The sequence below is a fragment of the Nomascus leucogenys genome, chromosome 2 (genome assembly GCF_006542625.1).
Source record: "Nomascus leucogenys isolate Asia chromosome 2, Asia_NLE_v1, whole genome shotgun sequence".
Lineage (NCBI taxonomy): Eukaryota > Metazoa > Chordata > Mammalia > Primates > Hylobatidae > Nomascus > Nomascus leucogenys.
Window position 1 is genome coordinate 29,127,950 of NC_044382.1, and position 71,936 is coordinate 29,199,885.

Sequence of the window (71,936 nt, forward strand, 5' to 3'; positions counted from 1 at the left end):
ATTTTATTTTTTGGTGGGGTTGGGGGGGACATAACAGTTTTTTCACTCTTGTTAATTTTCTGTTGATTCCATCTATCCTTAATCTTCATTATGAACAATACACCAGGTTTTCTTCTGAAGATCAAATGTGGTAGTGAGGCAATAATGCAAAGACATAGGATGGCAGGGGGATTCCGGCTTCTTTCTTTTTTCCCCTCCTGCGGAAAGAGGGTCTATAACACTCCGTAGTAGGGAAGACAATTCTGATTATGAAGGGTAATTAGCTAGGCTCTGCTACAACCGAGAGCCCTGAAAGATTCCTCAACGCGGGCTGCTTTTCTCTTCCTCTCCACCAGAGGCGACAGCCTCTTTCCAAACAGAAACTGGGTTGGAATAGGCCGGTCCGGGGAAACAGCCAGAAGAAAGATCAAAGGCTAAAAACCGCCTCAAAGAGCAAAGGTCAATACCCAACTCCTAAGCAGGCCTTAAGCTTTCATCTGCCACGAAACATGAAGGTGACTCCTCCCAACATCGAGACCTGGGGGCCACTCAGCCTTTCAGAGACCCGGCGGGTCCGAGGCGAGTAACAGGTAACACCGGCTGAGCCGCCGCCGACCGGAAGTGGAAGAGAGCCTGGGGCGGGGTGAGGACAGGCCGCAGCACGCCTGCGCAGTCAGCAGGAGTTGCAGCGCTCATGCGCAGCTGGGCGGTGACAGGGTGACGCTCGGAGCGTGGGCCGCGACTCTCACAGATCCGGTTCCGCCCTCTCGCTGCCGATCCTTCGGAGCGAGCGCCTGAGATCCCTTTCCCAGAGTGCTCTGCGCCGTGAAGAAGCGGCTCCCGGGGACTGGGGGCATTTTGTGTTGGCTGGAGCTGGAGTAACAAGATGGCGTCGTCGGCGGAGTGACAGGGGTCCTTCTGGGCCGGAGCCGGCGGCAGTGGTGGCAGCGGTATCGCCGCCCTACCTCACCGCGCCCCTTTACCAGCCCGCGACGTCGCCGCGCAAGCGAGGCAGCGGCGGCCGCCGAGAAACAAGTGGCCCAGCCTGGTAACCGCCGAGAAGCCCTTCACAAACTGCGGCCTGGCAAAAAGAAACCTGACTGAGCGGCGGTAATCAGGCTCCCCTCGGCTGATTCTGGGCCCCGAACGCCGGTAAAGGCCTCCGTGTTCCGTTTCCTGCCGCCTTCCTCCGTAGCCTTGCCTAGTGTAGGAGCCCCAGAGGCCTCCGTCCTCTTCCCAGAGGTGTCGGGGCTTGGCCCCAGCCTCCATCTTCGTCTCTCAGGATGGCGAGTAGCAGCGGCTCCAAGGCCGAATTCATTGTCGGAGGGAAATATAAACTGGTACGGAAGATCGGGTCTGGCTCCTTCGGGGACATCTATTTGGCGATCAACATCACCAACGGCGAGGTAATTATCTGGGGTGGGGTTCAGGATAACGTGCGCTTTTCCTCATTCCCCCCACCACTGCCTCTTACCCCCAAAGTCCTCGGGCCTCTCCTCATCGCACGCACTCGCCAGGGAGTCCAGGGAGCTAGTTTTCCTGGCTTACGAACCTCGCCCGCTGTCTCCCTAAAAGGGTCAAGAACCCGATAGAAAGGTTGGGGGAACTAGTTTCCCAGCTTGTTAAACACGTCCCATAAATGTCCCTTAGCCGAGCTTTTTTTTTTTTTCACCATCTTTTAAGGTGGAAACGGCAAAATCCTCTTTCTGTGACTCCCATGCTTTTTTTTTTTTTTAATTTTTAATTCTACTGGGCCTCTTGTTCCAATTAGAACAGTTTCCGATCGCCTAGTTCCTTAAAAACCTCTCACTACGTTCAGAGGTTGACTCTTTTTTCTGGATGAATCATTTTCCTGCACTTTAGAGGACGTACGGATTTCGTCACTACCCCCTGAAGAGGCCTTTGAGGCTGGTTGCCTCGTTTTATAATTACCGAGAGCTTTCTCTTTCCAGCTTTTCACTTCTTCCTTGTAGTCGCGACTTGGAGTTTCGCTAATGTCTCCCTCCTTTCCTAAGTGACATTGAATCCGTTGGGATGTTGATGCCATCATCCCCTCTTTCCCCTGCAGGAAGTGGCAGTGAAGCTAGAATCTCAGAAGGCCAGACATCCCCAGTTGCTGTACGAGAGCAAGCTCTATAAGATTCTTCAAGGTGGGGTTGGCATCCCCCACATACGGTAAGAACCCGGTGCAAATAGGCGATCCGCTGAGGGAAGCACGGAATGGGGAAGTGGGTAGAGGCAGGTAATGAGACCAGCTGAATCCGGGTCTTGGTGTTTTAGTTACCTGGGTTCCCTATAGCTGGTGGTTTCCTGTAAGTCAGTCATCTCAATTACTGAGTAAATTTCAGTTTGCCAACTTATTTCATTGTATTACACTGCTCCATTTCGCTTCCGTCATTCTCTCTCTTCCCGAGGCTTTCATTTGCAGTTATGCGTGCAGGTCATCTTTGATCCCTACGCGGAAGGGTTGGCTGCTGCCTTTTTTACGGCGGCACGTCTGGTGTACTTAGGTTTGTCCAGTGAAGTGGATTTGAAGGTGCCGAAGCGACCCGGCGGTGTCAGTTCGAGTTGCTATTGGAGCTGGCTTGGGAAATGGCTGCTCTTTTGTTGTGTTTTTGTTCCAACATGTCTTCCTCCTCCGCTTAGAAAATGGCGGAACGACGTGACTCAACCCCATATTCCTGCCCTTTTCTCAGCTTGGGTTCACAAATTATGCTTCCTGGATTCCTCCTTTAGCAGCCCCGAGTGGATTAAACCTTTGAAAAGCCAAGAATAAAGCTGCAGGAGGCGGTGTGGGGGTTCGAGGAAGGAGATGGCATAGTGACAATGTTTGTGATATCTGCAGCAGATGTGACACGAAATTGTTGAATTATACTATGTAAAATCCTTTGTAGTTCTTTTAAAAGTGTTGATTACTCTTTCTTTTCGTGAATGGTCATGTTTGGCACGTCTCAGTCGGGACTAAATTTGTATAGGTAGTGGCAAAGGCAGTTTGAGCAGCACCAACTATGTTAAAATTTACTCAAATCAGTTGTATTAACAGAAATCTTAATCACTTAGCCACACTTTGATAAGTAATTTTAACCTGTTGAGTTTGTCAGTAAATCTTCACATCAGAGAAATTGGGGCCTTTGTTGGTGTGGAATATTGGTGAGTGCAAATAACAGTAACGAGGATAAAAGATGACGAGATAGAAAAATATTGTTCTGTCAAATGGTTAACTTTACTTTGGAGGGTTTTAGCGTAATGTTTTAACTTTTGGGATTAAAGAGCCTCTTCATGGAATGGAGACTAAAATATAGTTTAAAGCCCAGCTATTTTCGAGCAACAATCTAAAATAACATTTGCAAAATTATCCAGAATAGGTAAGAATGGTATTTACTGTGTACTGGAGCCTCTTCTTTTTTGAGACAGAGTTTTCGCTCTTGTGGTCCAGGCTGGAGTGCAATGAATGGCACGATCTTGGCTCACTGCAATCTCTGCCTCCCGGGTTCAAGTGATTCTCGTGCCTCAGCCTCCTGAGTAGCTGGGATTACAGGCGCCCACCACCACGCCTAGCTAATTTTTGTATTTTAGTTTCACCATGTTGGCCAGGCTGGACTCGAACTGCTGACCTCAGGTGATCCACCTGCCTCGGCCTCCCAGAGTGCTGGGATTACAGGCATGAGCCACTGTGCCCGGCTTTTTTTTCTTTTGAAACGGAGTTTTACTCTGTTGCCCAGGCTAGAGTGCGGTGGCGTGACCTTGGCTAACTGCAGCCTCTGCCTCCCAGGTTCAAGTGATCCTCCTGCCTCAGCCTCCCAAGTAGCTGGAATTGCAGAGCTGCACTACTACGCCTGGCTAATTTTTGTATTAGTAGAGATGAGGTTTTGCCATGTTGGCCAGGCTGGTCTCCAACTCCTGACCTCAGGTGATCCACCTGCCTCGGCCTCCCAAAGTGCTGGGATTATAGGCATGAGCCACCGGGCCCAGCGTGTTAGCCCCTTTTTCTATTCCAGTTTGTATTTTTCATATCTTGAATTAAGGACTGGGTTGCATAGTCTTTACATGGAAACAACCCAAATAAAACTGTCCTTAAAAAGAGTTCCAGCCAAGCGTGGTGGCTCACGCCTGTAATCCAAGCACTTTGGGAGGCCAAGGCAGGCGGGTCACTTTAAGTCAGGAGTTCGACACCAGCCTGGCCAACATGGTGAAAACCCGTCTCTACTAAAAATACAAAAATTAGCTGGGCATGGTGGCACCTGCCTGTAATCCCAGCTACTCGGGAGGCTGAAGCAGGAGAATAGCCTGAACTCGGGAGTCAGAGGTTGCAGTAAGCTGAAATGGCGCCACCGCACTCCAGCCTGGTGACAGAGCGAGACGCCATCTCAAAAAAACACAAAACAACAACAACAAAAAAATAAAGTTCCAATGCTGATTTTACAGTTTTAATGGAGAATTGAATGATAAAATGTGCTATTGGTTGTAAATGAGCAAGTAAATCTTTTGGAAGGAAATTGCAAATTTATCTTATGAGGTGAAGATTAAATCTGAGGTGATATAGATTTGAAGTTTTTAAATCATTCTTGCCTTTAAAAAAAAAACCTACTGTGTGGGAAAATAAGGCCCCTCACCCCTGATTTGCTTTCCATTACTATAGTTTTTCCTAGAATTTCATATAAATGGAATCATACGATATGAGGTCATTTGTGTCTGGCACTTTTCACTTAACATAATGTTTTTGAGATTCATCTATGTTGGGAGATTTTATAAATTTCACAAATCAGGTTAATTCAAAAAGCATTAAGCATTGTCATTTTCAGTGCTAAACCCAAGTACAGTACATGTCCTTTTATCTGGTAGCTTTTGTTTAAGACCTGATACAGACCCATAAGGGCAATGAGTAATGTACTGAATAAGCACATGAATAAATTAGCTTCTGAGCAGAATTATAGTAATAGGTGCCTATTATAAGGTGGTGAGTGCAGAGAGAGTTATGGTTAGTTATAAGCTGTCTATGGGTGAGGCTAAACAGATTAACCTGACTTTCAAGTTAAGGCTTCCTGAGAGAGATGGGATTTCAGGATCTGGCTCTAAGGAAGAAAGCTTGGTGAACTGGTTTGGTAAGGCATCCAAGAATAGAGTGTGGCTTCTGGGTGTAGTCTCTAAGGCAGAACACAGTAATTGGATGAGAGTGTGGAAAGCGTAAATTTGCTTTAGGAGTGATAGGGTCAGGTACATAGAAACAAAAGTGGTTCATTGGTTTTAAAGTGAAATGTAAAAAAAAAACCAAAACTGTTTCCACTGAAGCAAAAAGGATGAAGATTTATGTAAACATTCTTTATTGGGGTAGCAACATCTTCCCATCCCCCTCAGTTTGTTCCCCACTATTTCCGTATCACCTATACATGGTACATACTTAATGAATATTTACTCGGAAAGTATTGAATTAAGTTGACTAGTGTTAGCTAGATAAAAGTTATGTGTTATCTATTGTTTTAGAAGTATTGTCACTAATTTAAAAAATTTAGATTTTGCTGCCTTTATCCTTCATATACAGATTTGTTCAATCCCTTCCCTATATTTTCTGTTACAAAACTCCCTGTAGGATTTGCTTTTTTTTGTTGTTGTTGACATGGAGTCTCTGTCACCAGGCTGGAGTGCAGTGGTACAGTCTTGGCTCACTGTAACCTCTACCTCCTGGGTTCAAGCGATTCTCCTGCCTCAGCCTCCCGAGTAGCTGGGACTATAGGCACATGCCACCACGCCCAGCTAATTTTTGTATTTTTAATAGAGACGATGCTTTACCATTTTGGCCAGGATGGTCTCCATCTCTTGACCTCGTGATCTGCTCGCCTCGGCCTCTCAAAGTGCCTGGATTACAGGCGTGAGCCACCGTGCCCAGCCAGGATTTGCTTTAAGATACTTTGGTATATCTTACAACAGAGACTGAAAATTACCTGGCCTGCATAGATGACCTGCTTAATCAGGTCCTTCCTGTGTAATTTGAGAGACCTATCGTTAAGAAGCATAGCATCCAGAGTAAAGAGCAAGGATAAGCCGAGCGCCATGGCTCACGCCTGTAATCGTAGCACTTTGGGAGGCCGCGGTGGGCAGATTGCCTGAGCTCAGGAGTTCGAGACCAGCCTGGGCAGTAGAGACAGGTGAAACCCTGTCTCTACTAAAATACAAAAAAAAAAAATTAGCCTGGTGTGGCGGCGTGCGCCTGTAGTGCCAGCTACTCAGGAGGCTGAGGCAGGAGAATTGCTTGAACATGGGAAGCGGAGGTTGCAGTGAGCCAAGATCGTGCCACTGCACTCCAGCCTGGGCAACAGAATGAGGCTCTGTATAAAAAAAAAAAAAACAACCAAAAAAACAAACAAGGATGAGAGAATGGCATCCATTTTCTTGATATTTTAAGAAATGAAGCTTCCGGTTCTAGGCACTTGGAGAGCCGTGGCTTAAGGTACAGACATGGCCAAGTCCAAGAACCACACCACACACAACCAGTCCTGAAAATGGCACAGAAATGGTGGGCTCCAGGTTCCTGAGGAACATGCACTTTGCCAAGAAGCACAAGAAGGGCCTAAAGAAGATGTAGGCCAACAATGCCAAGGCCATGAGTGCACTTGCTGAGGCTAGCAGGGCCCTCGTAAAGCCCAAGGAGGTTAAGCCCAAGATCCCAAAGGGTGTCAGCTGCAAACTCGATTGACTTGCCTACATTGTCCACCCCAAGCTTGGGAAGCGTGCTTGTGTCCGCATTGCCAAGGGGCTCAGACTGTGTGGGCCAAAGGCCAAGGATCAACCAAGGCCCAGGCTGCAGCTCCAGCTTCAGTTCCAGCTCAGGCTCCTCCCAAAGGCTCCCAGGCCCCTACAAAGGCTTCAGAGTAGGTATCTCTGTCTGCCAACCTGAGGACAGAAGGACTGATGCGACCCCCCTGGGCTGCCGTCTTCATGGGGCTGGGGTCCTCCTGTGCTATTTGTACAAATAAACCTGAGGCAGGGAAAAAAAAAAAAAAGAAAATTCTTGGACCTTGTGAATTAATATGTGAGAGCTCACTTAAAATTACAGTTGACCCTTGAACAATGCTGGGGTTAGGGACACTGAACCCCAACCCACTCCCACTGTGCCCCACAGTCAGGAATCCAAGTATAACTTTTTTTTTTTTTTTTTTTTTGAGATGGAGTCTTGCTCTGTCACCCAGGCTGGAGTGCAATGGTGTGATCTTGGCTCACTGCAACCGCTGCCTCCCAGGTTCATGGGATGATTACAGGCGCGCCGCCACACTCAGCTAATTTTTATATTTTTAGTAGGGACGGAGTTTCACGGTGATGGCCAGACTAGTCTCAAACTCCTGACCTCAGATGATCCACCCACCTTGGCCTGCCAAAGTGCTGGGATTACAGGTGGGGACCACTGCGCCTGGCCCCAAGTATAACTTGACTCCCCGAAAGCTTTACTACTACTAGCCTAATGTTCACTGGAAGCTTTACCAATAACATGATTGGTCAATAACTATATATATATAAAGCTCTTTACCCTCATCATCCTCACTTTGGGCTGAAGAGGAATAAAAGGGGTTGATCTTGTTTGGGTAGCAGAGGCAGAAAAAAACCTGTGTATAAGTGGATCTGTGCATTTCAAGCCCCTTTTGTTCAAGGGTCAGCTGTATTGAGTTTCTGTTAAAACCTTTTTTTGTGTGTTCCATTCTGAATTGAATTAAGTTCTCCAAAGGAATAATTTAAAATTTTTATTATTATTTTTATATAGATGGGCTCTTGCTATATTGCCCAGGCTGGTCTTGCATTCCTGAGCTCAAGTGCTTCTCCTGCCTCAGCCTCCCAAAATGCTGGGATTATAGGCATCAGCCACCGTGTAATGACCCAAGAAACAATTATGATATACTGAAAAGTTCTTATCTAGGTAGATTTTGGAGGTTTGAGCTGTAGATCTGCCATGTGGTATTGACTGGGTCATCTACAGTCAGTCAGTTCCTTAATCTGTGTGAGCCCATCTGTTTCCTCATTTAGAAAATAAAAAAAGGATTGTTCTAATGGGAAGGAGAGTGCTGAATAGAAAGATTTAGGGCTGCCTACCCTTCTTTTGCCAGCTAAATACTCATTTCCATTTGCCTTTGCATACTGAGCTTTTGGGTAGGGTTTTGTTTGAACAAGGGTTCCCTACTGGCCTCATTGATCCTAAGGCCTTTTAGTCCTAGAATTTTAAGACCTATTTTCAAAGGATAGTAACTAGAAAAAAAGCATTCCAGCAGTTTGATATTGTGTGTACTACTTGCCTTCCTTTCTTGTTTTTCCTATTTTTCTTTCATCTTTTATTATTTTTATTTTTAGCGGCAGGTTCTTGCTCTGTCACCCAGGCGGAGTGCAGTGGCTATTCAGAAGCATGATAATAGCACACTACAGCCTCAAACTCCTGGACTCAAATGATCCTCCTGCCTCTTAGCCTCCTGAGTAGCTGGGACTGCAGATGAATACCACCTCTCCCAGCTGCCTAGTGTGTTTTAATCACTATTTTTGCCCTCTGTGTCTGAAGGTCAAATGTTTTAGAACGTATTTATAAAGCACTAGTTAATCCTTACTCTTCACTTTTAAAAGCAGCTTAATCTTATCTTTGGCACTGAGCATATATCCTGTGAATAACATAATGGCTGTTATCAGAGAACAAAGATGACGCTGCATTGGGTATGTCTTCATTAAGATATATTACAGTGTCCATGCTTAGCTTGAACTTAAAAAAAAAAAACAGAAAAACATACGTCACAGATCACGAGAAATGTGCTTTTTAACTTGAAGGGAAACTGAATTCATGGTATACTAGAACTGCTTTATACTGGCTTATGAGATAATATAATAATGCTAGGTAGCATTTTAAGCTGGACAAAATGTTAGAGATGTATATAACCCTATTCCTAGTAATACAAATTAGACTGTTGAATCTCAGGGGAGTTACTAGAGTGTCCTAACTTCCAGTTCTCCTGAGAATCATTATCACCCTTATGTCAAGGTCAAATCGTGCCCTCTCACACACTCCACATCGTTCCATTTGATGCTGGAGAGCCACCCTGTACTTCTTCACTTGTTGGCATTTTGCCTCATAGACAAGCTGAAGAGCTCTTATTTAAATGTAAGTAACCTATTTGTATTTAATTAGATGCTTACGATTCAGGGTGCTCCTATTCTCCCTTTTGAATCTGTGGATTGCAGGATAAAAACTTGTTAGAAATTATTAATTTGTGGCCAGGCACAGTGGTTCACACCTGTAATCCCAGCACTTTGGGAGGCCAAGACGGGCGGATCACCTGAGGTCAGGAGTTCGAAACCAGGCTGGCCGACATGGTGAAACGCCATCTCTACTGAAATACAAAAACTAGCCAAGCATGGTGGTGTGCGCCTGTAGTCCCGGCTACTCAGGAGGCTGAGTCAGGAGAATTGCTTGAGCCCGGGAGGTGGAGGTTGCAGTGAGCTCACGCCACTGCACTCCAGCCTGGGTGACAGAGCGAGACTCTGTCTCAAAAAAAAAAAAAAAAAAAAATATATATATATATATATATATATATATATATATATATAAATTTGTATCTCATTTTGGAGTAAGTACTCGAACCCATGTAAAGTATGTGGGTTATTCCTTGGCTTTAGTCAGTGATCCCCAGCCTTTTTGGCACCAGGGACAGGTTTCGTGGAAGACAGTTTTTCCACAGACTGGAGCAAGTAGGGGGTGGGGTGGGGGTGGGAATGACTTTGAGATGATTCAAGTGCATTACATTTATTGTGCACTTTATTTCTATTGTTATTACATTGTAACATATAATGAAATAATTATACAACTCACCTTAATGTAGAGTCAATGGGAGCCCTGGGCTTGCTTTCCTGCAACTAAATGCTTCCATCTGGGGGTCATGGGAGACAGTAACAGATCGTCAGGCATTAGATTCTCATAAGGAATGCACAACCTAGATCCCTCTGATGCGCAGTTCACAGCAGGGTTTGTGCTCCTATGAGAATCTAATTCTGCTGTTGATCTGACAGGAGGCTGAGCCCAGGCCATAATGCCAGCATTGGGGAGTGGCTGTAAATACAGATGAAGCTTCACTTCGCCTCTATACTGGATACCGGTCAGTGGCCCAGGGATCAAGGACCCTTGGCTTTAGTCATTTCTGGACCTAGATCTTTTTTTTTTTTTTTTTTTTTTTTTTTGAGACGAGTCTTGCTCCGTTGCCCAGGCTGGAATGCAATGGTGTGATCTTGACTCACTGCAACCTCCACTTCCCAGGTTGAAGCGATTCTCCTGCCTCAGCCTCCTGAGTAGCTAGGACTACAGGCATATACCACCATGCCTGGCTAATTTTTTTTAGTAGAGATGAGGGTTCACCGTATTGGCCAGGCTGGTCTCGAACTCCTGACCTCAAGTGATCCACCTGCCTCGGCCTCCCAAAGTGCTGGGATTACAGGTGTGAGCCACCGCACCTGGCTAGATCATTTTGTTTTAAAGTATATTTAAGCTGTACCCAAAATATCATTAAATCTTGGTTTTCTCATGATCTGTCACTGTTTACCAGGGATTTTTGCTGTCAAGAATGAGTGTCTTCATAACTTTCATCATTTAACTTGGTGTTCAGTGTATGAACACAGGTAAAATGATGCTTTATTTTGTTACTGTTTTTGTTTCTAATTTCAATCTCAAATGGCTCTTAAAATTTTGGTTGACTGGCCGGGTGTGGTAGCTCACGCCACACCTGTAATCCCAGCACTTTGGGAGGCCAAGGCAGGTGGATCACTTGAAGTCAGGAGTTTGACACCAGCCTGGCCAACATGGTGAAATCCCGCCTCTACTAAAAATACAAAAATTAGCCGGCCATGGTGGCAGGTGCCTGTAATCCCAGCTACTTGGGAGGCTGAGGCAGGAGAATCGCTTGATCCGAGGAGACGGAGGTTGCAGTGAGCTGAGATCACACCACTACACTCTGGCCTGGGTGACAGATGGAGATTCCATCTCAAAAAAAAAAAAAAAAATTGGTTGACCAGTATTAACATAGCATAAACTAATGCATGTTTTAGTGGGATTTTTATTTTTATTTTTATTTTTATTTTTTGATATGGAGTCTTGCTCTGTTGCCCAGGCCAGAGTGCAGTGGTGCGATCTTGGCTCACTGCAACGCCGCCTCCCGGGTTCAAGCGATTCTCCTGGCTCAGCCTCTGGAGTAGCTGGGACTACAGGTGCCCGCCACCATACCCAGCTAATTTTTTTTGTATTTTTGTAGAAATGGGGTTTCACCGTATTGGCCAGGCTGGTCTTGAACTCCTGACCTTGTGAGCTGCCCAGCTTGACCTCCCAAAGTGCTGGGATTACAGGCGTGAGCCACCATACCCTGCCAGATCAGTTTTGACAAATGTGTTGGTGTAACCTACATCTCTATTGAGATAAGGACTATTTGATTTTTTCTTTGTATGCACACACTGCTCGTCCTTGGTAAGTTCTATTCTGTGACAGTGTTAGTTTTATTTTATTTATTTATTTTTTAAGTCTGTCTTTTGGTTTACAGCTAAGCCTTATTTTTCTCCCCAGTCCCCAGTTAAGCATTATTTTGATGTTGGTTTTACTATAGATTAATAGTCTGTTTATCACCATGAGGTACATTATAGGATTTATCTGACAAAATTATCAGATGGTGGTTGTGTTGCAGGTGATGGTAGTGAATATGGTATTCAGTGATAATTGAGATCTTTACCTTGCTCTTCTTTGAAGAACTAAAATACTGCCTTTTTCTTGTCGGTGTGAGCAGTGGGGTATGTTATGGCCCTTTTAATGGGGATTTTGAAAGTGCTACACAAAAAGGTTTAGCTGAAGAGAGTACATTTCGATCCTCAACATAAAGGGAAATGGAAGGAGCATTGTATTATGAGTCAGGGTTCTGCCTGTGATGCCATCTAGATTTGAACCTATTAATAGAATGAACTCTATAATTTGTAAAGTCAGTTCTTACTTGTAAAAGGGTTTTCGAAAGCCCAACAAGGTCTTAAGAGTTTTTTAATGTATAGTATATATTGATGGAATCAGTAGGACAAAAGATGCCTCTTGTTCTCTGATGTAATGATTTGTTCTAACTTTAAGGTATAATTGCCTTGTATTTATTCGTAATGTTGATAAGTACTTTTGAAATAAGGGGCTAAACATTCTTTTTTTTTTTTTTTTTGAGACGGAGTCTTGCTCTGTCGCCCAGGCTGGAGTGCAGTGGCGCAGTCTCGGCTCACTGCAAGCTCCGCCTCCCAGGTTCACGCCATTCTCCTGCCTCAGCCTCTCGGAGTAGCTGGGACTACAGGCGCCCGCCACCACGCCCGGCTAATTTTTTGTGTTTTTAGTAGAGACGGGGTTTCACTGTGGTCTCGATCTCCTGACCTCGTGATCCTCCCGCCTCGGCCTCCCAAAGTGCTGGGATTACAAGCGTGAGCCACCGCGCCCGGCCTAAACATTCTTTTTTCCCTCTGCATGCAACAAAGAGAGTCCAATATTATCCAGGCATTGCATATGGTCTCATTTAATCATTACACCAATCTTGTAAGTTGGTGTTTCATAAAAGTATGTGAGTCAAAGTGGTTAATTTGCCTAAAGTCATACAGCTGATGTGTGATTTGTACAGGTCCTACTGCATCTTTCAGCTCTACCAGTGGTTCTCAAATTTTGCTGCAAATGGAATCAAATGGCAAACTAAAAAAAAAAAAGACACCTAATCCCTAACCGCAAGTATTTTGATTTAATTAAATTGGGATATGGTGTAGGTATGATTTTTAAAAGCTCCCCAGGTGATTCTGATATGTAACAATAATTATTAATCCTCAGAATATAGTATATTAGTAATTAATAACAATTAATAATTTTTGCTTTGCTACTCACCTCCCATCAACCCCCATCTTTTCCTAGAATTAGAACGTAATAAGGGTATACTCTTTTCTCTCTTTTTCTTTTTAAGAGTTGGGTTCTTGCTCGGCCGCCTAGGCCTGAAGTATAGTGGCTCAATCATAGCTTACTGCAGCCTTGAACTCCTGGGCTCCAGTGATTCTCCTATCTCAGGCTTCTAAGTAGCTGAGACTACAGGCATACACCACCATACTTGGCTAATTTTTATTTTTATTTTTTAGAAATAGAGTCTCACTGTGTTGCCCAGGCTGTAAGGCTGTGTTCTTAATTTATATATTTCCTCTTAGAATTAGGAGGTTAATTCAGGAAATCCTGTAATAGGCATCATGGTACTGGAAAGTACCAGAAAGTACATATAATCCCATGCAATCAAATGCTTTGATTTCTGGAAAGTGTCTAAAATCGATGTATGAAACCGTTTACCTGTTCACATGTTTCAGATGCATTCCTACAATAATGCATTCTAGAAACTCCTTGAGGGAGAGAATTGTCTTACTCATAGAGGTATCTTGTGTTTCTTATTGTGCCAAGTACAATAATGGAATTCTACTTTTATTATATATCTATATACATGTAATTTTTTTTTTTTTTTTTAAACAGAGTTTTGCTGTTGTTGCCCAAGCTGGAGTGCAACGGTGCAATCTCGGCTCACCGCAATATCCGCCTCCTGGGTTCAAGTGATCCTCCTGCCTCAGCCTCCTGAGTAGCTGGGATTACAGGCATGCGCCACCACACTCGGCTAATTTTGTATTTTTAGTAGTGACGAGGTTTATCCATGTTGGCCACACTGGTCTTGAACTCCTGGTCTCAAGTGATCCAGCTGCCTTGGCCTCCCAAAGTGCTGGGATTACAGATGTGAGCCGCTGTGCCCAGCCATTCACTGTTAGGTTGAGTTTGGTTTTGTGTTTGGCTGTTTATTATTACCACCAAGCTGTACTTACAGAAATCCTAGTGTTCCCATTTTTGAACCTTCATAATATTATTTTTTATCCCTCTTAGAGAAGTGAGTGTTGTTAGCTTCTACTCTTCAAATGAGAGCTCTGATAGTTTGAGACTCTCTTGGTGAATTTAACATACAACACCTTGTACAGTACCTTGAAGAGAACAACCATTTCTTTCATTCAGTTGACATTCACATGAGGGTACCTACCCTGTGCCAGTCACAGTTTAAGAAACTGGGCAGCTGGGCGTGGTGGCTCATGCCTGTAATCCCAGCACTTTGGGTGGCCGAGGCAGGCGGATCACCTGAGGTCGGGAGTTCGAGACCAGCCTGACCAACATGGAGAAACCCCGTCCCTACTAAAAATACAAAATTAGCCCGGCGTGGTGGCACATGCCTGTAATCCCAGCTACTACGGAGGCTGAGGCAGGAGAATCGCTTGAACCTGGGAAGCAGAGGTTGCAGTGAGCCGGGATCGAGCCATTGCACTCCGGCCTGGGCAACAAGAGCGAAACTCCGTCTCAAAAAAAAAAAAAAAAAAAAAAAAAAGGTACACTTCATTGAACAGACAATGATTTTGTGAGGCTTGCATTCTTTTTGAGCATCTGCTATGAGCCTGGCATGTAATTGTGAATTTGTCTCCTGCTGAAAATTAGGAGGAAAGATATCTAAATCTCAAACTATGTGAGAACATAAATGTTTACTTAAGAGGGTAGCAAATTGAGATGAGCCCCAAACAGTACCCTGAAACATTTAGAGATTGCCTTGGTTAATTGCAACAGTAGGACCCCGTTAAGACTATTCATGTGAATCCTGCTAAGTCAGCATTTTTCCAACCTCAGCTGTGTATAAATAATTACCACTTACAGAGTTTGTAAAAAATGCAGGTTACACTGCTCTACCAACAGATTTTTGTTTGACCAATTCTGGAGTAGGGACCAAGAGTTGTTTTTTTTTGTTTTGTTTTGTTTTGTTTTTAATGTAATTGCCACAAGGAATTTCTACTAAAGACCAGAGAACCACACTGAGAAATTCTGTGCTGAGATTTTGGCACTCCATTGTATCAAGCTGTTGAGGGTAGTTAGTGAATTTTGCTGAGTGCTGTGGCTGTTGTAGGAAATGGTATTGTCTTGGTTGTTGGCATTTTATCATTGTTGGCCAACTGTTTTTTGTTTGTTTTTCCCTGGAGATGGAGTCTCGCACTGTCGCTCAGGCTGGAGTGCAGTGGCGCGATCTCGGCTCACTGCGCCCTCTGCCTCCTGGGTTCAAGCGATTCTCCTGCCTCAGCTCCCTGAGTAGCTGGGATTACAGGCGCCCACCACTGCACCCGGCTAATTTTTGTATTTTTAGTAGAGATGGGGTTTCACCATGTTGGCCAGGCTGGTCTCAAACTCCTGACCTCAAGTGATCCACTTGCCTCAGCCTCCCAAAGTGCTGGGATTACAGGCGTGAGCCACTGCATCTGGCCAGGCGACTGCTTTTTGTAGTAAGAATAATAATCCCTTATTTATGTAATGCTTTGTAATTTATCAAGTGCTTTTACATAAACTGTCTCGTAATTACCACAACACCTTTTGATAAATAAATATGGTTATATTAAGAATCTTTGACCAGTGAGCAGAAATCACTTACACAGAGTCACAGAGCAAGAAAATGACAAGCCAGGACTAGAACCTATGTTTCTGGCTGCTGGTCCAGTATTCTTGGTACTATGTTACATATACTGTCAACTTAGCCAGCTTCCCATTCTTAAACCTAACTGCAGATTTACTGGACTACTTTTTAATGGTCTAGTCACTGAAGGACTTACTTTTATGACTATTACTTAGTTCTGTATTATTCAGGGTTGCACAGACTTGATAGCTATTCAAATATATGAATATATTTTTATATTCTTTCAGGTTGTATCATTCCTTTCTGGTTGTATCATTCCTTTCTTTCTTTCAGGTTGTATCATTCCTTTCTGGTAGCTTGTGTTGCTTCTTCCATTTTCATTTTCCCCTTTGCTGTATGTTTGCAGCCCAGGCCTTGTGTCCTTTCTTCTGTATTTGCTACTTAAAACAAACATTATATCAAACTTTGGAATGTTCATTGTTTTCTTTTTGTATTCATTTTCTCCACTAATGAAGATAATTTAATTTTGCCTTTTTGTATACTTTTCGTCTACAGTTTCTTATCTAGAATACTTAGCTCTATCCATTTAAAGAGGATTTGCTAAGCAAATTAATTAATGCAAAGTAGGGGGCAGTGTTCCCTTCATCCAGTTATTTGTTCTCTTAGTATCTTCATACAGAAACACTATCTGTAATACAAGTGCTAACTTATAGTGCAAAAATTACCCTAAAGAAAACCATTTGAGGCTGGGCACGGTGGCTCATTCCTGTAATCCTAGCGCTTTGGGAGGCAGAGGCGGGCGAATCACCTGAGGCTGGTTGTTCCACACCAGCCTGACCAACATGGAGAAACCCCATATCTACTAAAAATACAAAATTAGTCGGGCGTGGTGGTGCATGCCTGTAATACCAGCTACTCGGGAGGCTGAGGCAGGAGAATCACTTGAACCCAGGAGGCAGAGGTTGTGGTGAGCCGAGATCACCCCATTGTATATCCAGCCTGGGCAACGAGAGCAAAACTCCGTCTCAAAAAAAGAAAGAAAGTCATTTGGTGGCTGGGCGTGGTGGCTCACCCCTGTAATCTCAGCACTTTTGGGAGGCTGAGGCGGGTGGATCACTTGAGGTCAGGAGTTCGAGACCAGTCTGCCCAATATGGCAAAACTCTGTCTCTACTCAAAACACACAGAAAAATTAGCTGACCGTGGCAGCGTTTGCCTGTAATCCCAGCTACTCAGGAGGCTGAGGCGGGAGAATCGCTTGAACCTGGGAGGCAGAGGTTGCAGTGAGCCGAGATTATGCCAGTGCATTCCAGTCTGGGCAACAGAGTGAGACTCCATTTCAAAACAAAAACAAAAAAACAAACAAAAAGAAAGCCATTTGTTCTCTTAATAATGTATTAGGGGATATTTTGTAGGAGTGTGATTTCTTGTTTTCTTTCTGAAACTTTTTGATGTACATGTTACCCCTTTTTAAGGAGTGGAGGTAAGTCACTTGAGCCTTAAGAATTTGGGGTTTGAATTAGGGAGTTAGGAAGGGGGCCCATTTTTAGTATTTTACAAGTATGGTGGATGGTAATGGCTTTGGACATGTTGAAATTAAGGTGAATGGCATATCCTGTGTTTTACTCTTGTGTAGTAAAGTTAGCAGCAAATACAGAACTGAGCCTAGGCCAGGAAATTGGGATTGGGGTTGAATCTAAGCAAGATCAGCATATAATTGATAGTGGAGAAAGTAAATTGAGAGGTGAGGACTCATCCCCTTGGTGGAAATTTGGAATTAATAAAGCTGGAGGAGAGTCAGGATAATGGGCTGTTGAATAAAGAAAGTCAGTTTTTAGGAAGAGGTAATGTGTATCCAAGAAGTAGGAAAGAAATGAGACTTAAAGGGTTTGGAGTTTGGCTGTGTTAGAGCTCAGTACACAACAGGTGCTCAGTAAAGTAACTTGACTCAATGATTGGGTCTGAGGGTAATCTGAAGAGGGAGTATATAGCATTGAAAGGATAAGCAGAGGCCATATTTAGGAGTTTTTTGATGTATGAAATTCTTGCTTTTTTTGTATGTAAGGGGCTTTTTTTTTTTTTGTGAGACAAGGTCTCAATGTCACCCAGGATGGAGTACAGTGGCTAGCCTCAACAGCCAAGGCTCAAGTGATCCTCCTGCCTCAGCCTCCTGGGGACTACAGGCGCATGCCACCACGCCTGGCTAATTTTTTATTTTTTATAGAGAGACCGGGGTCTTTGTTGGCCTAGGCTAATCTCGAACCACCTGAGCTCAAGTGATCCTCCCACCTTGACCTCCTAAGGTGTTGGGATTACAGATGTGAGCTATCACATGGCTCCTTTAGTTTTTATAACAGAGAAATGACACAGTAAAACCGTAGAGGGGTAACTGGAACTAGGAGAATATTTAAGAAGCTAATACAATAATCCAGGCATCTTTCAAAATTTAGCCCAGGTGCTAACATTTTTAGGAATCCTTTTTTTTTTTTTTTTTTTTTTTTTTTTGAGATAGTCTCGCTCTGTCACCAGGCTGGAGTGCAATGGTGCCATCTCGGCTCACTGCAACCCCCGCCTCCCGGGTTCAAGCAATTCTTCTCTGCCTTAGCCTCCCGGGAGTAGCTGGGACTACAGGCGTGCGCCACCATGCCCAGCTCATTTTTGTATTTTTAGTAGAGACGGGGTTTCACCATGTTGGCCAAGATGGTCTCGATCTCTTGACCTTGTGATCCGCCTGCCTTGGCCTCCCAAAGTGCTGGGATTACAGGTGTGAGCCACTGTGCCCGGCCGGAAGCCTTCTTTTTTATCTTATAAGTAAATTGCTTCTTCCTGTATTTTGTATTTATGGTTGCCTTTATATTACACTTGTCATTTACCAGTTCTTCAACAGCTTTATTGATATAATTTACCCACATAAAGGTTAACCTATTTAAGCTGTACAGTTTGTTTCTTAGTATATGTACAAAGTCGTACAACCATTACCATAATTCAAATTTAGAATATTTTCCTCATGCCAAAAATAAATCTTGAACCCATTGTCAGTCACTCCATTTCCCGTCAGCCCTAGGCAACTACTAATCTACTTTTATATATTTGCCTATTAGAAAACATTTGATCAAGCTTTTGTAATTTGTGTTATGAAGACTATAAGTACATTTTCCACTTCCCAATGAAAAAGTGTATTTTAACATTTGTATCTCCCTGGACCTTCCAGTTCTCCACATGCTGTCCCTCAATACCACCACTATCAATGCTGGAGCAGTGATGACAAGAGCTGACAAAAGTTAGGTCGTTTGTGATTTTTATTTTTATTTTTGCAACTACATCCCTGCTCAATTATTTGTGATCGTTGAAATAACACTGGGTATTATGGGGAAAATAACTATGTTACTGGGAACCAAGAAAAAATGAGAGTAAGATGCAAATATAAACTAGGTTTTCAACAAATTACCTGAAGAAGAAAATAAGGTGATCTTACACACTATACCAACCTATGCTGTCACTTAGTTTCTTGTGAGCACCAGACTTCAGCCTGATGCCAATCCACCCCTTTACCTGGCTCTCTTCCATCTATCCTTTAAGAATCAACCTTACTTCCTCAGAGAAACTTGCCCTCCTGCCTCCCTTAAAAAAATAGATTGGATCCCCATAATTTGTGCCGCCACAATAGCACTCTTCTCTCCTCCATCATGGTATTTATCCCCCTTCCCCACTATAAGCCACGAAAGCAGCAATTATTTTGTTTTGTCTTGTTAGCTACTCGAAATATTGAATGGATAAATGAATAGTAACTTTGATAATGAACAGTGATAAAGTTTTTGGTTTTGTGTTTTTATAATTTTTGGAGTTAAGGAACATCTACATATCTTTGAAGGCAAAGGGCAAGGAACAAAGGTGGAGAATATGAAAATGTACCATAATTCAAGGATCTTGGGGGTAATGTTGTAAGCAAAGGATTAGTAGTAACAAGGCAGCAAGAAGAGGGAAAACAAATCATCTTAGTTGACTACGTTATTGCTGAGCAAAACATACATGATTTTCAAATATTAGATCTTATTCTACAGGCTATTTATCTCAAAAGTTGGTTTGGAACAGGGGCTCTTAACCTGGTTCATAACCATATCCACCCCCCATGAGATCTATGTATTTAGACAGGTAAGGAAAATTACATTTTTATTTTCATGAGCTTCTCACTCAAATCTAGTATTTCTTTTTGTTTTTAAGTGTAAGTAGGAAACCTCATGAGTTTTAGCAGAACCTTTGACTTTGCCACCTATAGAAATCACTGATTTTTGTGAGGGGTGGAGTTTTGCTCTTATTGCCAGGCTGGAGTGCAATGGCGTGATCTCAGCTCACTGCAACTCCTGCCTCCCAGGTTCAAGTGATTCTCCTTAGCCTCCCGAGTAGCTGGGATTACAGGCACCCACCACCACGCCCAGCTGATATTTGCATTTTTAGTAGAGATGGGGTTTCACCATGTTGGCCAGGCTGGTCTCAAACTCCTGACCTCAGGTGATGCATCTGCCTCGACGTCCCAAAGTGCTAGAACTGCAGGTGTGAGCCACTGCACCCAGCTAGAAATCGCAGATTTTTTTTTTTTTTAGACTAAGTCTTGCTCTGTGGCCCAGGCTGGAGTGCAACGGCATGATCTCAGTGTGAGCCACTGCGCCCGGCTGAAATCACAGATATTTTATATCACATTACTGTTGCAGGTATCTTAAAATATGGTTTACACTCATTACTACATCAAAATTATAGCATTTATTAGACCTGCTCCTATATTTAATGCATTAATAAGGAGAGTGTGGGGCTGGGCACTGTGGCTCACGCCAGTAAATCCCAGCATTTTAGGAGGCCAAGGGGGCGGATCACATGAGGCCAGGAGTTTGAAATCAGCCTGGCCAACATGGTGAAACCCTGTCTCTGCTAAAAATCCTGGCTGATTTTTATCAGCCAGGAGTGGTGGCATATGCCTGTAATCCCAACAGGTGGATGAGGCATGAGAATCTCTTGAACCCGGGAGGCAGAGATTGTAGTGAACCAAGATCACACCATTGCACTCCAGCCTGGGTGACACAGTGAGATTCTGTCTCAAAAAATAATAATAATAAGGAGAGCGTGTATATTACTATATCCCAAATTGCTGTTTTTTTTTTCTTGAGACGTAGTCTTGCTCTGTCACCCAGGCTGGAGTGCAGTGGCGCAAGCTCAGCAAACTGCAACATCTGCCTCCCGAGTAGCTGGGATTACAGGCCCCCACCACCATGTGCAGCTAATTTTTTTTTTTTTTTTTTTTTTTTTTTTTTTAGTAGAGACGGGGTTTCGCCATGTTGGCTAGGCTGGTCTCGAACTCCTGACCTCAAGTGATCCACCTACCTCGGCCTCCCAAACGGCTGGGATTACAGGCTTGAGCCACTGCGCCTGGCTCAAAATTGATTTTTTTTTTCCCTTTCTTTTTCTTTTCTTTCTTTCTTTGGTTTTTTTTTTGAGACAGAGTTTTGTTCTTGTTGCCCAGGCAGGAGTGCAATGGCGTGATCACTGCAACCTCCGCCTCCCGGGTTCAAGCGATTCTCCTGCCTCAGCCTTCCAAGTAGCTGGATTACAGGCATGCTAATTTTGTATTTTTATTAGAGATGGGATTTCTCCATGTTGGTCAGGCTGGTCTCGAATTCCTGACCTCCGGTGATCTGCCCTCGTTGGCCTCCCAAAGTGCTGGGATTACAGGCATGAGCCACCGTGCCTGGCCCCAAAATTGATTTTTTAGAAGTAATTTTATGCTAGTTCAATTTCGCTATGATTGATTTTCTTTATAATGCCTTGTATTTGATGCATTTAAAACATTATTCTTAGAAGAGATGTATGGGGAGAAGAGGTATCTGTGGTTTTGAGAATATATCTGCATATAATGAATGACAAATAGCTGTTGAGAATGGCATACACAAATATGAGTGTATAGGAAAATTAAAAGGATTTTAGAGAAAAGGGAACAGAGTAGCTGGAACTGTTTTTTTGTTTGTTTATTTGTTCTTTTTTTTTTTTTTTTTTTTTTTTTTTTTTTTTTTTTTTTTTTTTGAGACACAGTCTTGCTTTGTCATCCAGGCTGGTGTGCAATGGCGAGATCTCATCTCATGGCAACCTCTGCTGCCTGGGTTCAAGCAATTCTCCTGTCTCAGCCTCCTGAGTAGCTGGGACTATAGGCGCCCACCACCACGCCCGGCTAATTTTTGTATTTTTAGTAGAAACGGAGTTTCACCATATTGGTCAGACTGGTCTCAAACTCCTGACCTCATGATCCGCCCACCTTGTCTTCCCAAAGTGCTAGGATTACAGGCGTGAGCCACTGCGCCCGGCCTGAGTAGCTGGAACTGTTAGCAGTAGTATCCTAAAGAGACAATTTGAGCTAGTTCTTACTGTTCAGCAAGATCTTGCTAGGCCAAATTCCTTTTCTGCTCCCATTAAAAAGGAGCATAAAGGTCGGATGATGATGGGTTGGCAAGAGACTAAGTTTGAGAGACAGTATCTTCAGGATATCTTATAGGTGCTATTAAAATTGGATATATTATAGCACTGATTCAGTGTTGATACTTTTTAGTTGTTCATTGAAGACACTGACATTAATAACCGAAAGATTGGCAAATGACTTTTTAACTTTTATAATTATTTAGCTTATTTGAATTAGGGATAAATAGATGCTTCCTGATGACTTCACTTTGAGTGCAGGGAGTGTTTTTGCATTTCTTGTTTTGTTTTCCTTATCTGCCAAATCAAGCACTCCCTACACTGTTACAGCTTCTAATATGAGTTTTCACTATTTTACTCAGCAAATGTTTTGAGCATCTCTTGTGTATGCTGGGAATACAGATTGTGAACAAGACAAATATAATGACTGCCCCTAATTAAGTTAATAGTCTGAAGGGGAAGATCTACATTAAATTTTTTTTTTTTTTACTGTTATTTTGTCCTGGTCATGGTGATGGAACTAACATATATTTGGGTAAAGTGCATATTACAATAATTACACTGATTTATTCTGGAATATTCTGGGTCTCACAGTAATACTTAAGTATTTTTATATAAAAAATATGTATTTTTTTTCTCAAATACTCCCATTTTCATGAAGAGATTTTTCAGAAAAGAGCAAACCCCTAGCTTGAAATCTCTGGCTATAGTATAACACTTCCTAATTGGTAACCATGTCATTGTCATTCCTTCCCCTGCTTCTCCATTTCCATGTTGTATACTGATGCCAAGGCTAATAATAAATACTGATTTTAATTATGTCTCAGTCACAAACTGTAGTAATAGTTCACCCAGTTATTTACAGCATGTAAAGCTCATAAGCCTTGCACTGAAGAACCTATACTGCAGCTTCAATCTATCTGCCACCTTGACTCTTCCCTTTATGACAGCCCATGCTCCAAAATGGTTTGCCCCTGCCTGGTAAGCCTTTTTCTGCCTTACTTATCAAAACAATGTTCATCCTTCAGGATCTGACTGGTAGCAGACTATTTTCCTAATACCTCTTTAGACAGATTTAGTTCTCATTGATCTTTTGTGTGAATTGTGGTAGCATTTTTTGTCAGCCTCATTGACTTTTGCATATATTGTCTTACATTTGTGCTTTTTGTGTATGTCTTAATTTGTAAATTGGATTTAATTTGGATATGCATTTAGAGGAAAGGACATAAGAGCAGAGAGATAGACCTTGCCTTCTCTTGGCATTATCTTCAGACCTTAGATACTTTTTTTATGCTGTAAGTAAGCATAGATGGTTGTGTAAATTATGAACTCATTCTTCAGCCTAGTTTTAGGTAACACCAAAGTCTAAAGGTATAGATTTGAAACAAATGGAAAATGAGATCCCCGAACATTTTATCTTTTTAAAATTATTATTTTTACTTTCACCCATTAAATTACTTGATTTTTTTTTAATGTTTTGTAACTATTAGGAAGAATAAGGTCCCAATCAACTGGAGTACTTTTTTTAGTCTCATAATTACCTGAGTACCTGCAATATGCACATCACTTTACCACTGTACACTTAGTAGCAACACATCTTGTACTTAAAAATGTCTAAAGGTAAGACCTGTGTTTCTAGTTTGAAGGCCTAGAAAGTAAATAAGTAAGGTTTTTGTGTTGGTGTTTCAGACTATAAACTTAAATGGCCTCAGAGAATCGGGTTAGTGCTTGTTCATGACTCAGGTTCTGTGAAAAGGCTATTCAAATAAAAATAAAGCTGTAAGCTCTATCCTACCAGGTATAGAGACAAACACCAAAGTAACAGTAGATGAGTATTGTCAAGGGGTTAAGACTGTGGATACAAGCAATAGTTAATGGCTTTGGGAATTCTAGGAAATAGGAGACCAGTGTGGGATAGGTGACATAAGGAAGATTTCTTTGCGCCATCTGGGTTTTAAGGCTGGGATTGAAGGTAGAGAAAAGCTCTCAGAATAGACGTGGGAAGCATGGAGGTGAAGGTAGAAACTAAGAATAAGTAAGATTGGAATAAGCAGAAGACCATTTCTGATTCTGAATCTGTGTGTGATAATGTCTGAATGAGTTAGTCCAGATGGAAAAGCACAGATGGAGGGTGTGGCGTTCTAGCTTTAGAGAATTAAGCTATATATTCCTTGAGACCAAAGGAAGTGTGAAAGATGTAAACACCTGTCTCTTAGGTTTAAGGAGTTATAGTACCAGTCCATAGAAAAGAAAGTCCTAGCTGTTTTAGAACTGCATGGTTGCTCCACAAGGTAAAATGCCTTTGAGACGCTTATTTTTTTAGCTATTTTCAATGAAGTATTTAATCCTCCTGACTTTGAGAATAGTAAATATGTCTTATGTTCGTAAATTTAAGCAAGGATGAAGAATGCCCAATAATGTGTGTGTGTTTTAAGTGTGCTTCTCAATTCATCTAATTCTTCCCAGTTTCTAATAAGGGAGTTAGAGGCTTACGTGCAGGTGATTTTGTTTGAGGCTTACTTTGCAGATGATTTCTTTATGAAATCATGTTAATTGCATGAAAATATAAAGTCTGAATTTGTGCCTTTTACGTTTCAGGTTTGTGTTTGGGCTTAGATGGATGGTTATAACATTTGCTTGTTTTTTTGTAGTTTTACGTCTGAGCCATCAGTGGAAAACCTGTCTAGAGCTGAGACGTGGTCTTATAAATAAGAGTTGATTTATGCCTTCCCTTTTGCCTATTTGACTTTTTGCGCCTTCTTACTTCCTTAGCTCTTTCTGGATTTGGTGTTCTCGTTTTCTTAAAAACCTAGATAAATTAGATTTATATTAAACAATATTGAACGTTTATAATGGTAGGTTTGTGACCGCTCTCTAGTCCGGATTTGCCTATCACATAAAGAGGAAGAGGGAAAATAACAAAAGAAAATAAAATGAGGAAAAGGGAAAGGAGAACACAGCTTATTTGCTCTATCACTTACCTTTTAATATTGTTATTTATGTATTACCCAAAGCATCACTGTGAGCTTCTTTCAAGTAAATGTTTCAGTGAATGAAAGGTGTTGAATTCCCATAGGGAGAATAAAGAGTGGAAGAGGGAAAATAACAGCAGCTTTAGTACGCTGTTTTAAGCAATATGGACAAAACTGGCTCTTCTGGCCGGGTGTGGTGGCTCAAACCTGTAATCCCAGGACTTTGGGAAGCCAAGAGGTGGATCATCTGAGGTCGGGAGTTCGAGACCAGCCTGGCCAACATTGTGAAACCCCGTCTCTACTAAAAATACAAAAATTAGCTGGGCGTAGTGGCAGGCGCCTATAATCCCAGCAACTTGGGAGGCTGAGGCACGAGAATCACTTGAACCCGGAAGGGAGAGGTTGCAGTGAGCCAAGATCGCACCACTGAACTCCAGCCTGGCGGACAGAGCAAGAGACTGTGTCTCAAAAAAAAAAAAAAAAATGGCTCTTTTGCTGTCACGGTGACACATTTGTTTCCTAGCCTAGTGGGCAAGACCTCTAGAAAGTTAAGCAGACACTTTTCCCTTACTGGGTTATGTTTTTCTGCCAAGAGGATGTGGAAATGGATTTGATTTTGTGTGCTTGGCAGTTATCCATGTGTCAGGTTTGGGAAGTAGTTCTCAAGAACAACTGAAGCAAAAGTCGTAAGAAGGAACTGAACTTTTTGGCTTATAATCCTCTTAGGATCTCTTACTGTCAACATAAGATTCTAGGGAGCATATTTATTATACCTGACTATGAGACCTATCTGAATAGGTCTGAAATTAAAGCTAACTGATATGAGGCTTCCCCACCCCCCCTTCTCAGGTGCTGTGTCTGAAATTTCTGCAGTTTTGGTAGATGCTATCAAGGGTTAATGGGTGCCCAGGACCACTAGTTAGAAGAGACTATTTTCTTGAAGAGACAAAAGAGTAGCATATCTGTATAGTTATCTTTGCATTTTCTAGAAAAATATTCTTAAAAGATTAAATCTTCATACTCTAGTTTTAATATTGATTTTCTTGAATCATTGGCATTTATCAGCAAAGCAAGAAATGGCACTAAACAGTTTCCTACTTGACTGATACTTGTTATAATTTTGACACAGATTTTAGTTTTCTTAAAAAGCTGGTGAGGTACAGTGGTTCAACTTGTAATCCCAGTGCTTTGGGAGGCTGAGGCAGGAGGATTGCTTGAGTCCAGAAGTTAGAGACTAGCCTGGGCAACATAGGGAGACCCTGCCTTTACAAGAAATTTAAAAGACCGTGTCTCTACCAAAAACTTTTAAAAAATTTAGCTGGGCATGATGGCACATCTGTGGTCCCAGCTACTTGGGAAGCTGAAATAGGAGGATTGCTTGAGACCAGAAGGTCAAAGGCTGCAGGAGTTGTGATTTGCCACTGCACCCCAGCCTGGCAACAGAGCGAGACCTTGTCTAAAAATAAATGAATAAATAAATAAATAGATAAATAAGGAGGAAGGAAGGGAAAGAAAGAAAAGCCTGTTCTCCCCTTTTGAGTATTTTTAAAACATACGCTTTCCAGATATGGTAAATTTTGGTATTGGTTCTTATTGGAGTTAACAAAGAAATGACTGCAGTTTAAGCTTTAAAATAACTTTTTAAACAAAATTTTAAGTATCACCCAATTTTCTTAGCAGAATTTGATATCTAGAAAAGTTTGAAAGAAAAATGGTAGTGCTTATTTTAAGGAAAGTACTCTTACCAGAATCATAGGCATCAAAATTTGAAATAATTTATTGCTGTGATTTTCAGTCCTTGGGATAAATGAAATTGGCAGTTGATACTTCTTGAGTTATTAGGGACACATTGTATACAGTAATACAGCCCAGGATAATTAAAACATGATTCCAGTTAAAAGCAAATAAATGTCATTACATTGTGTTATACGGGTTATTTTCTATGATCTGAAACCAAGCAAAAATGTGACTCCTTTTTGAATAAGGACAAGTAATTATTGATTAAATGCAGTTTGGTAGGAACTGGAATGGAAGTTCAGATAAAAGAAATCTTTGCTTTCTGAAACATTTTGTAATGACTGATAGAGTCATCTTCAGTTACAAAGTAAATTCAGGTGAGATTAAGGAATTTGGTAAAGGCCACAGGAATCTGTGGCCAGTGGGTATACAATTCAGCTGCCCTAGTAACAGGAGTGTTAAGGCTACTATGCATGTCCTATCTATACAGGAGAATGGAGTTGCATGACAGGGAAAAAAAAAGTCTCATTACCCTTGTTTTGTCTTGGGCCTTGTAGTTAATTAGTGGGTTCGTCTTCTGAGTAGGGAACATTTGCCTTAAATAATACCTAGTCAGTGAAAGAAAACTATATTATTCTTAGGGTTGATGATATTAAGTGATAGCTTTTTGTAATACTCTCTCTTCTCCTTTTGTTTCGTTAGGTGGTATGGTCAGGAAAAAGACTACAATGTACTAGTCATGGATCTTCTGGGACCTAGCCTCGAAGACCTCTTCAATTTCTGTTCAAGAAGGTTCACAATGAAAACTGTACTTATGTTAGCTGACCAGGTATGTGAAATTTTGATTAGAATATAAACTGAGAATAGTACTGTTGACTGGAATTTCATTATTCATAAATCAGAGTATTAAGATCCTGTGTATCACTATTTAACCTTAGCATAGGCAGAAAAAAAATAATAATGTGACTTGTAGATATTTTCCTATGGGAATAAGACAAAACCTGGAATTATCTTGGTTTCTTACTCATCTATAGACTAGTGGTTTTCAATCTGCTCCTTCAGATGAAGTTTTAGTGTCATATATAGCAGGTTATTGTAAGATTTTGTTTGGAGGGTTTAGAGTGTATGTATGCATATAATTGTAGATAAATGTATATTGACATTTTTGTTAAATTAAGCAAAATTGAATATTATGTATTATGTGTGGGACTCTTAGAAAAGCTATATTTTTGAGGATAAAAAGGTCCTGAAGTAATATAAGGAAGAATTTTTTGACCAAGTAGATGCTGCTTGGAGTAATGGATTCTCAACCATTTGTGTTACTTAAGACCTAGGAAATTTTGGAGATGTCATGAATTAGATTGATGCATTGGCTGTAGGTTAGATTAAATGGTTTTTACAGCCAAAGTTTGGATATTTCGATCTTAAGGAATGAGAAAGATAGAGTAAGGAACAAACCTTAAGGGAAAAGATAATACATAAAGATAATAATTGGTAAATATCAAGACATGTATAATTTTTTATTTTGATCAATATTTGTTACCTTTAAGGGCAGGAAAATGCTGGAAATGCTTCAAGTTAAACTCAGTGTGCTTATAAAAGTACTATGAAGAGAATGACATTTAAAAATATAATGGAGGGTTTGTGACAGCTCTCTAGTCCAGATTTGGCTATCACATAAAAAGGAAGAGGGAAAATAACAGAAGAAAATAAAATGAGGAAAAGGGAAAGGAGAACACAGGTTATTTGTTTTATCACTTACCTTTATTTGCTTTATCACTTGCCTTTTAATACTGTTATTTATGTATTACCCAAAGCATCATTGTGAGCTTCTTTCAAGTAAATGTCATAAAGTAAAATGAGATAAACAGACTTGGTATTTGAGGTGGAATTTTAGTGAGTTTGTAAATTCAGAGGGATGAAGAGAAGCAGGATAATGGGCACAAAAATACAGTTAGGAGGAATAAGTTCTAGTATTAACATAGTATAGTAGGGAAATTATAGTTAACAATAGCTTATCGTTTATTTCAAAATAGCTAGAAGAGAAGAATTGTAATGTTCCTAACACAGAATATAAATGTTTGAAGTAATGGATATCCCAACTACCCTGATTTGATAATTACACATTGTATACATGTAACAAAATACCACACATACCCCATAAATATATACAACTATTATAGATCAATGAAAAAACTTTGTCTATAATTCCAAGGATTAGAAAGTAGTGCCCATTTTCTGTAATCAGCACCTGATATTCCCCAAGCTTCTTAACCTTAAAAATACTCAGTGGCTCAAGCCAAATGTGAGCAAATTGTGATATTTGTGGCACAAAACAGACTCAAGCATTAAAAGGTTAAAAGTGGCCTGGCACACTGGCTCACACCTGTAATCCAGCACTTTGGGAGACCGAGACAGGAGGATCTCTTGAGCCCAGGAGTTCCAGGCTACAGTGAGCTATAATAATGCCACTGCACTCCAGCCTGAGCAGTAGAGCAAAGACCCCATCTCTTTTACGTTAACTGCCTTTAATATGGGCCAGGTTTGGTGGCTCATGCCTATAGTCCCAGCACTTTGAGAGGCCAAGGCCGGTAGATCACCTGAGGTCAGGAGTTCGAGACGAGCCTGGCCAACATAGCGAAACCCATCTGTACTAAAAGTACAAAAATTAGCCGGGCGTGGTAGCTGACGCCTGTAATCCCAGCCACCCGGGGGGCTGAGGCATGAGAATCACATGAACCCAGGAGGTGGAGATTGCAGTGAGCCGAGATCGCATGACTGCACTCCAGCCTGGGGGATAGAACGAGACACTGTCTCAAAAAAAAAAAAAAAGCCTTTAATATGTTTTAACTAACATATATGAGTGAATCCTAATAAAAGAGTTGTGGCTTATGTTTTGTTTGTTCAGTAACACGTAAGCATCCATACATTGAACATGTATTGAGAGCCTACCACTGTACTTAGTGCTGGGGGTTGGGGTGGCAAAAAAATAAGAATTAGTCTCTTCCCTCTAGAAAGAAACTTAGAGTCTAATAAAGAAAGATGGAAAAATAAGATGTTCCATCTTTGTTTTAGAGTTGTAGAAGTCTCTGTTGGGTACTCGGGTAACAAATGTGAAAAAATATAATTCTGAGGAAGGGAGATACAAGAAAGCTTTCATTTAAGGTAGTTGACACCTAAGTCTTGCTCTGTAGATGACAGGTAACAGGTGTAAGTTGTTCAAGCCAGAGATTACTAGTTTGGCTTCAGAAGACATTTGTCAAGGTAGAAGAGTACAATTTAGAATCTGTTTATTCATGATAATAAAAGCTCTGGGGAAAATGGGGACAAATAAAAAATAGAATCCTAACACATACTACTGGGAAGAGCAAGAACATATGGACAGAAAGATAATGTTGGCAGTCTTTGGATATGGAATCTATTTAAAAATACAACTTCTAAGTAAGTGTCTTCTAGAAAAGATAGAGGCTGGGTGTGATGGCTCATGCCAGCAATCCCAGCACTTTGGGAGGCAGAAGCAGGAGGATCACTTGAGCTCAGGAGTTCGAGAGCAGCCTGGGCAACATAACGATACCCCCCTTTCCACAAAAAATATAAAAATTAGCTGGGCATGGTAACACGCATGTCTGTAGTCCCAGCTTCTCAGGGGGCTGAGCTGAGAGGATCACTTGAGCCCCGGAAGTTGAGGCTGCTGTGAGCCGTGATCTCGCTACTGCACCCCAGCCAGGGTGACAAAGTGAGACTGTCTCAAAAAAAAAAAAAAAAAAAAACCAAAAAACACAAAACTTCTATTGTATACAAGAAATGCCATAAGCAGTCAAAATAAAAAATACTTAATTTAAATCTGTTTACATAATGACAGATAAAAGATTGTTTGTTTTATGACGAGAACTCCTAAAAGCTAACAAGAAGGCAATAGGCCGAAAGAAAAATCGTCGAAGAGTGGAGCTTGACAGTACATAGAAGAGTAAATCCTCATAGAAGGGCCAGGCGCAGTGGCTCACGCCTGTAATCCCAGCTCTTTGGGAGGCTGAGGCAGGTGGATCATTTTAGGCCAGGAGCTCGAAACCAACATGGAGAAACCCTGTCTCTACTAAAAATACAAAAAAAGTACCCAGGCATGTGGCAGGTACCTGTAATCCCAACTACTCGGGAGGCTGAGGCAAGAGAATTGCTTGAACCCAGTAGGCAGAGGTTGCAGTGAGCCGAAATTGCACCACTGCACTCCAGCCTGGGCAGCAGAGTGAGAGAGACTGTCTCAAAAATAAATAAATAAAATGAAAAATCCTCATGGAAGGATTACTCCTAAATCGAGGCCGGACATGGTGGTTCACGCCTGTAATCCTACCACATTGGGAGGTCGAGGCAGGAGAATCTCCTGAACCCAGGAGTTCAAGAGCAGCTGGGCAACATAACGATATCCCATCTCTACCAAAAATTAAAAATTAGCTGACGCAAAAAAATTAGCCAGGTGTAGTGGCATGCACCTTATAGTTTCAGCTACTCCGGAGGGTGAAGTGTGAGGATCACTGGAGCCTGGAAGGTTGAGGCAGCAGTGAGTTATGGTTGCTTCACTGCACTTCAGCCTAGGTGACAGTGAGACCCTGTCTCAAAAAAAAAGAAGAGTAAATCCAAATTGTTACAGCCTGTTGTGAAAGGCAGTGTGATATTATCTATCAAAATGAAAAATACACCCTCAACTCAGCAACTCCCCATAATTATATGGGATTTGAAGCCCATAGAAATAAAAGCACTAGTGGGTAAATATAGATGTCTATTAATGGCATTATTTATAGTAGGAAAAAGTGGAAAACAATGTGAGAATACTGTGAGTTGGGGAAGACATAACATCTCTACCACAGAATATTTGTAGCCATTAAAAAGGATATTTGAGCTATAGCGTTTGACTTTGCATAATTTCCAAGAAATTAAGGAAAGCTTTTAAGAATGGCATGTTTAATATTTAACTTTTGAAATGAGATTATATAAGAATTATAACAACTACTTATAGCTTTATCTGCCAATCTGTCAACATACCTCACTCCCAAGTATATGTGTATCTGTTTGTGTGCATATGTATATCTTATAACATGGAATTAGGTCTGGGTAATACCAGGCCATTTTAACAGGTTACTTTAGAAGGCCTAGCTTTGAGTGTGGAAAGTTTTTATTTTATTTCCTTTATTGTAGCAACTGAAACTATTCTAAAGGTATTCCTTTTATTATTTGAAAATCACAAACACCAAGTCCTTCTATGGGGTTAGACCCTGCCATGGTTTTAATCATTAATACTAGAAGGTAAAGCCAAAGGACACAGCAGGTATATGCTTAGGTATCCATTAACCTAGAAATAAATGGAGAACTTAGTTGTCCTTTCCATTTCATTTTCTCTAGCACTGTCTTTGTGAACTCTAAATAATTGAGATACTGAAATACTTAAGAAATAATGTGTTGATTTTCATTTACTACTTAACTCAATTATCTCTCCCTTCCTTTTTTTCCAGATGATCAGTAGAATTGAATATGTGCATACAAAGAATTTTATACACAGAGACATTAAACCAGATAACTTCCTAATGGGTATTGGGCGTCACTGTAATAAGGTTAGTCAAATGCTCTTTGCATGAAAGAACAAAGAGTAAAGTTTCGACAAGAATTGCTTTGGTAAACTTTTCAATCTTTTAAAAAGCCGTAGTAAGTTGAATTTGCTGTTGACAGTTGCTTTAAAAGATTGTGCTATAAGGATAATCAGCTAACTCCATTAACTTAGTAACTTAAAATAAATTATCTTCAACTTACCCAACCGAGGTTAGTTACCTATATGGAAATATAAAATTCTAAGGGCTGTATAATGAACTGTAGTTGTCTAAGTTATTTAACTGTTGAACAGTTGTATCTATTTTTCATTCACAAAAATAGCAAAAACCCCCATATTCTTTTCTTCCTGAATGCTTAAAACCAGATTTTAACCTTTGGCTCTGAAGTGTGGGTTTTTATAATATATGTGCTTGTGCCAGTGTGGGAACACTGACTTATCTGTCACCATGGTGTTAACATTTGCTGACTGAGCATGGTCGATAATGAGAATTCTTCAGTCCTTGAATTTGTGTATTTAAAAGGATAACTTTTGGGCCTGCTTCAAAAGTAGTTGACAGTTTTTTACTTGGGTGCCAAATTGGGTGAGTTCTCCACCCCTCCCTCTCCCTTTAAAGGAAAATATAGACAAGTGAAATGAACATTCATACAACAAAACTAGTGTTCATTTGGGGTCTCTGAGAGTGGTTCAACTTATGGGGTGATTGGGATTTAGCTAGTGGCGCATGATTGCAGTTAGAAACTAATTGTGTTGACTTTTTTTCTGTAATGATTAGTCTTACTGAGTGAATTGCTTTCTTTATCGATACTATGTTGAGCTCGGGCAGACAGGCAGCAATGGCAATGCACTAAGCATGTTGTGATCTGATGATCTATCTGATAGAAATTCTCAACTTCAGGACAACTTGGGGGCTTTTTTTGTTTTTTTTGTGGCTTTTTTGTTTTGTTTTTGGAAGGAAGATGCCCATTTGTTTTACTAAACTATTAGGAAATGTTTGGTGTTTTTAGGTCTAGCTATAAATGTTTACCTTTGTTTGCCTGTATGAATGCCAACTGGGAGCCATTACCATTAGAATTGGTGTTATTTGTTAATGTGAGATACTGATGTTGGTCTGATTAGGTTTTAGGAAATTAAATTTTTTTGTTGAGCTTTAAATAATGAAAGGTGTTTAAATATACACATAACTTATCTTGTCATTCCCAAGTTGCATTAAAAAATATTTTATAGCTTTTCTCTGAAGTATCCAGGTTTTTATTACTGTAAAGCCTGGTAATTCAATTGAAAAAAAAAATTACTGTTCTTAAGTTTTGGGGCACTTTTGTCCATTTGACTCCAATCTTCTTGGCAATTTCCCAGCCCTCTCCTTCCCGTTTTCTTACCCCTAAAAACCCATTATCACCATGTGATTCCTATTCTGCATCGTCGACATTGCAGTACATGGTTTGGTTTTTGCCTTAAATTTAAATGATGACCTAGATCTCACTTTGCCTCCCCGCCCCCCCTCCCCACAGCCCCCTTAAGAATAGCTTGTTAATCACATAGTTGTCTTAAGGAAGTGTAAGTTACCTAGTGGTGAAAACATTTTTAGGAGGTTTAGGTCTCCTTTTCTCCTTGCAGATATTAAAAATAATTTTGTGGAGCTGCTTGCTGTTTAACACTGTTTTAGAGAGGCCCTGGCGTAGAAGCAAAGTGTTTTACTCAACTAAGATTCAAATGCTAAATGTTGCTCTTGAACATTTTAGATTAGTGTTTTGTTTATGTAGTTGATTTTTAGTGTTTTCTGTATTGTAGTTTGAAAAATGCCAGTTGTATGAGACTGGATTCTTTGGTCAGCTTGTTCCAGTAGTTTTCTATTCATGGGGAAAAAAAGGTTTTGGGGGGCTTTTGAGGACAATTTTTACAGTTAAATTTCTTATTTGGAAAATTGTTCTGAATTTGATATTTAGGAGTGGCCACTCCAACCTTAGTGAATTTGCTCATCTCTTTCAGTAATCAGCCCTGCATGCTTACGAAAATAAATTTTAAGGTGACTAAATGCCTTCTACCTCTTCCTTACTGAAGATTTTTTTCCCCCGTACAATCTTTTTTTGGGGGGGAAGGGCAGATTGTGGTACCAAAGATTGCAGATCTAAATTCCCCATTTTTGATTAAAAATATTAAAGAGCCAAATGTCACCATTGCTATCCCTGTTTCAGGCAGTGACACAAAATAGTGGCATTAAAAACCTGAGTAATTTCCAGAATTCAAATATTCCTGAGCATGTGATTCTTATTTGGAAAACTGAGAAGCTACAGTGCTTGATGGAAGAAGGATGGCATTTGGCTACCCTGTTCTTTCTCTAATGCCTCGGTGTTGCCTGTCTGCGCCGGCCATTGTTGCAATGTAAGCAATACTGTTTGATGCACTGCCACCCTCTATTGTCTGTTTAGTGTTTAGAATCTCCAGTGGGGAAGAGGAAAAGAAGCATGACTGTTAGTACTTCTCAGGACCCATCTTTCTCAGGATTAAACCAGGTCTGAAACTGTCTCCTATTCCAACCTCAATCCCAAATTCATGTGCTTTTCTTTTTTATTGTTTTATTTTGATGATTTTTGTTTTGTTTTAATTCTGGAGAATGTAGATCTTGCTCAAGCACCTCTTACGTTGGCATTATTCAGACATACTTGGCAAACATAACATTACTAAGATATTTCTTTGTGGCTTTTGCTTAAAACTTACAAAGTTTAGAAAAAAGCTAAATGAAAATAGGATATTATGTTTAGCTCTCTAACATACATATGAGGAAATGATGTTGGTCTAGTTTTGAAATTGTTTACCTAATAGTAAACTTGAGATAGATTTTTCGTTTTTAAAAATTTATTTGGAGTTACACAACTTAATGCACGAAATATATTTAAATTCAGTTCATTAGTGCTGTATAATGAATATATTCTACCTCACCTCTCTTCCCCTTCCCTAAGGAACTTCAGGTAAGTGTAGATCAGATTTCAGATCTAGTGTTTCTAGAACTTATTTCCTTAGTCTGTATTCTCAACTTCTAGCAAATGGATATTTACAGAGCATTATATGCTCTGGAACTAGAAGATACTGCATTCTTAACAATATAACAATAACATAGCTTAAGCACTTATCAAGCTATATGGTAGATTACCATTAGTAATACATTGAAATATATTAAATTTAGTTTTTGGCAGGCTGGTAAACACCCTACTAATTTTCTAAATTTGTAAGTAGAACTCTTCATATTTTGTTATACTTTTGTTGAAGTTAAATAGCTTTTTTATCACAAAATTTAAGTTCATAAATGTTCATGCTCCTGAGCAAATGAATCTTAATCATTAAGTTTAGTATACAGTGAAGAGGAAGTATTGGCATGAGTAATCAAAAAACAAAAAACATACTTTGTAATACCTTAAATTATCCACATGTGTCCATCTGGATAATCATTTAATCTTTTTCCATACTGCCCAGCTTTATTCCAGGAACCACTTCCAGCTATTAAAAAAGGTTTCAGAAATTCAGAGTTATTTTTATTCAGGCAAAGAAGTATCAAGTATTGTGACTAGTTAGGTAAGGGGTGGGGGGAAGACAGTAGTTGGTGGATCATTAGGCATATTATAAGAATAAAACTAGTTTTATAGTGCCTCATTTTTACTTACCCATTCACATATTTTGCTTACATTTTGTAGCATCATTTAATAATTTACAAAGAAAGTTGTATTACATTGTTTAGATTTTGTACATACAGGTTAGCTAGGTTTTTAGTAAAGTGACCTTGCGAATGTTTTAGAAGGGCAAGGGAAATTATGACCCCTGGTTAGGGAAAAAAAAAATGCTGCAAGTACTAAACACTAAAATTAGCCATAGTGATTTTGAAGAAAATGTGCCTCTATTGAATGGAATTATGGAATGATCCCCCCCCCCCTTTTTTTGGTTTTTGGTTTTATTTTTTGTTTTTTGGGGTTTTTGTTTTGTTTGTTTTGTTTTGTTTTGAGACGGGGTTTCACTCTGTTGCCCAGGCAGGAGTGTAGAGTGCAGTGACGCGATCTCGGCCCACTGCAACTTCCACCTCCCAGGTTCAAGCAATTCTGTCTCAGCCTCCTGAATAGCTGAGATTACAGGTGTGCGCCACCATGCCCGGCTAATTTTTGTATTTTTAGTGGAGACGGGGTTTTACCATGTTGGCCAGGCTGGTCTTGAACTCCTGACCTCAAGTGATCCACCTGCCTTGGCCTCCCAAAGTGCTGGCGTTATAGGCATGAGCCACTGCGCCTGGTCAAATTATCCCCTATTTCTCAACTCAGTTCCCTGTGCCTTTGAAGAATAGGCTGCATTGTTTAAAATGGGTGCAAATTTCACTCATAGCATGTAGTTAGTAAAAATCCACAGAAAAGGAGCTTGACTCACTGAAGGAAGTGCCTATGTCTTTGCACATAAAAGCCTATAATAAAAATGCATTATCGTATGCTTATTTGATACTGACTTTTCCTCATTTGGTTCTGCCTTTACATATTTACAGCTTTTTGGTTGTATCTTTGGCATCATGTGGTTTCATGTAAACATTTCCATTATATGTTTATATTTATTAGTTTTAAACAGCAAAGCATACAGAGAGCTACTAAAGAAGCTTGATAGGTACCCGAAGGTAATGAACCACCAAGAGTTTTATTTCCTTTTTTAATTTCAAGTAGTTTTCCTTTCAGTTGTTTACTGAGAATAGGCTGTCTTTGTTCAGTACTAACATTTTTTTCCTGACGTATTTTCAGTTTTTATAAGAGGAGAACATTTAAAATTATTTGCTCTTTAGATTTTTGTTTTTAGATTGAGATGTTTAAGAAGATTGTGTTTACATATTTGTAGTTTTCTTGATAAATAAGGTTTCCTCCTTTAGCGTTGTGGGAGGAAAGAACTCTCCAGCGAACACTGAATTTTTATAAAGCAATATTTTGGTTGTGAGAAAGTGTCTGGTTATTGAGTCACAAATGGAGCTATTGAATGTAGATTTAGACATGAATGAAACTGTTAGACATACTCATGTCATGTCCCTTTTGTCCTTCATTTTAAAGTACCAAAGGAAGCAATCCTAGAAAATGTGAACTGGAGGAAATTCTATGTACTAATCACTCTTCATTCAATGTCTACATATTTCTTAGAGATATTTTTTAAAATGCCATGAAGCTGAATGTCCTTTTGTGTTTATTTTCCCCATGTTTTCTTTTCACTATGAATCTGCAGAACTTAATCATCATTTTTGTTTTGCTTAACAAATGTATTTTGCTCATTTTAATATTTGTGTACTGATCTGGTTTTCATATCAAGAGAAACTTAAAGTATAAGCTTTATTTCTTAGTGTTTTACAACACAAATTTTCCTGTAATGACTTGATTGCTTAGGAAGGGAGTTTAATCTTTTTACTTTGAGAGTCTTCATCATCCAGTTAACATTTACTAATAATTTAATCTTCATTCTTTTATAGTAGACTAAGTAAAAATCAGTATCTCGTTGACATGGTGACTGAAGTTCAACTGTCAGTGTCTTTACTGTCCAAAGTATAATTGAGAATAGGTTATAATGCTTGGCTGAAATAGATGTTACTCATGCTCCTAAGAGAGGTACTTGGTCAGATCTTTATAACCTAAATCAGTAACTTGCTTTATTTATTGACATGAAATCTGCAGGTTAGGTGATCGAGTTTCCCAGCACATCACAAATTATAAACTGGCAAAAGGGACCCAATAGCCTAATGGAGAGAAGAACTACAAAATTTAGGAATAACTAGAGAACAATAGACTAGGGCTACATAGTGTAAGGGCACATAGACCTGCCTAGCTTAATATTTGTAGATTAACTTTTATTAAAATATAGCATAATAGGTGATTTTATGACAAAAGCCAAAATTTTAAGTAGAGATTATTACTTTTCATATGGTAGGTAAATATGAATCTGTTTTGGATTTCTTTTTCATAAAAATAGTTATTTACTTATAAAAGGCTTAAGTTCTGGAGTGTAAACTTGAATTACATACAACAGTTAGCTACATTATAAATGAATACCTTATTCCCTGAGTACCATATAGACGTAATAACACTAAACGTTATTTTGTTCTAAACACTAGTTTTTGTTTTTAGTTAGCTCACTTAAACTGCTAATTGTAAGCCACCTTGATTTAAATGCTAAGCGCTTTTTGGGGGGATTTTTATATCAACTTGTTAAATTTTACAGAAGTTTAACCTGACCCATTTGTATAATGTCAGTGCTAAGTAGTATTTTTTATTTTAATAAAAAGTCTTGGTTTCATTGGCAGTGTCAGACTTTTAGGGTAGATAACAAGCATTCTGTTGGCACATTTAAAAGAGTGGCCTTTGTAGGAGGGAAGAGTTCAGATAGCTTATATCTGGATTTTTTTTTTTTTTTTTTTTTTTTTTTAAAGACAGAGCTTTGCTCTGTCGCCCAGGCTGGAGTGCAGTGACACAGTCTTGGCTCACTGCAACCTCTGCCTCCCCGATTCAAGCGATTCTCCTGCCTCAGCCTCTTGCGTAGCTGGGACTACAGGCATGTGCCACCACGCCTGGCTATTTTTGTGTTTTTTGTAGAGATGGGACTTTGCCATGTTTGGCCAGGCTGGTCTTGAACTCCTGACCTCAAGTTATCCGCCCGCCTCAGCCTCCCAAAGTGCTGGGATTATAGGCATGAGCTACTGCACTCGGCCATTATATCTAGATTTTGAAACCTCATGTTTGTTTACCAGTGGTAACAGGTGTACAGACTGTCAGGTGTCATTATGACAAATAGCACACTTGTTGCTTCTGCTGTCAAGCATGTATACATTTCTTACTTTATAAAGACAGGTTCCTGAGTATGTAATGAAATGGGCCTGTGAAATCTGCAAACGACAAGGATAAACTACTAGACTTTTTTTTTTAACTTGATTTATTGATGAAGACTAGCAAAAGCTTATGGGGGGGTGTTAAGTCTGTTCATTTTCTGTTCTGTTAATACTTAGGATACTTTATTTTGATATATATGAATGCAAAGAATAGATACCATTTAATAAATAAGAAGCAGTTTAATTGAACAAGGTTGGAAACCTAATGTTTCTGTATTTCTCTTTTAAAGTTATTCCTTATTGATTTTGGTTTGGCCAAAAAGTACAGAGACAACAGGACAAGGCAACACATACCATACAGAGAAGATAAAAACCTCACTGGCACTGCCCGATATGCTAGCATCAATGCACATCTTGGTATTGAGCAGAGGTAAGTTCGAAAATGGAATGTGCTTATCATAGCCATAGCAGAAGCCATCAATGGGTTTTTGAAATATTTTAGTTTCTTACAATGTCTAAGGGTGTTTCTTGGCTGAGGATTTGAAGGATGCTTATTAATCATTTTACCTGCTGCTTTAACCAGTGTAGAGAAGACTGTTAAATGAGGTCTTTTGGATTTTTTGTTGTTGTTGAAGGTTGTCTCTTGGGGGGAAAATACTGCGTGATAGAAAGTTAGAAGCATAAGTGCAATGTTGACGTTTCTTTTTGCAGCTGAAGATAGTACATATATTTTTAAAGCTATTTGGGGCTTTTTGTACTTTAGTAATTCACATTGAGTTTGGGAAGAATGCATTATTTATTTTTAAAAGGAAAATGTTATCAGTGTCCTAATAAACCAAAAGTGGGTTGATGGACCATCTCCTGTTATACTTCACTCAAATATGTAAATTAATAGGATCTAGTTTAAAGTAAAAAAATGTCACAGTCTCTGCTCTCTTCCTATTTCTTCACATGAGTTCTAGAGTTTCAAGTTCCTTTCATCTTTTACAGTCACTTTTTGCTCCTTAAAACAAGCATAGAAGTAATAAGTGGAAAAAACAATGATATGCCTCCAGGTTAAAGAACCTCATACCAAGAATTTCAGGCTTAAGAAATATCCATGAATATCTGAATGATCTAGGTTAAACTGTAATGTCACTTTTTCTGTACGCCAAGGCATTACCTATCCCTAAATATATATATATCTAAATATATATTTGTTTGTACGTGTATATAGATATGTATGCATGAATACATTCATATAGATGTTCAATTAGTTTTAAGTTGTAACTCCTTTCCAGTACTCCTGAAGTTTTTTTTAATGAGTTTCTGCAAAACATAGAAATGTCATCCTGCTTGGTTCATTAAGCTCATTTAGGGGGTTGTTTAGCCAAATCCTTTTTGTTCTTTTAAAATTAAATTGTAAGACAGTCGTTTGTCTGATTTTGGATTCCATGGAATAAGTTTTGTTTAGAGGTAGGTAACACATGAACTTTTAAAAATCACCTTAAATAAGTATCTTCTTGCGTAAGACACCAAATAGTGTTCCCTCCTCATTTGGGAACATTTCTTCTGGGTACTTGACTTTCTTTTCATATGTTTTTCATAATAATAGTTCCAGTTTATAAAATTACGTTCTCTTTTCTAGTCGCCGAGATGACATGGAATCATTAGGATATGTTTTGATGTATTTTAATAGAACCAGCCTGCCATGGCAAGGGCTAAAGGTAAACCAGACTCATACTATCAGATTTTTCTCTCTCTTTTTTAGAATAAAAATATATATTGGAGAAGATAAGATTTAAGGTCCTTTCTAAGTCTGAGATTTTTCTGAGATAATAAAGAATTAACCTTAATTTACTTTTTACCTTTTATATGGGAAAATGAAACCAGATCATTTCAGTAAGAACTTAGTTCAGCTAGGCCGGGCGCGGTGGCTCAAGCCTGTAATCCCAGCACTTTGGGAGGCCGAGGGGGGCGGATCACAAGGTCAGGAGATCGAGACCATCCTGGCTAACACAGTGAAACCCCGTCTCTACTAAAAACACAAAAAATTGGCCGGGCGTGTTGGCGGGCGCCTGTAGTCCCAGCTACTCGGGAGGCTGAGGCAGGAGAATGGCATGAACCCAGGAGGCGGAGCTTGCAGTGAGCCAAGATCGTGCCACTGCACTCCAGCCTGGGGGAAAGAGAAAGACTCCGTCTCAAAAAAAAAAAGAACTTAGTTCAGCTGAAGAACAGTGTCCTCTGAGATACAGTAAGCTGGTACCCACTGGTAGCCAGTAGCTCTATCTAGATGGAAGTAGGCATGGACTAAGAAAGGTGGAGACTTTCTCATTTTGATGTGTTGCCATTATATTGAAAATCTATGTTTTTATGTACAGCAAGACCTGTTTATCAGCAATACATATCCTAACATTTTGTTTCTATTAGCTAGGAGTTTACTGTTAATTTTGTGAGGGTGTGTTAATGATAAATCACCGTGTCCTAGTTTGGGTGGGGGTAGGGGCGTGGGGAATGGTCTTGCTCTGTTGCCCAAGCCGGAATGCCTGTCTCACTGCAGCCTCAACCTCCTGGGCTCAAGCAATCCTCCTACCTCAGCTTCCTACCTGTAGCTGGGACTACAGGAACATGCCACCATGCCCAGCTAATTTTTAAATTATTTTTTGTAGAGACAGTGCCTCACTGGTCTCACTGTCTCACAGTACCTCACTGTCTCACAGTGCCCAGACTGGTCTCAAACTCTTGGGCTCAAGCGATTCTCCCGCTTCAGCATCCCAAAGTACTGGGATTACAGGTGTGAGTCACCACTGTTGGTGTGTCCTAAATTTTAATGGCTATTTTGGTACCTTACCAGTTCTTTGAAGGAATACTTGTATTTATTGAGGGGCTGTGAGCTAGTTGTAGTGCTCACTCCTTGGGTAGGTAGCTTTATCTAATATGAGTATTTTTAGTTTAGAAAAATATTGTGACTTATACAGTTAACTCCATTTATTAATGTCACTAATTGATGAACAAATTTTTTTGTGTTAATCTGATGTCTTTGCCCTTGTGTTGAACATGGGTTAAGAAAATGCTTTTCAGGCTAAGCATGGTGGCTCATGCCTATAATCTTTAACACTTTGGGAGGCCCAGCCAGGCGGATCACTTGAGCCCAGGAGTTCAAGACCAGCCTGGTCAATATGGCAAGACCTCACCTCTACTTTAAATAAAAAAAATAGCAGGGTGTAATGTCACATGCCTGTAGCCCCAATTACTCAGGAGGCTGAGCTGGGGGGATTGCTTTGAGCCCAGGAGTTCAAGGCTACAGCGAGCTATAATCGAGCCACTGCACTCCAGCCTGGGCAACCGAGGGAGACCTTCTCTCAAAAAAACAAACAAACAAAAGCAAAGAAAGAAAAGGAAAAAGGAAAGAAAGTGCTTTTCAGCTGGGTATGATGATGCACACCTGTAGTCCCAGCTACTTGATAGGCTGAATCAGGAGGATTGCTTGAGGCCAGGAGTTGGAGGCCACAGGGAATTACTGCTGAGCCTGTGAATGGCTACTGCACTCCAGCCTGGGCAACATAGTGAGACCCCATCTCCTTAAAAAAATATATAGAAAGAAAGAAAATGCTTTTCAATTTTGGCCCCAGCCATTTTTACTTAAATCTAATATCCATATATTCCTATTAGACTCACCCTTTCCCTATAGCTAAAATTATATTCTTAGAGAAGAAACTTACATCAGAAGTTAACAGTTTGGGAAAAATTTTTTTTAGATGTATTATACTTTGATTTTTTTAAATTCTGGGTTAAAATTTCTCTTGAATCTCACAGGTACATGTTTATATGTCTAGTGCGTTAAACTACTATGGTTCTTCTCAGTAGCACGGAGTATATCTTTTTTATTTTATTCTTTTCCACAGGCTGCAACAAAGAAACAAAAATATGAAAAGATTAGTGAAAAGAAGATGTCCACGCCTGTTGAAGTTTTATGTAAGGTGAGTATACATGATGAATATTAAAAAAATATAAATGATCCAGGCACAATGGCTCACGCCTATAATCCCAGCACTTTGGGAGGCCAAGGCAGTAGGTCACTTGAGCCCAGGAGTTCAAGACCAGCCTGGGCAACACAGGGAAAACGCATTTCTACCTTAATAGATAAATGGTCCGGCTGGACACAGTGGCTCACGCCTGCAATCCCAGCACTTTAGAAGGCCAAGGTGGGCGGATCGCTTGAGCCCAGAAGTTCCACGAGACCAGCCTGGGCAACATGGTGAAATCCTTATCTACCAAAAATACAAAAATTAGCTGGGTGCAGTGATGCACGTCTGTGGTCCCAGCTACTCAGGAGTCTGAGGCAGGAGGATCACTTGAGCCCGGGAGGCGCCAATTGCAGTGGTGCAATCTTGGCTGTCTTGCAAGGATCTGAGATTGTGCCACTGCACTCCAGCCTGGGTAACAGAGTAAGACTCTGTCTCAAATGAGTGAATAAATGAATGAATGATCCAAGAAGAAAAAGGAACATTTTATTTGCCAGCTCTGGAACTTGTAACGTCGAGTTAGGTAGCTATTCACCATTTTAAATTTACGTTTTTATTATTCTAAATATCTTTAACAAGGGCTTTTAACATAGGAGTCTTTTTAAGTGAGTGTTTTGCTAAGCACGGTGGCTCACAGCTATAGTCACTTTGGTAGACCGAGGAGGGTGGATCGCTTGAGCCCAGGAGTTCGAGACCAGTCTAGGCAACATGGTGAAACCCCATCGCTACAAAAAATGCAAAAATTAGCCTGGCATGGTGACGCATGCCTGTAATCCCAGCTTCTTGGGGATGCTGGGGCAGGATGCTTGAGCCCAAGAGGTTGAGGCTGCAGTGAGCCAAGATTGCACCACTGCAGTCCAGCTTGGGTGACAGAGTGAGACCCTGTCTCAACAACAACAAAAATAAGTAAAATAATAAAAAATAAGTTAAATAAACGTTATAAGTAAGTAAAATAAGTGTTTTATGTTTCTGGTTTGTTAGGGCTCTCTAATCTGTTGAAAATGGGGCGGGGGGTAAATAAACAGGGCAGGTAAACATTTTCAATAGAACCTCATTAATCTATTAGAAAAAGTAAGAAATATTCTCCTTAGCCTAAACTAGTGCTGGAAAAGAAAGGTTATCAACAATTAGTACATTAAGGAACAGGGAAACATGCAGACAGATTGGAGCAATCCAAAATAGCAGCTCTCCAACAATACAGGAATACAGAAGACAGTTTGAATCACACTCATTTTTTCTGAAATTTTCAACTTCATAGAAAGGCACTTGAGTTTAGAATAGAGAGGTATTTGTGTCATGATGAATAACCATGATCTCGTCCATAAAAAGAAGGCCATACGGTCTTTCAGACAAGAAAGAATTGTATACCTGAAATTAAGTACAAAGCAGTACACAAATAAATAGTTGAGGGAAGAAATCAGTGAGAGTTAAGATAGTAATTATAAAGTGGTAAGATTGTTTTCGGTCTCTTTGTCATACTGTTTGCCATTAACACAGGCCATAAATGTATATAAATGTTGAGTTTTAGAAAGATGTATAATATGTATTATTTTACATCTTTTAGCATATGTATATGTTTCAAGCGGTCACCCAATTTATATCAGTGCAATCAATAAAAAATGTTGCAAGCATTTCCATTCTATCCTTCCTAACTCCAGGACGTGAGAAATTTCTCAAAATCATAAGGTTGTAGAAAGAGACTGCCTCCTTTAACTTTACCACTCTCCACGTAGGCATTTACTCTAGGAGAGGAGATACAGAGGTTTGTGTTCTTTTAATATTTTGTATTTCCACATTGCTGATTGGGGAAATCCTTTTGGTGACTAATACCTAGAGCCTTGAAAATGTTTATACATTGTTGAGAATCTTTCCTAAGGAGCTAAATGGAAAAATTCTATGCCCACAGATGTACTTAGCAGTATTATTAATAATAGAGAAAAATTAGAATACATCCAAGTGTTCAATTATAGAGAACAAGTTAATCATGTATATACTAGGTAGAATATCATGCAACCATTTAGAAACTTCTGAAGTCTGGGCATGGTGGCTCACACCTGTAATCCCAGCACTGTGGGAGACCGAGGAGGCCAAGCGGGGCAGATCTCTTGAGCTCGGGAATTTGAGACTATCCTTGGCAATATGACAAAACCCTGTCTCTACTAAAAAATACAAAAAATTAGCTGGGCGTGGTAGCTCGTGCCTGTAGTCCAACTACTCAGGAAGCCGAGATTGGAGGATCGCTTGAAGCCTGGGAGGTGGAGGTTGCAGTAAGCTGAGATTACACTACTGCACTCCAGCCTCCAGATTGAGACCCTGTCTTTAAAAAAAAAAAACAGTTTATGAAGAGGCGGGACTTTGATAAAATGACAGGTTTTAGTAAGTGGGCTATATAAGTTATTTATGAACATAGTACTGTGTAGGAAAAGCACTATATGGGAAAAACATATGTATTTCTTCCACTAATATTGTACGTAATAGGGTAGGTAGGGTCATGAAATTTTATTTAAATTTATGAGGAGACCAAGCCATCATTTTAGCGCTCATATCTTCCTATGAAATGGTAAAATATCCCGCCCAAAAATATCTTTTTGCTTGTACTTAAATGCATTTATTTTTCTATCTTGAAATGTTTGTTTTTAACTTTATTTAACCCTTGAACCTATAGGGGTTTCCTGCAGAATTTGCGATGTACTTAAACTATTGTCGTGGGCTACGCTTTGAGGAAGCCCCAGATTACATGTATCTGAGGCAGCTATTCCGCATTCTTTTCAGGTCAGTTTTTAAGGTATTTTAAGATTATAAACTCTGTGAGGGAAATTGGTTAAATTTACCTAACAAATTCATTCTGATAAATACTAAAGTAAAGCAGATCTAGCTAACGTGAATAAAAGGTTTAAGAAACTGATTTATTTGGGACTAATTTGGCATTTTTCTATTTGTAGTGTAAATAGGTGATTTTAGTTTAGAGTGAATAGAGAGTTGAATCATACTCAAAGTAGAATGTAACTTTTCCAGAATAGTTACAATTCATATTAGATATAAGTGGCTGTCAGTGCCTTCTGGAACACTCCAACTTTGTTACAGTACCAAATAAAAAGCAATTAAAATATCACATAATCATGGAGTCTGATCAAGTGGTAGCAGTCCTAAACTAGGGTAGGGTTCCTTAGGCACAACCCAGAACTGGTCTTGAAAAAGTGGGGGAAATAGATTACATGTGGCTCAAACTCTTAGTTGGAAGAGAGTAAGAATTGAGGTAATCCGGACAGGTACGGTGGCTCATGCCTGTAATCCCAGCACTTTGGGAGGCCGAGGCGGGCAGATCGCTTGAGGTCAGGAGTTAGAGACCAGCCTACCCAACATGGTGAAGCCCCATCTTTACTAAAAATACAAAAATTAGCCGGGTGAGGTAGTGCTCGCCTTTAATCCCAGCGACTTGGGAGGCTGAGGCAGGAGAATCTCTTGAACCTGGGAAGCGGAGGTTGCAGTTAGCTGAGATCCCACCAGTGCATTCCAACCTCAGTGACAATGAGGCTCTGTCTCAAAAAAAAAGAGAAAAACAAAGAATTCAAGTAATCTGCCGGGTGCAATGGCTCACACCTATAATCCTAGCACTTTGGGAGGCCGATGGCAGTGGATCACTTGAGGCCAGGAGCTTGAGACCAGCCTGGCCAACATGGTGAAACCCCGTCTCTGCTACAAATACAAAAATTAGCCGGGTATGGTGGCAGGCGCCTGTAATCCCAGCTACTCAGGAGGCTGAGGCAGGAGAATTGCTTGAACCTGTGAGATGGAGATTTCAGTGAGCTGAGATAGCACCACTGCACTCCAGCCTGGGCAACAAGAGCAAAACTTGGTCTTAAAAAAAAAAAAAAAAAAAAAAGAAAAGAAAGAATTCAGGTAATCTTTTAACCCCAGAAAAGTGTCTTCCCCAGGCACCAGTCAGACATCTTATTCCCAAACTTCCAGTTGAATGTTTACTCTTACTTGTTTTTAGGAAGTACCTCCTCATGAGTATTCCCCTAGATAACTGACAGCTTGATTTCATGTTTCAGTTTTCATGCTGCCTTTTTCATCTATAATAAATATTTTAGAAGCTGCCACACTTGAGGAAATATTGGTTGTGTCAAGAAATGCTCTCACTGTCTTAAAAAGTTAGTAGGTTATATAACTGGACTCTGTTATTAAAGGATTAACTTAAAATATTTTATGCTTTCCAGGACCCTGAACCATCAGTATGACTACACATTTGATTGGACAATGTTAAAGCAGAAAGCAGCACAGCAGGCAGCCTCTTCCAGTGGGCAGGGTCAGCAGGCCCAAACCCCCACAGGCAAGCAAACTGACAAAACCAAGAGTAACATGAAAGGTTAGTAGCCAAGAACCAAGTGACGTTACAGGGAAAAAATTGAATACAAAATTGGGTAATTCATTTCTAACAGTGTTAGATCAAGGAGGTGGTTTTAAAATACATAAAAATTTGGCTCTGTGTTAAAAAAAAAAGACGTCCTTGGAAAATTTGACTACTAACTTTAAACCCAAATGTCCTTGTTCATATATATGTATATGTATTTGTATATACATATATGTGTGTATATTTATATCATTTCTCTTGGGATTTTGGGTCATTTTTTAACAACTGCATCTTTTTTACTCATTCATTAACCCGCTTTCCAAAAATTTGGTGTTGGGAATATAATATAATCAATCAATCCAAAATCCTAGACCTAACACTTGTTGATTTCTAATAATGAATTTGGTTAGCCATATTTTGACTTTATTTCAGACTAACAATGTTAAGATTTTTTATTTTGCATGTTAATGCTTTAGCATTTAAAATGGAAAATTGTGAACATGTTGTAATTTCAAGAGGTGAGTTTGGCATTACCCCCAAAGTGTCTTATCTTCTCAGTTGCAGAGCACCTCATTTTCTCTCTTAAATGCTCAAATAAATGCAAAGCTCAGCACATCTTTTCTAGTCACAAAAATAATTCTTTTATTTGCAGTTTAACTACATATGATCTTAATTTCAAAACGATTCCTTTGTTTTTGGCTTGATTTTTTACAATGTTGCAAATATCAGGCTCCCAGGGTTTAATGTGGAATTGAAGTCTGCAGCCAGGCCTTTCAAGTTGAAGATAACTGGGGCAAATGCCATTGAAACCGCTAGTCTTATTTCCTTTCTACCTTTCTGTGGCACTCTTACTGCCTGTAAGGAGTAGAACTGTTAGGGCACACTGTTGCTATACAGTTTGACTCCCATTTTCATGTTTTGTTTTTTTTTTCCCATTTCTGGGGCTTACCTCCTGATACCTGCCTACTTTCTGGAAGTAGTGGGCAAGTAAGATTTGGCTCTTGGTTTCTAATTTTTAAATTTCTGAATGACTGCTCTAGTCTGAACTTGGCCTTTATAGATTAATCTTTGCTTCACATTTTTAGTGTTTTATTTAAACTATTTTATAATTTAAAAATAGATTCTAATCTGAAGATACTTTTCAAGAAATATTATTAACTGATGTCATCCTCATCCCAGCAGCTTATCTGTTAGGAATGAAGTTGAGATGCTTCTATTCCATGTTTTTGTATTTGAGAAGGATTCAAAGTTGAAGGTTTATTGTCGTTGGGTTTTTCAGATGGTGACATTTAAACTCAGGATAGCAAACCCTAATGTTCACACAGTGCTCTGCCTCTGCATCTCAGTTGGGATAGTTGCCCCTTTTGAGTGTTCTAATCATTGTGTAACTAATCATAGTGCCAAGAAGTTCATAATGTGTTATGTAGCTAATGTCACTGAAAAACAGTCCTACCATTTTAGGTAAGACCAAGTAGAGTCTCTAACCCAAGGACTTGTTACACCTGACAACCTATAGTGTATTTGCTTTTTCTCACAAAATGAAACCAATTTTGCTGAAAGCTAGCTGGGATAATAGGATCATCACAAGTTGCAGTTTCTATAACTAAAATTAGATTGAAATCTCTTCTGACCTAGAACATTTTACTTCAGGCATTCAGCAGATTTCAGAAAGAATTACCTTATTTTGAGTTAGTTTCTTTGTTAGTTTACTGTGTGTCTCTTATTCAATAAACAAGCAGAAATTTGTGTCCTGCCCTATCCAGGTCTTAAAGATGAGAAGTTGGATCCACTCAGCTAGTTTCCTTTTTTGGGGGGGGGAAGAACCGTAATTAAACTTGTTTAATCCCTATTTTGTATTGTAGCTATTTTTTGTAAAAGCAACTTAAAATCTTATAAAAATTTTATAGCGTCGTTAGAGACAATGGTCATACAAATTATCACATAAACATGGACTTGAAAAATTAGGCTTTTCATAAAACACATCATATGTCATTGACTGCTTTTCAGAAATACACTTCCGAGGCAGTACATCTGAATTGCTACTGAAAAGTGCCACTTCACAGAACACAGACTTCTTTTTGCTCTTTGACATCTTCTATTTTTCTTTTTTAATACAAAACTTTGTGCTCAAGACAAATCTTACATGAAACTCTCATAAACCATGAAAATGTAGCTGGCCTTCGGGCCTTAGGCATGAAATAAGCATGGGGAACATATTCCCCTAACTTCTACCCCCAGCCCAGCAGGTTATCCTTTAAGAAATCTCCTAGGAATTCTGGAGTTTGAAAACAGTTCCTCTATGTTATTCCTGCTTCCAGTCTCTAAGTAACAAGGGCATTTAAAAGCATAGTCTCTTAAGGTCCACTGTAGTGGTTTTTTATTTAAGAAATAACTCAGCTGGGCGCAGTGGCTCATGCCGGTTATCCCAGCACTTTGAGAGGCTGAGGCAAGCAGATCACTTGAGGCCAGGAGTTTGAGAGTCTGGCCAACATGGTGAAAACCCATCTCTACAAAAAATACAAAAATTAGCCCGGTGTGGTGGCATGCACCTGTGGTCCCAGCTATTTGGGAGGCTGAGGCAGGAGAATTGCTTGAACCTGGGAGGTGGAGGTTGCAGTGAGCCAAGATTGTGCCACTGCACTCCAGCCTGGGTGATAGAGTGAGACTCTTGTCTCAAAAAAAAAAAAAAAAAAAAAAAAAGGAACTCATACAGCTCAATGATACATTGATCCCAATAAATCGTTTTAATAATGATGAAAACATCCTACTGGGTTTTTCTAGTTAAAAACTTTAGGACAAGCGCAGTGGCTCATGCTTGTTATTCCAACACATTTGGGAGGCTGAGGTGGGAGGATTGCTTGACCCTAAGAGTTCTAGACTTGCCTGGGCCACATAGTAAGTCCCTGTCCCAGCTCCCTGCAACATCCTCCCCAACCCAAAAAAAAAAAAAAAAAGCCAGGCACAGTGGTGAGTGCCTGTGATCCCAGCTGTGTTTGGAGGCTGAGGTGGGAGTATCACCTGAGCCCTGGAGGTTGAGGCTGCAATGAGAGCTGTGATCATGCCACTGCACTCCAGCCTGGGCAACAGATGAGACCCTGTGTCACAACAAGGAATTTTTAGAAAGTGCTTTTTAAATGCATTTTATTACTCTTCACAGAGTTAAACTTTCAGAGGATTTAGTATTATTGAACCAAGTTTCATAAGTGTATTTTAAGCAAGTAAATCTCTAATGTAGGAAAATCCCCAAAATGGTAGCATTTACTAATGTTTTATATGGTAATTTTTGAAAAATATATCTGATATTTCTTCAGTAAAAATGGTGTTATTTTAATAACTTACTAAGAATGTTTAAAGATTCTTTAAGTCTGGCTTATCTAGCTAATGTGGGCCTATTAAATAATAGGCAGACTTCCTTATATTCTTTAGATCTTTTCATATGCTCCATTCCAATATCCATCAAAAGACTTCTCTTTATGCCAATTATTATCTGTACTAGTTTTTAATGTTCAATTACTACAAGATTATAATTACTGTTTTTATTCATGTTCCCAAGAAAAATACGTAAGATTCACACCCAACACACTTCGAAATTTATTTCACTCCCTTTGACTGTATGTGATTATCAAAAAAGTATTTTTCAAGATATTAAAAATAAGTAAAGAAAAGTGAAATATTTTTAGGACATTCAAAATCTAATGAAGTTCAGTGTTTCTTTAATTGAGGGCAGGTAGAGGTGGGGGAGAATTTCAGAAGGTAGTGAACCCAAAGGTGGATTCTTGGATAATTCTACTATTCTGTACTTGCAGCATCTTAACCCATCTGTTTACTACCCTAACCATAGTTACTAAGTGGAGTTTTATCATAATAATATACACAGCTATCAAAGTGTTGACATTCAGAGGAGATTACAAATATTATTTTTCTATCACGTTGACCTACCATGTCCACAGTCTTCCTTGAATTACCTTCCAATTTTACTGGGCTGCATCTACCATTTATGTCTAGTTTGACTTTTTCTGACTTCACCAATTGCTGCTAGGAACGTGCTGGTCACTCAGCAGCACACCCACATCACAGGGGAAGATCTTGAAATACCTGGACAGTCTGAACACGCTGCTCTGAATACACTCAATTCTAAGAAGTACCAGGGAACCGCATCTTCTTGCTGAAATCTTGAATTTTTGTCAGCTTTTTTTTTTTTTTTTTGCTGTGGACAGTAAAGCTGGAAAGATCTAAATAACCCAACAGGAAATGCCGATGAAGGTGCAAGAGTTGGTTTGTGGTCATCTGGAGTCCATGTCTCCAAGACTGCTGGACCTTCAAATTCTGCAACTTGTTAGATCATCTGGATGATAGCACAACTGTTAGAAGACCTAGAAGAATACAGCATTGCTGTGACTCGGTGATGAATGCAGACCATCTACCAGCTGGGGAAAGAATCAATTATAAACAGGTATTTTAAAACTCCAGAACATCAGAAATGTATAGCAGAATGAATTCTGTTATAAGGAAGACAACAGAATTCAGTCTGTTTTTTAATGCAGTTTAGGAATAATGTATACCTCCTATACTTAAAATTGTCATTTATCTTTCCCATTAAATACTCTTTTAGTTTCTGCAGGGAAGGAAGAGTTATTACAGGTTTTTTTATTATTATTATTCTTTAACTTTAGATATTGCCAATTTGATTTAAAATTCTCCAAACTTAATTCTGTGCAACCAACAGAACCACACAAGCAGCCAGGCACTGTGGCTCACTCCTATAATCCCAGCCTTTTTGAGGCTAGATGGGAAGATCACTTGAGCTCAGGATTTTGAGAACCATCCGGACAACATAGGGAGACTTCATCTCTATTTTAAATAATTAAAAAAAAAAAAGAAAAAAAGAAAAAAAAAAGGCCAGGCGTGGTGGCTCGCTTCTGTAATCCCAGCAGTTTGGGAGGCCAAGGCGGGCAGATCATGAGGTCAGGAGATTGAGACCATCCTGGCTAACACAGTGAAACCCTGTCTCTACTAAAAATACAAAAAATTAGCTGGGGCCGGGCGCGGTGGCTCATGCCTGTAATCCCAGCACTTTGGGAGGCCGAGGCGGGCGGATGACAAGGTCAGGATATTGAGACCATCCTGGCTAACATGGTGAAACCCCATCTGTACTAAAAATACAAAAAATTAGCCCGGCGTGGTGGCGGGCGCCTATAGTCCCAGATACTTGGGAGGCTGAGGCAGGAGAATGGCGTGAACCCAGGAGGTGGAGCTTGCAGTGAGCCAAGATCGCGTCACTGCACTCCAGCCTGGGCGACAGAGTGAGACTCTGCCTCAAAAAAAAAAAAAAAAAAAAAAAAAAAAAAAAAAATTAGCTGGATGTGGTGGCACGTGACTAGTCCCAGCTACTCGAGAGGCTGAGGCAGGAGAATGGCGTGAACCCAGGAGACGGAGCTTGCAGTGGGCGGAGATCGCGCCACTGTACTCCAGCCTGGGAGACAGAGCGAGACTCCGTCTCAAAAAAAAAAAAGAAAAAGAAAAAGAAAACCACAACCATGTTATAGGAAAAGTTAGTATAAATGACATAGCATAATTAATATTTTCAAAATAACTTTTGAAAAGTTGTCTTGTAGCGTGAAGGGATCCTAAGTTTCAAAAGCCCATCACAAACTTACAAACCTTACTACTACGTAAATATCCCTTTGAACTAGTTTCTGGTTCTATTTAAAAAGTCGAAAACATTTGAAATTAATTTGCATAAATAAGAACAGATAGTGGGGAGGCTGAGGTGTGGGATCTCCTGAGCCCAGGAGTTTAAGTCCAGCCTGGGCAACATAACAGCAAGACCTCATCTCAAAAAAAAAAAAAAAGCATATCTTTTGTTTATGTTTTTTATAGACAAAGTCTCACTATGTTGCCCAGGTTTATTTGGAACTCCTGGCTTTAAGTGATCTTCCTGCCTCAGCCTCCCAAAGTGTTAGCATTACAGATGTGAGCCACCTCATCTGGGCCAGAGCATACATTTTAGATTTCAGATTGGGTGGCGGGCAGGGATAGAATATCCTTGTTAGTTATATAAAAATAAACTTTTTTTTCCTTTTTGCAGATTTGAAATTTAATTAAGCTATTAATTTTTTAAGCATCACATCCTCCAGCTCTGTTTTAACTCCCCGCCCCCCCTCCTTTTTTTTTTTTTTAGGAAAAGGGATTCGTTCCTCATTTTAACTGATGTTACAGTGAAGATGGGTTCTTGAACTCTTGGAAGCCTGGATAAGCCACCTAATGCGCAAGATAAAAACCAAAGACTAATATTGGGGAAAAGAATGCTTAGTACTTGAAGACTGAATGTTGAATACCTGTTGAATATTCCTATTGAGGTTTTTTCCTAAATATACTTCAGTAACATCTTAGGACAATTCACTGGAGAAATGTTGATCCCTGGCTGGAATGTCATACCATTGACCCATCTGAAGAGTTAAAGCTGGATTTGACTGCTCTTTTCTACCAAGAATATTGTTAGGGTAGCCTTTTACCAGTTTCTAAACAATTGTAATCATTTATTGACTCAGCAATTCCTCAGATAACAGGTCAAAAGATGTACAGATATATTCTAAAGTTTTCCTGTTATTAAAGGCACAAGAGTTTCCTTGTATTTTGACTGACAATGTAGCATGTTTCCATTTTAGTTTGTTAGTGATGGTGGTTTTCCCTCTGAAAGCCATTTGGTGTATTCACCATAACAATTAGTTTAATATGATTACATAAGAAAACTATGATAAAACCCAGCAATTTTAGTAGTTGTGAAAATACGTTTTTTAAATCATGTTTAAGAAGAATTGCAGGACTTGAAACCAAATCCTGATGGGGAAATTCTGTTTAATCCTGTTTAATCTGTTTAATTTCTGTTCAATCCTTAGTTTCTTAACCTGCATAGCTTATCCTATATTGTACTTTCTTTCTTTTTTAAACTCCCAAACAAGAAGCTTGAAATGTTTCCTGTATTTTAAAGTTGAAATTTGGTCACAGGGTATAGTCAGATTTTTATTAAGGTTTGGTTTGACAACCTTTAAAAGAAAGGTTTACCTCGCTAATACTTCTTAATAACATGCATCAAATGATATTCCCTATGGTGAAGTATATTCTCAAAGTTTTGTTATCTTTCATTTTTGGCATTTGCTGCTTATGGACTTAGTACCCAGGCAACAAAGATCTATTATGTACCTACTGTGTTGTATGTTTGCTGTTATTCCCCCCCTCCCCAAAAAAGAGCATATATGCATAAGAAATAAATAGAATTATTTTGTTTCTCCCACAAAGCCCATGGGAGATGGCCCAACAAATGTTTAAAAAGTAAAAGAGGCCAGGCATGGTGGTTCCCACCTGTAACCCCCACACTTTGGGAGGCCATGGCGGGTGGATCACGAGGTCAGGAGTTTGAGACCAGCCTGGCCAACACAGTGAAACCGTGTCTCTACTATAAATACAAAAATTAGCCAGGCATGGTGGCAGGCACCTGTAGTCCCAGCTACTCAGGAGGCTGAGGCAGGAGAATCGCTTGAACCCAGGAGGCAGAGGTTGCAGTGAGCCAAGATCATGCCACTGCCCTCCAGCCTGGGTGACAGAGCGAGACTCTGTCTCCAAAAAAGAAAAAAGAACTAAAAAGAAAGGAGCAGTTTATGATTGAAGAAAACATGACCTGGGCTGAAAAAGTGAGGATTGATTGGAGTGGGCTAGAACGAGCTATAGTTTCTAGCTCATTTGTAAGGAGGTAGACAAAGGGGCATTGGTGCCTCAGAGTGGGTGTCTGGTGAGAGGAAAAACGGTGCTTAAGAGATTTTCAGGCTATTGCTGTTGGACAGGCATATTTTCTCCCTTTGCCTTTAGCTGTAGATAAAGTTTGGTTATGACCTGAGGCTTCTTGTATTCAAACTTGGCCTAGGGCCTATGTAGAGGCCCTAGGGTCTACTTGGGGTGGAGGAGGGAAGTATTTGTAGAATGTGTAGGCTTGAGAAGTAAATAAAGCCAAAAAAGCATCACTTGCTTACATTTTTAAATGAGTCACAAAACAGTCTTTCTAATGCGGCTGGTAAAGAAGTTTTAAAGGTCTATCCAAGGTTTCTCTACAGAAATTACATGCTTCTCAGGTCTTTAGTAAAATAATACAGATAATTATGCCTTGAATGCATTTATTATTAAAGCTTACCGTTTTAATTTGTGTCAGAAATAATTTGTGCTCATGGTAGGATTAAAATTGTATTCTTTAGTTAAAGCAAAGCAATCTGTTTTTCATTGATTTGATAAATATGTGAATGCCTAATATGTTCTGGGTACTAAAAATGCAGAAACATGCTCATTTGAACTACTAATAATTATTTTAGTATGCTGAGAGGCTTTGAATTCACTGTACCCCTCCTTCCTAGAGTCATTCAAAACAGAAAAAATTCGTTTTAAGTATAGATTCATGTTTTTCTGTTTTAAAAAGTTGAGCTAATACTTTTCACAAGAGACGAAATAACATGAGCCACTATAATTATTGGCCCAGTTCCACCCAATTTCCATATTTTGGGTGTAATTTAAAATTTTTAACTTGGAATTTTAACTTTTTTTTTTTGTTTTGATTTTTTACCAGGTTTCTAAGCATGAACTGAGGAACAGAAGAAGCAGAGCAGATGATCGGAGCAGCATTTGTTTCTCCCCAAATCTAGAAATTTTAGTTCATATGTACACTAGCCAGTGGTTGTGGACAACCATTTACTTGGTGTAAAGAACTTAATTTCAGTATAAACTGACTCTGGGCAGCATTGGTGATGCTGTATCCTGAGTTGTAGCCGCTGTAATTGTGAATATTAACTGAGATAGTGAAACATGGTGTCCGGTTTTCTATTGCATTTTTTCAAGTGGAAAAGTTAACTAAATGGTTGACACACAAAAATTGGTGGAGAAATTGTGCATATGCCAATTTTTTGTTAAAACCTTTTGTTTTGAACTATACTGCTTTGAGATCTCATTTCAGAAGAACGGCATGAACAGTCTTCAGCCACAGTTGTGATGGTTGTAAATGCTCACAATTGTGCATTCTTAGGGTTTTTCCATCCCTGGGGTTTGCAAGTTGTTCACTTAAAACATTCTTAAAATGGTTGGCTTCTTGTCTGCAAGCCAGCTGATATGGTAGCAACCAAAGATTCCAGTGTTTGAGCATATGAAAGACTCTGCCTGCTTAATTGTGCTAGAAATAACAGCATCTAAAGTGAAGACTTAAGAAAAACTTAGTGACTACTAGATTATCCTTAGGACTCTGCATTAACTCTATAATGTTCTTGGTATTAAAAAAAGAAAAGCATATTTGTCACAGAAATTTAGTTAACATCTTACAACTGAACATGTATGTATGTTGCTTAGATAAATGTAATCACTGTAAACATCTATATGATCTGGGATTTTGTTTTTATTTTGAAATGGGAGCTTTTTTGTTTACAAGTTCATTAAAAACTAAAAACTGTTTCTGTAAGGAAATGAGATTTTTTTTAAACAACAAAAAAATGCCTTGCTGACTCACTATTAAAATAAAAATCTCCCCAATTTTTTGATAGACTACTTCAAGCCATTTGTTACATGGTATTCCTTTGCAAGTCAATTTAGGTTTCGTGTTATAACTTTTCCTCTTTTTTTTAAGAAAAATGAAAAAAGTAATTCTTTTGTCTGAAGGGGAAAGGCATTCTTTCATTTTTTTCTTTTTTTTTTTTTTTTATGACTTGCAGGCACAATATCTAGTACTGCAACTGCCAGAACTTGGTATTGTAGCTGCTGCTCGCTGACTAGCAGCTGGACTGATTTTGAATAAAAATGAAAGCATTAAAGGGTTTCCCTACAAAACATTTTTCTTTAAAATACTTTTGAAATGGCTATAAGCAGTTGACTTTCACCCTTGGAGAGCATCACACTGTGTGAGGTTCAATGATTGTTGACCCTCCCCAGCCCCTCCTGCTTCTTCAAGTTATCCGTGTGCGTGCGCTTCCTCTCAATCTTCTTTGCACGCTCATTTCTTTTTCTCTGACCCATGAGAAAGGAAAACTTACTGATGATAATTTTTAAATAGTGTAATTTATTCATTTATGGCATGTCAGGATAAATTAAAAGAACATTTGTCTGGAAATGCTGCCGGGAGCCTATTGTGTAAATGTAGGTATTTTGTAAAATAACCTTGAAATTGTAAATTGACACGTGTTTGGTCAGATTGTGTCAAAGTTTAATTTGTTTTGTTTTCTTTTTTCTTTTTTTTATTTGAAAACTACTTTAGCAATAATTAATTCCATGATTATCACATTCTGCCATTAAGGGATATTAGTACCGTAATACTGAAGAAATTTTATTAAGTCTGAACTTTTGGGGTAGGCAGCTTCTTTGTTTCTTTTCTATCCACCCTTGTCGGTTGAGGTATTTGTTTCTTGACTAATAAACCCTTTGATACTTTTAGCCAGAAATCGGTCTCATAAAGCTATTTTTGAGTATAGTTTGTGTAAAATAAAAATGTTTAGCTTTGGTAATAACTTCCAGGCTGAACTCCCTCTAGCAAGATATTTTTCAGTGCTTTTATTTACTATGCACTTAGACTATGCACTTTTTCTGAAATATTTTTGTAACACTTTTTTGTATTTTTGCCATTTGAAAAGGTTGTGGTGTAGTTGGTCTGTAATTAAGTTGCAGATTTAAAACTGCTGTTAGCTTTGTAAATCAAAATATAGGTGTTTTTTGTCCTGGTATATCGTCATTCCATCTGCAGCTGGAGCTGGAATCCCATTGATCTTCTAGCTACCATTCATTTTCTTCACTGTTCACAAAAGAAGAATGTGAAATTCAGTGAATGCTGTTACTAATCCTGTTGCGAGATGAATCTCATTTCACCAAAATTAAATTATGTTTTTCCGCTAAAATGATACAAGTTGAAGACACATCACTCTGAAATTGGAAGACCTCACCACTTAAGGCTCCACAGTGGCTTACTCAGCTGAACTCTAGGTTACTACTCTTTACTTTGTTCACCCATTGGGGGGTGCAGTTTTTTTTAAAATGTTGGGAGATGGCCATTCTAACTACTGTTGAATGTCTCTGTTTTGGGAAGGTATAACAAGAAATAAAAAAGAATATATATGAAGGGAGAGACTGGTTATCTCCTCCCATATGGTTGTGCTTATCCTCTTACGGCTTACAAATGAATATTTGGAGGTTTGCTTTCACAATGATTTCCCATCAACAAATATTTTTATTAAGATTTTTCCTGTTTCTGTTAGTCCTTGCAGTACTCATAAATGTTTTAAGCTGAGCATACTGTAATAGTCATAAGTTTAATTTCATTATAATAAAAATAGTCAAACAAAAGGACTTTAGAACCCAAGACAGTGAGCTAGTTTTCCCTAAAGTTTGCTGAACTATTAAGGAATATGTTCTTATAGCCCTTGACTAGAATGAGTCATGGGAATTCTAAGAAGGGATGGCCTAGACATTTTTAGCTCAGTTAAATTCAGCATTTAATGCAGGTGAGTTCCTGGGTCGTTTTCCAACTAGTCTGGAACAGTTTGGTTCTGACTCAAACTGGTATAAAGCATTATTTTAGGTTTTCTCTTTGCCAGTTTTTAAGCAGTTATAACCATGTAAATCAAGATGTGAGGACCTCTATATGAAGTATAGTAAAGAAGTGGTGTCAGCAGATCAATATATGTGTCCTGGGTGTGCTGCTCTCTTAAGTGAGACTTTGTGAGACTATACTTTAAATGCATTATTACCATTGCTTACATTTTGGGGGATTTTCTTTCTCCTCAAAACTTCCACTTCTATTGTAATATTCTTAATGACAATCTTTTTTTAGCAGTGTATGTTTGAAACAGCCAAAGATGGCGATGAACCAAGTGTAAATTGATCTAAGCAGCCCATGCAGTTTGTGTTGAATCAACAAGCAGTGTATTGTTGAAGTGAAATTATTTTCTGAAATGACTTGTTAGACCAGTTTTGAGGACATACTCAAAAGTAGAGTAATAATGGCTCCTGGGATGGAGAAATATGAGATGAACCTGGAACATTCTATTATGGTGCCACAAAGGAAATTTCAAAAAAAAAAAGGTGGATGGCCAGGAGCGGTGGCTCACGCCTGTGATTCCAGCACTTTGGGAGGCCGAAGTGGACAGGAGTTCAAGACCAGCCTGGCCAACATAGTGAAACCCTGTCTCTACTAAAAATACAAAAATTAGCCTGGTGTGGTGGCAGGCACCTGTAATCCCAGCTTCTCAGGAGGCTAAGGCAGAAGAATCGCTTGAACCCGGGAGACGGAGGTTGCAGTGAGCTGAGATTGCACCACTGCACTCCAGCCTGGGCGTTGCAGCGAGACTCCGTCTCAACAACAAAAAGGTGGATACATGTCAAAAGGGCACAGGAGCCACTTGAAGGATTTATACTTGCTAAATTTGTGTCAATTATCAAAATAAACTGGTAGCAACATTACAACTCACTGAATAAGGTACCATGATTCCACGTTGACTTAAAAATGGAGAGAAGAGAAAGCTCTAACTTGAATGTCAGCTAATTTAAGGTGAAAGGATTTATGTGTTAGAAAAATCACCATTTTGCAAACTATAGTTGTCAGAATCCTTAATGTATGTCATCTCTTTTATTCCTCATAACAGCAATAAGAAACAGTTAAAAGAACTGTTTCAGAAGAGTGGGGCTGCCCAAGGCAAGGCATGTTGGCAGTTGGTAAGCTTTATAGAGCCAAGACCTAAACCTGATTTACTTGCTTTCATGCAGTTAAGCCATGGTGCTCCTCTTGTTATATCACCCTTTTAAACCCAGAGATTGATAACATTAGCCATCATTTGCTGAGTGTCATGCACTATTCTAAGTGCTTTACATGTATTTGCCTAATCAGCATCCTGTGAAGTATATCCTGTCTCCATTTTGCATATGAGGATACCAAAGCAGAGTTGGAGGGAAGATAGTTATATTCTCTTACTTTATTTTTTTGAGGCAGGGTCTCGCACTGTCGCCCAGGCTTGAGTGCTATAAGACCTTAACTTTCCCCTTTCAAAGTAGTTTATAGTGTCTAAATATCTTAGATAAAAGTATACATCAAATAGGATGGCAGCCTGGAAAGATTTAAAATCTGAATGACTGGAAGGTCGGGCAACTAGGATTTCTTAAATTGCAGCTGTTTTCAACATAGATGTGTTGTAGAGTCTTTTCGGTTTCAAAATTAAATTGACTATAAATGGAGTGTGCTTAATTCAGATCTAAAAACTTGGGAATTAGAAAGTTGTCTGCTTGGCTGAGTGCTGTGGCTCACGCCTGTAATTCCAGCACTTTGGTAAGCCCAGGTGGGCGGATCACTTGAGGTCAGGAGTTTCACCATGGTTAACATGGTGAAACCCCATCTCTACTAAAAATGCAAAATTAGCCGGGCGTGGTAGTGCACGTCTGTAGTTCAGCTACTTGGGAGGCTGAGGCAGAATTGCTTGAACCCAGGAGGCAGAGGCTACAGTGAGCCGAGACTGAGCCACTGCATTCCAGCCTAGGCGAAAGAGCGAGACTCCGTCTCAAAAAAAAAAAAAAAAAAAAAAGTATTGTGTGCTTATATTGCCTCCCTTACCCCCTCAAACTTGGGCAGGACAGAGTCCATCTATAATAAGCAAATGGATAGTTTCTGCATCTGTCGTCAACTTTACACAAATATTTTTATTCTTGGAGCATTTTTGAACTAAGATCTAGGCACTTTAAAAGACAAAGGCAATGAGTAGCTTCCCTGTATCCACACCCAGTAAGTTAAAAAGCAGTCTTACGGAGCCTTAAGTAAAATGTTTGGAGTAACTTGGTTCTTTCTTTGTAGCATTTTCTAATTTACTGTTTGACATATATCTGATTAGAGAATATAGATGTACTTAATTGTTTGGGGTGTTAAAGAAAATAGGAGTGACAGTAATAAAACAAGATGTGTCCACTGGTATAACAGTGGGATAAGGATATCTTTGAAATGCTTAGGCATATGTTAATCTCAGTAGATTGCAGAGTATTTTTTTTTAGTATTTTTTAATTTACATGAAAATCTGGGAAATTTTAATAGTAATTTTCCAGTCTAGTCATGAATTTTTCATTACATCCACCAGATGGGAACTGATTCTGCCATATGCAAAAGGCTGCTTGCTATGTGATAGTGCTGGGGATTGGGGTGGCAGGGGGATGTGAACAGGCAGAATGGAGTAAGGGCCTTTAGTGAAAGTATAAGGGAATGACTTTTAAGAGGCAGGACAGTACTTTGTGTATGTTTTGAAAGTAATTGTGGGCCTAGTATGGTGGCTCAGGTCTGTAAATCCCAGCACTTTGGGAGGCTAAGGCAGGTGGATTACGATCACGAGGTCAGGAGCTCAAGACCAGCCTGACCAACATGGTGAAACCCCGTCTCTACTAAAAAAATACATATATATATATACACACACACACGCACACACACACACACACGCACACACATATATATATACACACACACACAAAAATTAGCTGGGCGTGGTGGCAAGCACCTGTAATTCCAGCTACTCAGGAGGCTGAGGCAGGAGACTCTTGAACCCAGGAGGCGGAGGTTGCAGTGAGCCACCGCACTCCAGCCTGGGCGACAGAGAGAGACTCTGTCTCAAAAAAAAAAAAATAATAATTATGTGTGTCCTACAAGGCTGTGCTGGTGTCTTGATCCTTTGGCCTTCAAATAGCAAAGGTTTGCCATTCCTTAGGAGTCATTAAACTCCCTTCACCCCTCATCTATCCACTAAAATGTAGGAGCACTCCACAAAATATGCAGGTCCAGAAGAGAAAGGGGCAAATGATCAGGCTTTTTACTAATTTATCCACTGACATGTTTGGTCATTTTGTGGCTCATTAGTAGAATCCATATTTAGAGCCAAATGCTAGAGCTCATTTTCTTTCGTCTCTTAGAGACCAGTTAACGAATGTGAAGCCCAAAAAGATGGGCAGATGTGGTCAAGCTCCCCAAGCAAGAATAGAACCCAGGCCAAATAGTACTACTCACATTTAGAGGTAATATATGTTTTCTAGTGGCACATTTAAGCCAGAGCAGTTTTTTAACATAATGCATTTATTAGCCAACTCTTACCTAGTTATCAATACTTCATCTGTGTGTTGATGATAGCAAAAAAAAAAAAAAAAAAGCCAGTCTTGTTGCTTCATGGCCTTATTAAAAATTGACTTTTTTCTAAAAATCACCTTAAAACTTGACTAAAATTGTATTTGGATTTAAGATACATTATATCTACAAGAGTGGAATGCATTAATTAGATTTGCAGTCTGCTACATAAAACCAAACTAGACCAAGTTTTTGCTTGAAGTTGTGAATATTTTTACACTTTTAGAGCATTTCCGTGTACCTAAGTTTATGTAGATTGTTCTAATATACCAGTGTATTCGCTGACAGGGTGTTCTTTCTCATAGTTCTGTAGTACTTTTATAGCCTGTCATTTATGGAACAGAATATCTTAGGTAAAAAATGTAGCCTTTTCTCGTCGTTACCATATTAAGTCTTCAATGCTGCTAATTCAGAGAAGCAAAATAGTTTGAATAACTGTTGGAAACAATTCCTGTGGATTTCAGGCAGCCTGCCATTGGCTCTGTATGCCAATGGACAGCGGCACACATCTTGGTGATAAAGTGCTGCATTAGATATTTAGGATCAGAAGAAAGGGTGGAGGTGGATATTTTTAGAAACTGCTTTTAACAGTTGCTAAGTAAATATTTTTTATTAATTGCAAAACTGGTTTGCACTGTGCTAACGTATGTAACTCCATTAACAGCATAATGTTTTAATCTCCATTTAGACAGTAAAACCGATGTGTTTTTTTTTTGTGCCACCAAAAGAAGTCAAACTAAATATTTGAGATAGTTTTTAAAATCATTGACCATCCTGTACCCTGCAAAATTGTGAAGCATACATTATTGAGTTTTCTATAATGGCATGCATGATTTTTTTTAGCCTATGACAAAGTGCAATTCCTATACAAACAATAATAGGAATTGAGTTTTTAAATGCCAGGCACTGTGCTAGTCCCTGGGAATTCAGGGGTGACAATTCAAATGGAACTATATGCAACATAGGGTGTTACAGATACAGTACTCATGGGGCAGATGGAGACCAGAGAAAATAATCTATGAACTGCATCTGAAAGGATGAGTAGGCCGGGCGCGGTGCCTCACACCTGTAATCCCAGCATTTTGGGAGGCCGAGGTGGGTGGATCACCTGAGGTCAGGAGTTTGAAACCAGCTTGACAAACATGGACAAACCCCGTCTCTACTAAAATTACAAAATTAGCTGGGCGTGGTGGCGCATGACTAATTCCAGCTACTCAAGAGACTGAGGCAGGAGAATCTCTTGAATTCAGGAGGTGGAGGTTGCGGTGAGCCAAGATGGCGCCATTGCACTCCAGCCTGGGCAACAAGGGGGAAACTCCGTCTCAAAAAAAAAAAAAAGGTTGAGTAAGGTTTTGGCAGACGGTGAAGACTCCTCGTCTTGAGGAAATTAATCTTGGAGGAATGGTAGCAAAACACACCCACATGAATGATTTCAGCCAACAGAGAGTACCCATTCCTTAGCACAGAGCCAAATGAGTGGCATAGAAAGTGTCGAAGGTTCACGTGGGCTCGATAATGAGAATGCCCTCAGTCACAAACATTTTAACCAAAAGTCGAAATAATGAAGTATATAGAGTAAGAAATGTTCAATCCAGCCGTGACCCTATCCAATGACAGTTTTATTGGTCTGCAAATCCTTGCAATGCCACCAAGGAGGAGATTGAACAAAAGTGAGATCATAAATGATACTAAATGTTAGGGACAGAAGATGATAAGTAAAAACATTCAAGCAGCAAGCATAAACCCAACTTTAGGGAAATGTGGGGGGAAATAGGATGGTTTTTAGGGCAGGTAGCAGTCTTGAGAGTATAATTTTTTTTTTTTTTTTTTTTTTTTTTTTTGAGACAAAGGCTGGATCTTGGCTCACTGCAATCTCCACTTCTGGGTTCAAGCGATTCTTGTGCCTCAGCCTCCCGAGTAGCTGGGATTCCAGGCACGCACCACCACAGCCGGCTAATTTTTTTGTATTTTTAGGGAAGACAGGATTTCGCCGTGTTGCCCAGGCTGGTCTCAAACTCCTGTGCTCAGGCAATCTGCCTACCTTGGCCTCCCAAAGTGCTGGGATTACAGGTGTGAGCCACTGCGCCCGGCCTCAATTTTCTGATCAGTGGTAGGGAGTCAGAAAACAAGTTCTTCATGCCGTCACACCAAGTCTAACCCTCTAAAAAGTCTTGTTCCTCATGCTAACAGTTGCTTCAATAACAACCTCATAAATTGGTGGTAAGGACTCACTGGTTTCCATTACATATTGAAAGTTTGGATTCTAAGGCTGATAATCTGCTCCTATGGGATAAATCTATCTCGTTTTTTTTTTTTTTTTTTTTTTTTTTTGAAACAGGGTCTCACTCTGTTGCCCAGTTTGGAGTGCAGTGGCACGATCATGGCTCACAGCAGCCTCAACCTCCTAGGCTCAAGCATTCCTCTGCCTCAGCCTTCCAAGTAGCTGGGACTACACGTGTGCACCACCATACCCAGCTATTTATTTTTTTAGAGACGGGATCTCTCTGTTGCTTGGGCTGATCTCATACTCCTGGGCTCAAGCCATCCTCCTGCCTCAGCCTCCCACAGTGTTGGGATTACAGGTGTGAGCCACTGCACCCAGCCTTAATGTCTTTAAATGCTCCTATCTGCAATTTCTGTCCTTAGAGGAAAATGTCGTATATTTATAACTGGGCATCAGGAAGGAAAACACTGTACATTAATTTTACTCTGAATGATTGCCTGTGCCTTTTTATAAAGTCATATTCAAATGTGCATTGTCACCCAGGAGAATATCAAGCCTAACAGGAGGACTTGCTGCTTGCAAAATCTGGAGATACCTTACTCTGTGCTTTTTTGTCCCTGGATACTATGTTTGGAGTGGTGACAAGCTTAGAGAGAGAAATGAGAAGAAAATGGTGATGCATGGAAAGTAAACAGTGAAATGGTTGACTCTTGAAGCTCTGGTCTTCCTTTGGAAAAATTCCCCATTCAAGGTCACAGAGCTTTTTAGTGGCAGGGGTTGGAAAGAACCCAACTGATGCCCTTTTTGGCCACTGAACTGCTACTCTAGGCATGGGGCAGTAAGTATGATTCCAGAACCAGCAACACCAGCATTGTCTGGGTATTTGTTAGAAATGCACATTCTTATGCCCTGCCACAGACCCACTGAATGGAACTCAGGCTGGAATCTAGTAATCTGTGTTTTAAGAAGAAACCCTCCATCCTGGCCATCCCCGGCTGATTCTGGTGCACGATAAAGTTTGAAGAGCCACTGGCAAATGAGAATGAGACTGAATGGGTGGCAGAATGAACTGGGAAGGGATCTGGTGCGAGACCTATTATTTGTTTCAGTATCCTCATCTATAAAGGAGGAGTAATGACCAGGCTGTCAATCTGCTGCTAGTCATGAGTATGGAATGAAGTCAAATACCATAGGACTTGCCCCGGACAGTGGAGAGCTGAAGGCATGTCTTAGCTTATAAAAACTGCTCATTTCTTCCCAACTGTGCATTTGGTGACATGGTAGCTTGAAATTAGCTGTGGTGAGAAACTGGAAAACCCTACAATCAGGGCCTGCCTCTCAACCCCAGCTGGATTAAGAGAAAATGTAAAATTAGGAGAGAAATCTGTTTTATGTATCTTAGCAGGACTTCAAAATCACATATCACGAATCTAGGAAGCCACACATTTCCCAGGCGTGGGGTAAGAAGAGAAGCGCCTAAAGCCAGACATGCAGGTTTGAGAGTTCTTATTCCAGGGGTGATAGGTGAAGTTGCAGAGCTATGTGAATTCTTCCAGCATGAGGGTATTGATGTGGAAGTGAGGGCTGAACACAGAACTCTGAGGGATATGAAGCTAAAGAATGATTAAATACTGGAGAAGAATGGGAGTAGTCACAAAGGAGGACATCCAGAAACTTAGTCATGTCTTATGAAGAAGTCAAGGAGAAAGCTGTATTGTTTATTAGTCACGGTACTTAATGACAAACTCTTGAATAATGGCTTTATGCAAAATGTCTTTCTCCCTAATGTGAGCCAAGTAACCTGCCTTCAATCTTCTGACAACACCGTCTGGAACTTGAGGCCTTCCAGACTGACACAGCAGAGAGGCACACCAGCAGTGAACTGGCTGAATTGGGAAGTGACACACACACATACCACTTTTACATAGTTTATTGGCCAGAACTACTCAGCCCCCATCTATTTGCAAAGGAAGCTTAAAGATGTGGGGAAGAGGATAGGTATGTAGTTCCTTCTAATGTTCTTGCTCACAAATTGTATGTACTATTTTAGAGAAAGTTGAGTGTGTACAGAAGCAGTCTGGCTGTTTGTACCCTCAGGTATCCAGGCTAGATCTTCCAGGAAGGCAGAACCTCAGGCTGTAAACTCAGATGACTCTCCACTGGCTCCTTGCCTGGTTTTCAGGGCTTGTCACATAGGAAAACAAGCCACGCAGTCCCCCGTTGCTAGGAAATGCATAAACATAGCAAGAAATAACCTGCCCATCTGCTGAGGGTTTAGCATTGCAACTTTCCCATAAATGACCAACAGCTGTTTGACTTTTGGGGGGCAATATCCCTGTGTCGGTGGCATAGGAATAAGAGAAGAGAGGACCAGCATGATGACTCACACCTGTAATCCCAGCCCTTTGGGAGGCTGAGGTGGGTGGATTGCTTGAGCTTAGGAGTTCAAAACTAGCCTGGGCAACATGACAAAACCCTATCTCTACAAAAAATACAGAAATTAGCCTGGCATGGTGGTGTGTGCCTGTAGTCCCAGCTACTCAGGAGGCTGAGATGGTAGGATCACTTGAGCCCGGGAGGTTGAGGCTGCAATGACCCATGATTGTGCCACTGCACCACAGCCTGGGCAACAGAGTGAGACCCTGTCTCGAAAAATAAGGAGAAGAGAGTTAGTTGTTTTTTTGTTTGTTTGTTTTTTAAGGCAAAGGCCATATCTCCCTTTCCCTTTGTACTCAGAGTCTAGCATAAAAAAGTGACCAATAAAACTGCTGTTGAATATTAATGTACATCAGGATAGTATTCACTTTCTTTGAGCAGTTTTGACCCAGATTTGTGGTCAGTTAAAACCCTGCTATTGGCCAGGCATGGTGGCTCACGCCTGTAATCCCAGCACTTTGGGAGGTCAAGGTGGGTGGATTGCTTGAGGCCAGGAGTTTGAGACCAGCCTGGCCAACATGGTGAAACCTGTGTCTACTAAAAATACAAAAATTAGCCAGGTATGGTGGTGGGCACCTGAAATCCCAGCTACTCAGAAGGTGGAGGGAGGCAGGAGAATCACTTGAACCTGGGAGGCAGAGGTTGCAGTGAGCCAAGATGTTGCCACTGAACTCCAGCCTAGGCAACAGAGCGGCAAGACTCCATCTCAAAAAACAAACAAAACCCTGCTATCTCTTATTCAAGATCTGTTGTCAGGTCACATCTATCTTGAACCTATGCAAAAAACACACACATATATATATATATATATATGTATAGTTTTGTTTTACCTACATGCTAGATTCAGAGCTTTTTATTTTATTTTTGAGGCAGAGTCTTGCTCTGTCACCCAGGCTGGAGTGCAGTGGTGTGATCTCGGCTCACTGCAACCTCTGCCTCCAGGGTTCAAGTGATTCTCCTTCCCCAGCCTCCCGAGTAGCTGGGATTACAGTCACGTGCCACCATGCCCAGCTAATATTTTTGTATTTTTAATAGAGACGGGATTTCACGGTGTTAGCCAGGGTGGTCTTGATCTCCTGACCTTGTGATCCACCTGCCTCGGCCTCCGAAAGTGCTGGGATTACTGGCGTGAGCCACCGTGCCAGGCCATAGATTCAGAGCTTTAAAGTGGCCTATTAACCAGTATAACCCCAAAAGGAATCAGCAAAAGCCCCCCAGATTCACTTTCTTGAAAATAGAACTGTAATCCTCATCTTAACTGTAAAAGGAATTTTATTAATATTTGGTCTAGGGCTTTTCTTTTTTTTTTTTTTTTTTTAAAGGAATTTCACTCTTCTTGCCCAGGCTGGAGTGCAATGGTGTGATCTCGGCTCACTACAATCTCTGCCTCCCGGGTTCAAGTGATTCTCCTGCCTCAGCCTCCAGAGTAGCCAGAATTATAGGCATGAGCCACCACACCCAGCTAATTTTGTATTTTAGTAGAGATAGGGTTTCACCATGTTGGTCAGGCTGGTCTCGAACTCCCGACCTCAGGTGATCTGCCTGCCTCGGCCTCCCAGAGTGCTGGGATTACAAGCATGAGCCACCGCGCCTGGCCTTTTTTCTTTTTTTTAATAAGAGATGGGGTCTCTATATTGCCCAGACGAGTGCAGTGGCTGTTCACAGGTGTGATCATAACAATACACTGAAGCCTGCAACTCCTGACCTCAAGTGATCCTCTTGCCTCAGCATCCCAAGTAGCTGGGACTACAGGCATACACCACCGAACACAGTTCTTATTTTGTTTTAAAAGTATGTTTTCAAAAGCCCAGTGTTTCAGGCCTAAATCTAACAACTTTAATTATTTTTGGAGATGGGGTCTTGCTCTATCACCCATGCTGGAGTGCAGTAGCACCATCAGAGCTCCCTGCAGTCTCTAACCCCTGGCCTCAACCAATCCTGCCTCAGGTATGCATCACCATGCCTGGGTAATTTTTTCTTCTTCTTCTTTTTAAGATGATCTTGCCATGTTACCCAGGCTGGTCTTGAACTGCTGGCCTCCCAAAGCACTGGGATTCCAGGCTTGAGCCACCACGCCCAGCCCAACTTTCTTTTTTTTCTCTAATTCTTGCTGACCTTCATGCAGACTTTATTATTATTATTATTATTATTATTATTATTATTATTATTATTTGAGGCAGAGTTTCACTCTCGTTGCCCAGGCTGGAGTGCAATGGTGTGATCTCGGCTCACTGCAGTCTCTGCCTCCCTGGTTCAAGCAATTCTCCTGCCTCAGCCTCCCAAGTAGTTGGGATTACAGGCGCCTGCCACCACGCCCAGCTAGTTTTTTTGTGTATTTTTAGTAGAGATGGGGTTTCACCATGTTGGCTAGGCTGGTCTCGAACTCCTGACCTCAGGTGATCTGCCCATCTCAGCTTCCCAAAATGCTGGGATTTCAGGCGTGAGCCACTGCTCCCTACTCATGCAGACGTTAAAATTGCAGTGTTTTCTTAGGCTTGTCTGTTGCTCAAGGACTTGCCATCTCTTCTGCTTCCCAAAAGAACATGGAAGATGACTCAAGAACTTATTTGGGTCTGTTTAACAGCTGGCTCTAGAATACAGTCCACCCTTAAGGTGGCTTGTCACTTTGGTTACACTGTGTGCTCTAGTTATTTGACACATAAACTTTCACCTCAGGCTCTCGTGCAACTTGAACTCCAAATCCATGCTTTGAAATGGCTAGCTAATTATCCCAGTTGACTCACTATGTCTACAAATGAATCTACTATCTTGCCTCTCTAAACCTGCCCTTCCTTCTATGCATGGACAAGCAGGACACCTGGGAGCCACCCTTGACTCCTCTATCAAGTCCATCTCACTGTTTCCTTGAATTTGCCCTTTACTATCGCTTGCCTGAACTCTTTTTTTGTTTGTTTGGAACAGAGTCTCACTCGTCACCCAGGCTGGAATGCAGTGGCATAATCTCGGTTCACTGCAACCTCTGCCTCCCGGGTTCTAGCGATTCTCCTGCCTCAGCCTCCCGAGTAGCCGGGATTACAGGTGCCCACCACCATGCCTGGCTAATTTTTGTATTTTTAGTAGAGATGGGGTTTTGCCACGTTGCCCAGGCTGGTCTTGAACTCCTGACCTCAGGTGATCTGGTCATTTTGGCCTCCCAAAGTGCTGGGTTTACAGGCGTGAGCCACTGCGCCCGGCTGCCTGAACACTTGAAGTAGCTCTTATCTAAGCTTCATTCTCCATATGATTCTTCTTGAATGTGCCCCTTCCCACCCCCACTGCTTTCAGGATAATGACCAAATTCTGTGATCTGTTCCCTGTTTACCAAGCTATCCAAATTTATCTCTTGGCTTCTATTATTCCCAGCCCCAATTTCCATCCCACACTGTACACTCCAGATACACTCGCAATTCCCAGGATTCATTGTGCCATCTTGCCTTCATATGTTTCTCTGTGCTAGAAATGCCTTCCACTTTCTCCAATCTGCCTCTTTGTTCAAAAGCCAATTCAAACGTCTCTGGGAAGTTTCCCACACCACGAGAAAAGCTGGTCTGTGCCTCCTCTGCGCCTTCACTGCCGCGCTTTCCTAGCCAGATTCTGCAATTGTATTTCTGCAATTACTCAAACATGCATTTCCTTCTGACCAGACAAAGCTCCCCAAGGCCGGACTTCATTCATCTTTACTCCTAATGCTTGAGGAAGGGCACATGAGTTGCAGATGCTTAGTGACTATTTTTTTAGTGATAGACTCATGGGGGAAGGCAGCTCAGCTATAGCTAAGACAGCCTTGGGGTGTGGAGGTGGGGGCAGTGAGGTGACTTCCAACCGGAAAAGAACTCGTAAATCTATAGACATAGGTCATAAACTGAGCATGTGTTTCACCCAAAGATGTGTTCATTTCTCTCCAGGGGGACATAGATGGGGGTGAGAGAAGCGTGGAGGACACAAGATTTTGGTATTGAAAAATGGCAAAGAGTCTAAAAATGTTATTGCTGGAAGGGACATTCAAGATCATAAACCTTTAGGACAAGACTGCACCTTTTAAATGTACATTTTAAAATATGCTTCAACACTCTGCCATTGAGGAAACTGGCCCAGAAATGCGGAACTGACTGCATTAAGGCCATAAAACAATTTAGTGGTTTCTTCACTCTTTTTTTTCCCTAAGAGACAGTGTCTCACTTTGTTGCCCAGGCTGGAGTGCAGTAGCACAATCACAGCTCACTGCAGCCTTGACGTCCTGGGCTCAAGTTAATCTTCACACCTCAGTCTCCCAAGTAGCTGGGACTACAGGTGTGCGCCCCCATGCCTGGCTGGGTTTTTAAATATTTATTATTTTTTTTTATTGTGGAGACAGAGGTCTCCCTATGTTGCCCTGGCTGATCTCAAACACCTGGGCTCAGCCATCCTCCCCTGCCTCGGCCTCCCAATATGCTGGGATTTCAGGTGTCAGCCACTGTGCCCTCCAGATTTCTTCACTGTTAACCCTATTGTCTTCATATTTCTCATGTTAATTGGGATTTAGATCAGAAAGCAGGGAGAAAATGGTTTTCAGTTCTCCCAAGATAAGGGGTTGGAAATTAAGAGTCTTTTGAGAAAAGTGAAATGTGGATGGTCATCTTGTTGGCTGTCACTGCTGGTTTAGACTTTTCAAACACTTTTGTTTACATGTCCCTAAAAGAAATTTGAAAATAGTGTATCTATTTGCATGCTTTTAAGTTGACATCTAG

General features: G+C 40.2%; 1 protein-coding gene, 1 long non-coding RNA gene and 1 pseudogene across 5 annotated transcripts; all 3 read left to right on the forward strand.

Annotated features, from left to right (window-relative positions):
• Window positions 1-786: 786 nt before the first annotated feature.
• Window positions 787-58,530, forward strand: CSNK1A1 (casein kinase 1 alpha 1). Of its 4 annotated transcripts, none has more exons than XM_003266626.4 (11): window positions 787-1,385; window positions 2,048-2,154; window positions 27,315-27,441; window positions 32,117-32,215; window positions 34,638-34,721; window positions 39,325-39,464; window positions 40,662-40,740; window positions 42,919-42,993; window positions 45,704-45,810; window positions 47,259-47,407; window positions 56,004-58,530. In XM_003266626.4, exons 1-11 carry the CDS (start codon window positions 1,263-1,265, stop codon window positions 56,009-56,011), a joined length of 1,098 nt encoding a protein of 365 aa, XP_003266674.1. In that variant the 5' UTR covers window positions 787-1,262; the 3' UTR covers window positions 56,012-58,530. The 4 variants fall into 4 exon arrangements, with proteins under 4 accessions (XP_003266674.1, XP_003266672.1, XP_003266673.1 ...); XM_030826758.1 differs by having other exon boundaries at window positions 835-1,385; window positions 47,259-47,371; XM_003266624.4 differs by lacking the exon at window positions 34,638-34,721.
• On the forward strand, window positions 6,334-6,933 carry LOC115838028 (annotated as a pseudogene).
• On the forward strand, window positions 50,066-55,423 carry LOC115838031. The gene is made up of 2 exons (XR_004033110.1): window positions 50,066-51,845; window positions 53,574-55,423. It is a non-coding gene; the product is annotated as an uncharacterized LOC115838031 (long non-coding RNA).
• Window positions 58,531-71,936: the final 13,406 nt, after the last annotated feature.

What these genes read in the sequence shown, in the direction of transcription:
- CSNK1A1 (XM_003266626.4), top strand. Translation starts at nt 1,263, where the DNA reads ATGGCGAGTAGCAGCGGCTCCAAGGCCGAATTCATTGTCGGAGGGAAA. An exon ending in GTTGGCATCCCCCACATACG is followed by an intron (nt 2,155 to 27,314) that starts GTAAGAACCCGG and finishes TTGTTTCGTTAG; the next exon opens with GTGGTATGGTCAGGAAAAAG. An exon ending in TGCCATGGCAAGGGCTAAAG is followed by an intron (nt 40,741 to 42,918) that starts GTAAACCAGACT and finishes TCTTTTCCACAG; the next exon opens with GCTGCAACAAAGAAACAAAA.